At 39.6% G+C, this 60948-nt stretch overlaps 2 protein-coding genes across 2 annotated transcripts; one reads left to right on the forward strand and one right to left on the reverse strand.

Moving 5' to 3' along the window:
* Positions 1 to 14601: 14601 nt before the first annotated feature.
* On the forward strand, positions 14602 to 51616 carry ankrd26 (ankyrin repeat domain containing 26). Its single transcript, XM_030054751.1, has 45 exons — positions 14602 to 15076; positions 15751 to 16057; positions 16939 to 17053; positions 17198 to 17371; positions 17701 to 17807; positions 17903 to 18040; positions 18480 to 18640; positions 18815 to 18841; positions 19163 to 19199; positions 19294 to 19363; positions 19449 to 19506; positions 19876 to 21487; positions 21539 to 22433; positions 22583 to 22751; positions 23458 to 23519; positions 23819 to 23915; positions 24847 to 24926; positions 25012 to 25081; positions 25225 to 25266; positions 26076 to 26087; positions 26266 to 26562; positions 26810 to 26911; positions 27216 to 27292; positions 30126 to 30346; positions 31184 to 31405; positions 32589 to 32619; positions 33608 to 33755; positions 34847 to 35060; positions 35384 to 35567; positions 35850 to 35996; positions 36338 to 36800; positions 37240 to 37745; positions 37898 to 38050; positions 38310 to 38485; positions 38656 to 38749; positions 38974 to 39000; positions 39923 to 40000; positions 41115 to 41249; positions 42262 to 42374; positions 43082 to 43211; positions 43386 to 43676; positions 45185 to 45420; positions 45768 to 46011; positions 49548 to 49593; positions 50408 to 51616. The coding sequence occupies exons 2-45, from the start codon at positions 15858 to 15860 to the stop codon at positions 50536 to 50538; spliced, it is 8592 nt and encodes a 2863-aa protein (XP_029910611.1). The 5' UTR covers positions 14602 to 15076; positions 15751 to 15857; the 3' UTR covers positions 50539 to 51616.
* A 3220-nt stretch (positions 51617 to 54836) lies between these two features.
* Positions 54837 to 59332, reverse strand: LOC115360537 (myoD family inhibitor domain-containing protein-like). The gene is made up of 3 exons (XM_030053511.1): positions 59272 to 59332; positions 56068 to 56343; positions 54837 to 55108 (listed from the first exon to the last, which is right to left on the reverse strand). The coding sequence occupies exons 1-3, from the start codon at positions 59330 to 59332 to the stop codon at positions 54837 to 54839; spliced, it is 609 nt and encodes a 202-aa protein (XP_029909371.1).
* Between the last annotated feature and the right edge of the window lie 1616 nt (positions 59333 to 60948).

Raw genomic sequence — 60948 nt, forward strand, 5'->3', positions numbered from 1 at the left:
TTCCCTGGTATGTAATCACAAACCGCTTGTTGACATGAACTGTTTTGATTTGGTGGAAATTGCTTAATTTACAAACCCACATGCGTCCATTCTCTTTCGTAATCAGAATCCAGAACTGTTTTTGGTCCTTAAGGATGCTGCTGTAATGCATGTCCTGCATGTTGAAGCCTTTAGAGAGAGGCTTGCGTCATTGGCTACAATAGGACGCAAATCTTCCCTGTTTAGCTATAATCTGGTCATAATGCAGTTTTTTCTAACAACACTGTTTATATTGTGGATGACAGACTTGACAGACATGGATTTCCAAACAAGTTCCTGCCCTATGGAATATTTCCTGCTGACTGTAGTAATTTTTCTTTGTGGCCACAACAATGCCAAGTCTCAGCCTGTTTTCTCTGTTATTCTAACATAGTCAATCAAAAGTTTCAAACAGACTCCTGCACTAACTTGTCTAACTTGTAATGATACATTTGTTTGTGACATTTGGGTACTATGCCTTCACTGGGCAAAAATGATTTCAGGATCAGGATTTGCAAGTTAGTGTGAGTGAGTCTGTTTGCAACTTTTGATCCACTCGTCCCTCTCCTACACACCTGTCTTATGAAGTTGCAGCTTAACCAATTCCCATCAGGTAAATGTCCATCTGCAAGGGACTCAGATGACATGTCAGCTTCAAAGTATAGCACAAATGAAGCCATTCCAGAATTCACATTATACAAATATGTCGGTTTGATCCCGGGCTATCCTGTGGAAGGATGGTCTCGACAAGTACTGCAGCACCCTGCTGTCCTATGGCATATTTTCCTGTCAGAAAAAGAGGTGTCAAATATATGTGTTATGTATATGCTATGTAAATAAGAAACATGGAAGATAGCACATGACTATATGGAGCTTGCCTCTCCACTCGGGATCCCCTCTTTCCTGCATGACAGGCAGGTAGCCGGCCACTATAATAACAAAGAGCCTGTTATAGACCCTTTTTTCCTCTGTGTTCGCTACATTCCAAAATGCTTTAAGGACTTGAGGCGCACTGCAAAGCTGGACTTCACAGTAATCATATTTCCCTGTCAAAACCTGTCAGTGTAGACAAACACCAGATGGCATTTTCTCTGTGATCTAAAATTAAGATCCTCAAAAGCCATAAAAATATAGATGGATCTTTTGTTAGCTGCATCCTTAATGTGTTTTCTCATGGTCAGTGTTGACTCATTAAACATTAACAGTTCCACTGAGTAATCGTGTGTCCTTAGACTTTCTCACTTTGTTGATTCTCAGCTGACGTGACTCGGGGTATTGCTGTGCTCTCCTGACTGGGAGCCAGGGTTCTCAGACAAGCAGACGATGAGAAACAGTCAAATCCTTTCCAGATGTTTCAACCATTGGCTTCGTTTATCGACTGGGATTCCAAAAAAACTTGTGGGCGATTTCCTTTCCTTCAACAGCAGCAAGACTAATCCCTCATGTCCCCAACTGGTAGTGAAAATATACGGCCATGTTTGTGACCTCACTCTCCCTTACCCCATGGACTCTACATAAGTTGAAAATCACACAAAACCACCAATGCTTGGCACTGCAGGGGTGCACACTTGAATTTATGGACTTTATGTAGTATTTACATACTCTGTCAAGATTCAAAATAAAGCACAACTGTCAGATTGAGCCTTTTACTCCATGGAAAGAATGTTGTTTACTCTAGGCCCGGAAACTTTCTTTATGTTGAAGAGAAACAAGCCTTACTCTCCACTGTTCATCCTGTGGTTTCAGACATCTGTGCCAATGTAGTTATTCTTGTCATGTTGTTATATTATGCTTTGTCCTATCTCAGTCAGTTAGTATGCATTTTTTAGTTAGTTACACAATTTTTTATAGTAAAATAACACCATATTGCTGGAGGTAATGTGGCTGTCTGATTCTAATGCTTACCTCAGTGGAGTGGAATGAAGTTTATCAAGGAAAAATAAAAACTTAAATTATACCCATGAACGAATTTTACTTGTTAAAATTAAAGACAGTATATTATTGGGATGTTTACATGATACAATGAAATATGTACAAAGCCCAAAGTGATCCCCCACCTGCTCATCATGCTGCAAAATAGCCATATTCAACTCATATATGCTGTTATTCCCCGTTTTTTAGTTAGCATGTGCATGTGCAAACGTACATAGGCTTATTACCTGACCAGGCCAATGCCTATGTCAACATCCTGAACCTAGAGGCCAGTCTTTCCTGGCTAAATCACTTCATCCCCTCAGATTAGTTAAAATAAACAAATAAATAAATAAATAAAAATATATAAGAGTTCTTAAGTTACTTCCACTGTTTCACTAAGTCTGTACAGTAAGTCTCAAGGAAGTAATGTGACATTTCAGGGAGAGAAAATTCTAAACTGTAAAAATGCATCTTGTTTTTTTTTCAAATTGAGTATTTGAATGGGTGCTGGTGAAAGCATATATTGTTATTTGTTACATCCCTTAGGGGAAGAATAATGTGATAAAATGGTTATTTAAAAAAATATGATGGAGAACAAATGAAGACTTTAAAACCAGAATGAGAAATCCAGCGTTAGGGCAAAGGGACAGTTACCCTCATCTACTGACTGTCTGCACAAATACTGGACACATGTGCACATAAACAGGATCACTGCACAAAAAAATAGAGCTTAGGTCATGGTGCTCCAGGTGGGAACTGATTTAAAGAGATTAGAGTGGCTGAAAGCATCTCTTAAGTCGGCAGCCAGTCCCTCATACCACCCGATGTAGGAACTACTGGTTCCTATCACTCCTTGGACAACCTCTGAAAGCATCATGGAGGCAGATCAGTAAGATACGTCATCAATCAATCTTTTCAGTAAAATACCATCTCCATTTAGCAAGGATGAACTTTTTCCAACCTCCATCCCTTGGCCGCATAAATCATCAGTGAGTGTTTCCTTATTCCAGTCTTTTATCATGGCGTGAAGTGAACCTTGCCCATCTAGAGGAGTCTTATTCAACTATATTCACAATACTGCATAACCTAAGCAAATCACGTCAAATCATTCATCAAAACAAAAATTCCAGTATCTTCCTGCATAGCAACCAGTCATTTCAATTGCTCTTTTCACTTCTGTTGCTCAGAACCTAATACGTACCTTTCAATATTACACTCTGTAATATTCATGATTAGAGGCAGTGGGCTGTGACAGCAGTGCCTGCTAATCATCATTATGCTACAAGCTGGTGGGAAAAATTTGAATAATCACTGATGAGTTGACATATCCTGGACCCTGACACTGAAATCCTGCACTTTGAAACTAGATACAGAATTACAAATGTCGCCATGCATAGCATGTACTTTCTGTGGTCTCAACTGGCTTGTGTATTCTCTTTGTGAAAGCACTATATTCTCTTTGTTCATGGGGCAATTTGAGGTTCAAATCTCTGAAGCCTCACTTTTGTACTTCAGCTACAGTGGGCACTGTAGATTTCAAACTCTTTCTTTACCTTAGAACAATTCATGTGAGTTAACATTAGTTACTGCACCCTGCCATTGTGCAGTATATGAATTAGAAAAGAAGAATGAGGGCAACACTGGGAATTTTCTAAAATGAGGCACTTGTGTGAGTATAAAAGATTAAATACTTGAGTCGGAGTTCTATCTGTTTCCAGTGAGGCAAATCTGGGATGTCAACCTTGAAAACATCACAAATAAGAATCTTTGGTCCTCTATTTTGGGAAATAGATATTATATTTACATACTGAGGAAAGTGTCTTAGATCATTGGGATAGCATCATGGATCAGTAATCAGTGAATATCCTACTAATTGGTAAGTTCTTTTACTCAAATCTTCTCAGTTATATTCCACAGTTGTGGGTTATTGATACTGTTCTGGAAAGTTCTTTTGGCTGCCTTTCAAATTGATATACCAATTGAAGTTTATCCATTTATTTATACACATTTCAATTTGAGTTGCATGCTGATATGATAAAAATGGATTTTTTTTGCATTCATAAGTTAACTATTTCAGACATTAGCCTTGCAGTGAGGTGAGGACTAGGAAATACAGTTAGATAGTTTGATTGTTGATTAAGCGGTTTGTATTCATCCTTTTAAATCACCTGCTGTAAAATAAGTCATCTTTAGAAAAGACCAATACTATTACTTAGGTAATTATTTACAGTATGAATGAAAATTACTTCTGGAAACATTCATTCATGACATGTACAAATGAAAACAACACAGTAAATCCAAAGCATTCACCACCAGATCCAAAGGGTCTTAAGCACCTCTGTGCAAAAACATGTCAAATACTCTGGCAGCTTGGCTTATTTCAGTCGTGAATGACTTGAAATGTGAACTGTTTTAATGTAATTCTTCCTCCACACGCTGAGAGTCATATCCCAGTGCTCTTCAAGAGGAACATTAAAGTACAAAATGGCTGTTGTGTTTTCTTGGCAAGCAGAGATGAGAGCAAAAATTTTATACAACTCTGTGTTTGTGTGTTGGTGCCCCAGCCTCAGCATGGTTGCTTTAATTACATAGGGGAAAAGACATTACCACACACTGAAATATACACCAAATCTTTTGTTGGATAATGGACATCTGTGTATGGATATTGTAGGTGTATTGCAAGAGCAGTATGCATATATTCCTTCATCCCTAGATGCCTTATGTGTTCCTCCACACCTGCACAAGGACAACAGGATGTACCAGTTACTCTAATTTCCATCTTCATGCTTTAATTATACATAAAAATGTTGTTGCCAGGAAATATCCAATTACATTTATGGCCCTAGGAATTCCTCCTCACAGTCCACGCTATGTGGAGGAGTTCCCAAATGCATTAAAAATTCCTTTCACTACCTGTGGTCATTATGGATTTACCTGTACAAAATACCTGCACCTGAAACCAATACTGAGTTTTCAGTCTAGACACCATGGTGTCAACATTGACCTGATTTAATTAACATAACTAAACAAGTGCACGCACTTCGCTGCAGGTGCCCTGCAGGCTTAGTGCATGTTTGAGAGGTGCAAATAATTAGAGAAGGTAGTTTGTACATTTTGACCTGAGGATGGTGCTAGAGGAAAGGTCATGAAGTCACCAAATTTGATAGGGTTCATCCCCTGGGTAGCAAGCACATACTTTCCAAATTTCATTGAAATCTGTCCAATAGAGTTTGAAAATTTAACAAATTCTAATTTATCACAAGAACATTTGCAATCCCTTGAATTCTGCACTGTGAAGTAGGTGGGTGGCAGATAAACAACAAACTTTCACCCAGGCAACCAGAGTTTGAGTCCGTCCAGCACGAAGTGGCAATAATGTTTGTTTGTTGCAAACGTTACATATCTTACGTCACATTACTGTAACCAAGTGGTTTTTATGCCAAAACCTAATCTTTCTCTAACCTTGACCAAGTTTAGTGGCTAAAGGTAGTGAAACTGGTTAAAATGCCACCTGACATGATATACAAGATATGTCATTAGAAATATGTATTAACTTTCCCCTCACTGTAATTAAGAATGTTTAGTTTAGTTTAGTTAGTAATTTTTAGGAGATAGGATTGAAATATGGCATTTAATGATATCTCTTGAACAAATCTGACATTTTGGCCCGTGGGTGGTGCAAGAGGAAAAGTCATGAGATCACCAAAGTTGACAGGGTTCATCCTCTGAGGAGCAAAAAGTGCTTTTAAGATATGATTTTAAGATATGTTGACTTGCAGTAGAGTTGAACAGATGAACGGACAGACAGTCATGGACCATCCTTAGGCCATATCTAAAAGCAGGGGAAAATCGATAAAAATAACGAGTAATAACTTCTAATTATAATAGCTATTTCATATCTGAAATGTATTCATGAGTTTCCACCACAAAAGTTTAGCTACAAACAGCTGAGGATTCAAATCCAAAATACGGTCATATCTAAATAGACTGATGCTCGTGGTGACTCAACATTAACTTTTGCTCTTTTGTATTCACAGGAAAAAACAGCCAGACCACCTATGATCTTGTAATCCTTGTACACGTGATGGACGACATGCCTGGGAGCCCACTGACCCCTCAAGCTTCCCCTGGGGCAGAAACAGAATTAGCAACAGTGAGCAAAAGTTGTTTTTAGCACTCCCCTGCAGGAGTCTTCTCCAATTCCATGACCATTGTGTGAGAGCTGCCCTGGTTAAATCCTTGTCCTGAATTTCACTATATGTGACATACAGAAGTATATCCTTCCATGCATTCTTGGGGTCAGAGGGGGTGCAATAAGAGACAATTTGTGGAAGAGGATATTTCAACATAAACTTCCTCAAAGCGCAGTCCCAATGCTGCCCTAAAGGTGTTGGTCTTAACTTTATTGCCATTTGTGTTGTCTTAATTAACTTTAGCATAAGATGCTTGTCTAATATGACATCGGCTCTCAAATGGAAAAACAGCAGATGGCTCAGATAAGGGACTTTACTGACTTCCTGCTCCCAGTCGCCTCGGACAAAAACACAACTCCATGGGAATGCTGTGCTCCCATTCATTTCTCATCTTCCAACTGAATTACTGAGATTCAAGTACCATCATGAAAATGTTAACCATTCTGTCTTGTCATTTGTGGCATAATTACATCATTGTAGGAAAAATAAAGACCACAAAGCATATGAAAACATAATGTAGATTTTGTGTGTCTCTCTGTGTGTGTATGAGCATGTACATGTACGTGTGTGTGTGTGTGGTATGTGGTGTGTGTGTTGTAAAGGTAGACTTGATGATTGGTGGGTTATAGAAGAGTATCATAAAAGGGGATCAACATTTCCTGAATATTTCATCCACTGTCAAGCGGAGAACATCTTCACTTCAAAAAAACAGATCTTGGGAAAAAAAACTGACATATGCAGTCATAGCAATAACTATATTATTCAATCAAAGCAAATTTTAGGATTGCTTGGCTTAATATTGGTGCCTGACTGGCCCTGCATGTTGTTTTTAAGTTAATTTTGTTCATGGGTAATGTGCTATTGGGTAAGAAATGTGTGTGAGGCACTCCCCCACAAAAACAACATCCAAGCCTTCAATTCCTGTGTTGCTTGTCTTTGCTGCCTGTCGCCACCATCCACCGTCTGGCTCCCACGCTCTCCCAGGGTGTGATACCTCTGAATCACTAAAAATGTTACTTATCCTCAATTTGCACGTGTGTGCTGTTTTTAGTACTCTGGCGTCCTGTCCACCATTAGCGCTCACACCCTTCACAGCTGTTGTAGAGGGACCATTTGCTGAATGTCAGTCATTTTGATGAGGTGTTGATTACTAGCTGTAAAAAAAAAAAAAAAAAAAAAAAATAGGCCTCTGAGAACCCACTCCAGCCCATTAAGGTGGCAGTGTGTTTACAGGCAAATGTGCGCATTCACAGAAGGTGTGAATAGGATGGGGCCACGCTAAAATGACAGTACACACTACTGCTGTAAACATCACCAGGTGAATGGAGCAGTGTTTTGAGGCACACGTGCATGCATATGAAGAAAAAAAAATGGGCAGAGATAGCACACACATAGACCACAGCTTGCTTCCATTATGAGTCTCGGTACAGAATTATAAGATACTTTTTTTGTAATTAAGATCACTTTTCTTCTCTCCATTTGGTTTACTATAATATAATCACGTAATTGTGAAAACTACACTAATGTATTTGTCATCTGATAACTTTCTGAGGTAAGTGAAGCAATGATAAGATCCTTAATAATTTTACATTGATGAAACAATTTTAAAAAATGTCTAAATGGCATCTAAGATGTCTACAGTAACACTGGGTTACTTAGGGTTTAGAACTGATTTTCTTGTGCGATATATGACAAAAACCATAAAGCATTACCTTGTTTTGTATATGTGAACTTCTCCAGTGCATATGCTTGGTAGTAATGATTGTTCATGCATTACTTAAATATGTAATATATTTTATTCCTTCCTAACCTAAAAGTGGGCGGTACAAAGTCAAAAAGAACCTAGGCCATATGAGAGCCAAAGCATAGACGTCATGTTGAGATGATGTGCAGTGCTCAGTGGGACACACTCATTTCTTACATAAAACCTCTTCCTTGACTATTTGAGTCCAAAATGCAAGCAAGACAAGCAGTGAGGGAATGGCTGTAAATCAGTTGTGTTGTGAAAAACAGCGCTCTTCACCTCACAGCACTCACCTTATACAGAAGTGCTCTGGTTTCTCTCTCTCTCTCTCTCTCTCTCTCTCTCTCTCTCTCTCTCTCTCTCTCTCTCTCTCTCACTCACTCTCTGCATGTGTGTGTGTGTTTGTGAGTGTCTATTGATGCGATCATTCTTTCCTGTCAGCTAAAAAAACATAGTATTATCGGGCATGATAACAGTCAGTAGAAGTGCAAGACCACATTTTGTGACCCAAGCAGAGGAAGTTCACGACCATGGCCTTTACTATAGATCCTCCTGTCATGCTCTGAGACACATTACAGGGTCAAGCAGAGCATGTGAAGGCAAAACTGTGACAAAATCAACAAAATAACTCCACTCTAGGATGCTTCCCTCTTTGTAGCCAAGATCCTGGTTAGCTCCAGGCAAGTTCAATGCAATATCAAAACTTGCATTTCCTCCCAGTAATGTATCCCTGCAAATCTACACTTTATTAAAAGAGTTTATTAAAGAAAACGCATGCACATTTGTGGGCATTTTTCTGCTGCTAAATATGTACTTAAAAAAAGAAAGAAAGAGAGAAAGAAATCATCATAAGTAACTGCCTAAAAAATCTTAACTGAGTAAAACTTCATCATAAATCCACTAATGGGGGCAGAGATATGTAAGAATAAGTGTTCAGGTTGGGGTGGTTCACTCATTCAAAGCATATGAGTCAATAATCTTGACAGTACAGGCGGATTCATTTGGGATTTACTGTAGAGATAAGCCTATTTCTCTGACATTATAAATAACATGCCACAACATAAAATGTCAAGATTAATGCCATAAAAGGTTACAGCAAATATCATTGTACAGTTTCCTTGGAGGTTTGTCCAAGGTGGAGGATATAATAATAATAACACTGCACAGATAACCTGCAACACAGCTGTTAAAGATAATGCTGAAGTTTGTTTCTGATGCTGTATCTTTTGCAACAAATCTATCTGGATTATCTGAAATATCTTAGATTTAAGGAGGAATTTGATCTTAGCAAATGTCTGAACTTCAAATAATGTCATAGAAATAAATTCTTTGTTAAGAATGTGCTTCTGACAAGAGGTTCTAGTGAGGCAATACAGTCATTTCACAGATAAATGCTTTCAGTCTGCTGCACACACACACACACACACACACACACACACACACACACACACACACACACACACATTTGATCTCATAAATCACAGATGCACATACATAGATTTCATAGGGATGTGCATAATCCCCCAGAGAACATAAAAACTGATCTACACACAGAGAGTTAGGGAGGAGGTGGTTTAAAGCAGTAAATTGTAACTGCCCAAAAAAGCAGCAGCAACCTGTCAAGGTAAGCTGCTGTGTCATTAAAAGGGCCATGACTTCAGGAAGTGATGATTGATTGGTTGGGAAGCATGATAGATAGATAGATAGATAGATACTTTATTCATCCCGCAGGAAATTCACAAAATGTCAGTGAGACAACCTATGACTTTACAAAGCGTGAACAGTTTTGAAACTGAACTACATTGCCATAATCAAAGCTGCTGCAGAATCAAATAACTATTATATCACTATCATATCACATTACATATAACATAGTATCATTTAACCACCTGCCACCTTTACAATTTTCTGTCACATAGTCACGGTACACAGCTGCTTGAATTTTAAATGCTAATCTCATTGATTCCAAATTCCAAATGATTCCAAATTCCAACAAATGAAGGTGGCAGTGGCATTTATCATTATAGACTTTGAGTATAGTCTATTATCTATTATGATCCTATGCCAGTCTTATGAAATTTACTAGGTTTAGGATGTGCTCACACATTTAGCTCTATTAAGACCTCTTATTAAAAGCTACAGTACTCAGAAAGTGCTGAACAAAGCCGCCCACTACAGTGTGATACGCTGCCACAGCTTCAGCTACCTGATATGCTGTATGAAGTGATCTCTTTAATAAAGTTTTTGTAGACAGGCAAGGCACAGTCAAATTGATATATATATACACTACTCACAAAAGTTAGGGATATTTGGCTTTCGGGTGAAATTTCAGGATGAACCTAAAATGCATTATAACCTTTACAGGTGAACTTAATGTGACCTTCTGTAAACTTTTGAATGCACATGTCCAACTGTTCAATGTTTCAGTACTTTTTGCACAAGTTGCTGTTCTCTAACAAGAAGCTTAACGGAAAAATTCAGGTGTTTGATGCTCCAGCTCATCGAGGTTGTATCATTAGGGAACGGCTGCTGGAGACTGGGGTACCTCAAATGGAGTGGCCTGCACTTTCTCAGACCTGAATCCCATAGAAAACCTATGGTATCAGCTGAGTCGCCGTGTAGAGGCTCGGAGCTCTGTACCCCAGAACCTCAATGTCCTGAGGGCCGCCCTTCAAGAAGAGTGGGATGCCATGCCTCAGCAGACAATAAGTCGACTTGTGAACAGCATGAGACGTCGTTGTCAAGGTGTAATTGATGCTCAAGGGCACATGACAAGTTATTGACACTGACATTTTTTGTTGTGGTATATCCACCACTGTTGTTGGCTTTTGTTTCAAGACATTGTTTGAGATGAGGAAATCACCAGTGTATGCTTCTACTTAAATGCCCTACTTTCATGATATAATATCACTGTAGCGTGAACTTTTTATATTTTCCATAAATTTCACCCAAAAGCCAAATATCCCTAACTTTTTGTGAGTTGTGTATATATATATAGGGTAAAAGGAAGTGGTGCCCTGTGTAATGTCAAACATTTAGCTGGGGGGAAACTAAATACTAGGATCATTCACATCTGAAGGTGGTATCATCAGCATGTGGAGGATCATCAGTGCCTCTTGAGGGAGTCCATGACAGAAACACCTTAACCAATGAGGGAAGAAGACATAAAAACAGCTCACAGATGATTGTTCTTATTTTATCATGATGAGATGGTTCAGCAACATTAGTGTGAAAGAGGTGAAATTAAAATGATTAGCTTGGTTTTCTGGTACCAGTGCTGAATGGTGGCCCAGAGGCTTCAGAGTCTGGCACTGAGGAACTTGAAAGAGTGGAGGAATTTGATCCATAATGAGTTAAATTTATGTTTTTTTTTTTGTTTGTTTGTTTGTTTTTTGTTTTTTTGTTTTATAAAAGAATTATACTAATATAACCTAACTTAACTTAACCTAACTATTATGTCACTGAAGCTAATAATTTATTCATCTCATATAAAAGATTATGCTTGATGCTGACCTTGTGAAATTGAGAGGTTTCACTGGATTTGTAGATGATTGTAGAGAATCAAAACAACAAGCAATATATTTCTTATTTTCAGTATTGACATCAATGGCATGACAATTTAGTCTGTTCATAAAATGACACAAGAAAAGCACAAGTCTTATATTTAATGTATTAGTAGTTCTCACTCTATAATTCTCTGATGTTTCTTTGATACTGCAGTTGCTGGATGTCAGATCTAAGGCTTACAGGCAGCTGAAATAGAAGACGGATGCAGAACAACTAGGGGAGTGAAGATGCCATCATGGTATGGCATGTTATATGACTGCAGATACACATGCAAGCAGATCCTAAACACTGTTAGAACCATCATCCATCTGTGTGGCCTGATGGAGGTCTCTGAGCAGAGGCCACCAATGCCTGGGCCTGCAGTTCATACTGGTCACATGAGAAGCAAAACTCCTCACCAATACAGGTAATGGCTGTACTGTAAAACCATGCCTTTTTGATGATCTTCTTGGAAATAATGAACTGAAGAAACCACAACTCCCTGTTTGTGTGACAACCTCAGTGCTTTCACTCTCTATTCCACCCTATGTGGTGCCTTTCACACTTCATCAGAATGCACCTCAGTGCCTACCTCACTTCCTTTACTTCACTTCTTCCCGCTCCCCAGTAACGGATTCTAGTTTTCACCCTTTGTCAACACTCATTTACCTGATGAAGTGCACCTGTTCACTCTTTATTTAAGGACTGCATTCCCTCTCACTCTCTCTCTCTCTCAGGAAACACAGGCGTCTTGGCCCAGCGGTCTGTCAGTAGGACTTTACTGGAGACTAGCAGCTCCACGGCTGCAAATCTTGCCTGGCTCTGGACTGAAATGAAGCTCTCCAAAAGCAACACCAGCCCCGCTCCACTGAGCACCAGCTCCCTCTCTACACTCCTCTTCCGTCTCCCACTCCTACCTCTTCTCCTCCACCGCCTCAGCTTCTGCCTCCTCTTCCTCGTCACATTAATAAAGTGTGTAAATGTGGTGCAAGTGCCACTTTCCCCTTTGGACTGAAGAGCTGCCAGACAGACACCCCACGTATAAGACAGAGCCACGTCGTACGTTGCATTACTGGCTTCTGCCCCTACAGGTTCCATTGCCACTTTGAGCACAACAGTGAGGAAGATCAGACTCTCCTTCTCTCGGTCCTCCTCCTGTGCTCACTCACAGCCCTGCGTCCCACAGGCCCCGCTCTTCAGTCTGAGCTTCAGTTTTGCTGGCTTTTCCTTTGTTTCCCCTTCAGCATAAGTAATATGCTGTGTTTATTACATTATTTGAATTATTTTTACATAGCTTTTTTTTTTTTTTTTTTTTTAACCATCTTGAAACTCTTTTTATTTTGTGTGATGCTGTGAATAAAAAGTTTATGCTTCACATCAATCTTGTTTTCCATTTGGTCTTGACAAGCTAAAGAGAGCGGCAGGGCAACAGTGTATTTGTGTAGCCGGTCTGGCTTGACACTGTCTTGCTATGAACTACACACTGTTTGTGGATGATGATGATGATGAATGAGACGAGTTCAACTTCTGCCTTGCCAGCCAGGGTGGATTTATTCTCTCAAAAGCTGTGTAAAACACAATAATATCAATACAGCAACTTCACATGACCGGGTTTCTACATGCACACCTTTAATGTAAAGACAGAGAACAAAAAAGAAACCATCCCCGAGCTCAGCGAGCCAAGCTTGAGATTCGCAAACTATCAAGTTACACAAAAGCTGTAGATGATAAAAAATACATATACACATTGAGGCAAACTTTATGACAACAAAGAACAGTGTGACCTGTGCAAAGTAAGATTTGTGCTTCAGCTTGGCAGTTTTAGCATGTTTTAACATGCGATTATACCTGAGCAACCAGGTAGTGTCACCTCTTGTCAGTGTGGCCTACCTCTGACTGAGGAGAAGAGCCAAAACCACAGGAATGTCAAAGGTCACACAGCAAAAATACAGTTACCAAAGTAAAAGCTCCCCAAAAGAAATATAGATAAAAACAGGTATATCTGTGGAAAAACTGCAAAACATGAGCAAAAATTGGGGAGGGATTATATAACCCATTAAAATAATACATCGTTACATTTGCAACCAATCAAACCAATCCCGCAAAATGTGATCAATAGAGAATCATTTTACATCAACAAAGCTGTATTTACACTTCAGTAGTATGAGCCCTGTGATGTCAAGTGTGAAAGGCTCAAACTGTTAAGGCTTTCATGTGTCAAGGCCTATATGGGGATTATTCACCATGCTTACTGACTGCTGCTCTGTAACTGAAAGTGGAGGACAATTTTTTCTTGCAGAACTCTAATGGAATTAAATTGAGGATGTTTTTCTGAAAATGGAAAGGGAATTGAGGAAAGTGTGCATACACAAAGTTAGAGTGTGTATGAATATTCATACACACATGAATATTTATGATTCATGAAAAATATGGAAATATACATGATAAGTGGTGTGTGTGTGTGTGTGTGTGTGTGTGTGTGTGTGTGTGTGTTTAATAGGCTACTCGTACATAATGCAGGTCTAAAGCATCTCTCTCTGACTCACAGAGCTTAGCGCAGTCACTTATTACTCATTCTCAAGTAATTTTACTTGAGTCTCTTTCATGTTTTGGTCTGTGAATAAAACAACCAAAAGTCTTTATGCAAGACACTGATTTCTTATGTGCTTAAAAGCATCAGCTCTCTTAAACAGCAATTAGCAAAGTTTCCACTGATCCCCCATGATAGTCTCAGATAGCTGCATTGCCCAGACCAGTTAAGTTATCCAACCATATCAACATCTGGAAAGAATTTTGTTGGAACTGTAAAATACAGTACATCTGAAATGTAATATTGTACTCATTTGTCTTGAGTCCTCGTACATAAACTATTATTGTCTTGTATTATCCATATTTTCTCTTCGGGGTGGAAGAAAACCCAGTATTAACTGCTAAATCTTGCAAAACTGCTCATTTTTATGGAGAAAGATACTGATATGATTTCAAGGGCAAATATTGCCATCAAGTGGCAAAGGTGTGCCAGTACACCTGAAATTAAACGACTCCATGGTCTGTAAACCAAGCAAACTTGTACAGTGAAGTCGGCTATTGGGCAGTGGAGGGAGTTGTTTCAAAAAGCTCGTTTCCGATTGGCCCGTGGAACAGACAACAGTCAGCAAGTTATTCTGATTTTTATCCCCCTCAGTTTCAGTTGCCTTTTAATGGTAGTGTTCACTTTATCTTAAGTAGCAACACGTTCCCTTGAAAGAATGCTCACGCAACGTTAAGAAGCTTAACGTTGCAATGCCATTATACGTGGCAACGTTAGGTCTTTCGTCATTTCGTTAATGTTAGCTAACTGTTACCTAAATAATTGTCATCTCCGCTATCTGGTAACTTATTTAACATTCGCTAATTAGCTTAAAGTTAGCTGAGTTAAGTTTGCTCCAGCTAACAACGTTAGCTAATGGGTTCTGTCATAGTAATTAAGATATTCCAGTAACTGTGCTGAATTAAGTCTCGCAAACTACAAGTGTTTTCCAAACTGGTAGCGACACGAGGTACGCGGTGCAGCTCTGCCATAAATTCAGTTCAAATGTGGCGGTTTGCATCGTTTATGAAGTGACGACGTGGGTGGCGTAGCACAGAGCCATTTAGTAACTTATACCACTGAAATTTTAAGGTAAGTATTGTCGCTAAGCAACGTACGATCATTATGATAGCTTTTTTTTTTCTCGTACACGATGATACCAGTGTGCATCACACAATTACGTTAGATAATGCTTGACGAAATATAGTGTAAATCCAGCAAACTATCAACACTTAGCTGTTATTAAATGTGATAACGTCAGATGGCTATGTTAGCCAACCAGTCAGTGAGTTGCCATGGTAACAAGGCACAAGATATAGCTATGCTACGTTCGTGGAGCAGCGGACACTATTAAGCACAGATTATGTTAAAATTCAACGATACCTACCAACATTACTGTTAAACTAATACTACGATCAACACTGTCAGCATTCACAGTAAATCGTCTGCGCTATGGAGTGACATTATGTCTTGGTTTCCAGTAAAGGTAACGTTATTGTTAAGAAATGAGGGCTTATCGTTAACTGGAACGCTACCTTTAGCATTACAGCTAATAGTCAGTTGTGTTTAGTGAGATAATGAATGATATGTAAACTACGCGTGCTTCCAAATGTATATCTAGGTGGTTGATATGTCAGACACTACTTGGCCTTTTTGTCATCTGGTTTATCGCATCGCCCGGTTATCTCAAAGAAATGTTAAGCAAGACAGCAAAACTCTCATCACGGTTTTATTGATCTAATCCGCTTTGCACGTCTTATTTTTAGGGATGGGAGAGACGGCTGTGGTGATCCTCCCGCAGCTGCTGAGTAGCAGGTAGTGACGGTGCAAAAGCAATGCGGTGGCGTCGCTCTCTGCTGTGCTGCTATATACAATGAAGAAGATATTCAACTTCACCAAGAAAAAGAAAAACCCCTCCGGCACCCCCGACAGCCGGAGTGTGTTATCTGCCGGCTATGATCTGAAAGAGAAGGACCTCGGTAAGGTTCACAAGGCTGCCGCAGCGGGTGATGTGGCGAAGCTGAAGCAGCTTGCTAAGAAGAATGATATCAATCAGCTAGACAAGGAGAACAGGTGAGTGGGACTAATGGCACCTGTTGCCCTTGTTGAATTGATTGTCCTCTGTGATATTGTTTGTCATTGCAATCCATGTTAAGAATTTCACTGTTAACTTACCTCTCAAACACTCTTATTATATATTATCTTATTTATCCACTACTTGAAAAATGTGCTTTTTTATTGGCCTCTGGTCATTATAGTCATCTCAGTGGACATTATTCACACAGCTTACCTGCAGATGCCAAAGCTAAAATTAACAGCACAGGAGTTCTCTTATATGGTACATATGTTCAATATATCTTTTAGGTAGCAAGTAAAATATACATGATACCTCATTATTTTTTTCTACTTAGGTTTCAAGGCAGGGTCTAGTTACATTTTTTTACTGATTGTACATTGCAGAAGTAATTTGAGAGGTTTTAAGTGGAGTGCCTGAGCCAATTAACAGAATGGCTTGTTATAGTGAAACAACAATGATGCATCTGTTCCTTAGGAACTCTAATAGAGCCTTGCTGATTCAAAATCTTTGGGAGCAGAATTTGTCAGAACAAATGAAATGCTTATGTGACACGTGTTTGTTGACTTATTCAAAAATGAAGCCTTGCATATTCTAAACACACTCTAATTTGGATTCAGATTAATTGTGTATTTGCATCAAGGAAATCTAAAATTGTAGCCACAATGACTGGAATTTCAGCTTATTCTAATAATAATATTAGAAAGACAGTCATTACTAAACGTATTAGATAACAGCAGGTATTACTAAATGTATTATAAATTTTATTTTGTGGCTACTTGAAATGATGTTATTATGCCTTTCCCCTTACCTGGTCATTACAGGAGTATAAATGAGAATGCTTGCATGTGAGAAATTAGCGTTCTTTTTCCTGTTACAGAACGCCACTGCATATAGCGTGTGCCAGTGGACATGCTGAAGTGGTTCAGTTCCTCGTTGAGAGTAAAGCCAAGCTTAACCTGTGCGACAATCAAAACAGATCTGCCTTGATGAAGGTAATCCTGGGTAATGAGACTTCTAGACAGTGAAATAATTTTAAAATAAAATGCACAGGTGATAAGCAATGTTGGCTGTTTCTTTTAGTACATATCTTGCTTAGAGCCTTTCCCTACACTTATGGTTATTGTTTACAATGGTAGGCAGTGCAGGGTCAGCATGAGCCTTGTGTGAGCTTACTACTGGAGAACCATGCAGAACCCAACCTGGTGGACATCAATGAGAACACCGCCCTACATTTGGCTGCAAACATCCCAGCCATTTCCACTGCCATGCTGCTCCTGGAACATGAGGCTAACATCAATGCCAAGAACAAGGTGACCATCTCTGGACTAACCACCACAACACTATTGGTTGGCCTCAGGCTACACATTGGGACAGTATGCAGTAGCACACCTAATATGTGTTGAGACAAGCAATGTTAGCAAAGCCCAGAGAGTTTGCTTATAAGTTTTGAATAGAGACAGAGAAAAGCCAAAGACAGAAGCACTGAGATATGCAGCACTTGGTATTATTGCTTTTAGCATGATAAAATGGTACAGTGTTATTTGATATTGGATGCAAGATCACATTTATCATTGAGATGCTGCTGTTCTCATGAAGGCTGTGCACTGAAAGGTGATACTGATTTTGATCTAATCTTTAGGAGGGTTTCACACCCTTGACTGTAGCAGTGCGTGAGAACCATGTGGAGATGGCTGAGTTTCTCCTCAGTGAGGGCGCCGATGTGAACTCTACAGACCAAGGGCAAAGGTCACTAGTAAACAATGGCACAGTTGTGATAAATGAACTGTTTTAATGAAATCGTTCAAATTAGATCACATTGCTGTCATTATTTTCACCTGTAGGTCCCCACTGATGATAGCTGCGGACAATGGACATATCAATATTTTGCAGCTGCTCTTGCAGTTTGATGCAGACACTACCCTAAAGGATACCAAAGGATGGTCATGTGAGGACTATGCAATGATGAAAGGGCAACACGCGTAAGCTATGTTTCTTTTTTTTTGTTTGTTTGTTTTTTTGTCCTTGCCCAATTGCTTTTATCTAGAGCAGGGATGTCAAACCATGTGCCATGGGGGGCTGACATTATACAGAATGTTATGTGTGATCATGTGTTTCAGTTAAAGACTACCCAGTGATTTTACTGGATAGCACACCTTCAACCAGAGAGAAGCCACCAATGAATATAATCACCCTTTGAGTCTTTGGTTGCAACACAAACTGTGTACGCTCAGCTCCTAATGGCACTTGGCTTCACACTGAGGATTGCTGTCCACAGGGCATCCACCTCTCTGTTGGTTTGTAGCATATCGTGGTCATAATTAATGAAGCACTCGGCTACAGCAAATGTGCAGGAATTTCTCTTGGTGACAAATGGAAAAATGAGTAATAATGACACTTTCAGTCTCATGACTCTTTCAGTTGTTCCCACCTCATCATTGAACATTGTACCAAGAAGAACGCCATGCCCTCTCTCACACATCAAGCCCTGAATAAACAGAAGAAAAAAACACTATTCGGCAGTCCTTCACAAGATGTTGAAGCTGGCTTCTCTCTGGCGGGACCAGCCACTGACAAAGATGGTAGGATTAGATACATTTTCAGATACATTTTTGTTGCACCATAATGAACAAATGGTATGAAGATATCATCATCATCATCAGCTAACATAGTACTGTATCATTACTGTGTCTGTCCATTATTGACCTTGATTATTTCATCTAACCCCTCATGCAATACCGCTTGACTGGATCTAGAGCATGGAGCAAATGAAGCAGGGAGAGGTATTGCTATGTGTATATATAGCTTTGATAGCAACTTCAGTAAACATCAAGTTGTTTGAGATCAAATTGTTTAGGACTTATCTTTGTTGTATGTAAATTTGAAATATGCCGGACTCAGATACTTCAAAGGGCACAAAGCTGTCACTTTTTTTTTTTTTTTTTTAAATCATCAGATATCAGTTATCAAGGCTGTATAGTCAACCATCTCCTGTCTTGATGAAGTGTCTGATTTTGTTATAAGAAGTGAAATACTGTAGAATTGTGTGGTTCAAATATGGATGAAATCAACCAACATCACCATTTTCCTCTGCTCTGTTGCAGACACCGTGGACAGCTCTCAGTCAGATTCATTAAGTCGGTGAGCACATTTCTAAATATTTCTAAATAGCTGAAACTTATGTAGTCAACAGCTTTGTGTCTTACTAGCTCAAATCATTTTGTTTCCTACTCAGGGCTTCAAAAAGTGCTGCTGATGATTGGCCATCGTCAGAAGATGATGATGAATCAGATTTAATCCCAAAGGTGATTGTTACTCATTCATTCTTACAAATATTATTTTTTATGAAATTTATTTGGAGCCTCATTTGTTCTGTTGTTATTTTTTCAGAAACCACAGAGGGTAAACCTAAGGAAACGGATTGCCTTTAATAAGGGTGAAGATACTGGTAATTTTATTGACATTATTCACTTGATAATATCCCTCTATAGTTTGTGGTTGTTGCTAGTAACCTTTTACCCCTACCTGCCCTTTAGCTTGTGCACAACATGGCAGATCCTTGAGCAGCACAGAGTCTGAGCCTGAGAGTGAAGATAACGTCCAGAGTATTCCATCCCTTCCCAAGGCCTTTCCATCCATCAAAGCTCCACAGCATCCAGTAGCTCCCCTCCCCACTTCCTTTTCCAAAACTCCCCAGATGACTTCTGTCCCTCTCTCCAACTACAGAAAGGTAAACAATGTGTTGAAACTGTTGCTGTTGGTTTTCTGTGACATTTTTGTGTTTTTCTTTTCTTCTTGTTTCTCCCCTATGGCATAAATAAAATAGACAGTGGAGCTAAGCTGGGGAAGAATAAACCCGCAAAACATCATTCAAGTAGCAAAGCAGGATCAGACTCTCCAGAGGGAAGTCCAGAGGCGGAAGAGGAGGAGGAAGAGGAGGAAGAAGAAGAAGAAGAAGATGATGATGATGATGATGATGATGATGACAATGAAGAGGAGGAGGATGAAGAGGAGGAGGAGGATGATGATGATGAAGATGATGAAGATGAAGATGAGGAAAGTGAAGAGGAAGATGAGGCAGAAGATGAAGAGGATGAAGCAGAGCAAGAATATAAAGAGACAGGCGAGGACAATGCTGTGGCCTCAGTCCTGGCCGACACTACTCGAATTGAAACTATTCAAAACCCCTCTGGTACTGGTGGCCAGAATATTATTGACAGTGGTGATGCTAAAAATGTACCTTGCTCTGACATGTCTTATTCCAAAGTAACTGGCCCTAATTTTGTAGGTATAGCCAAGAATGTGAAGGCTCCAGAGAATGCTACCAACACAGAGACTCAAGATAATGCTGGCATCAGTACAGCTGAAATATCAAACCGTATGCCAGTGACACTGGATGTAGAGGATGACTGTCTTGTGTCAGCCATTAGGGTAGAATCAAAATTATCTGATGAAGAGGACAGCCTTGGGAAAGAAGGTCAAAACACATTTTCAGGTTTAGGTTCTGCTGCAGGCCCCAAAACTTCCAAACACAGCATAAAAGCTCATTCACTTAGCAAGGATATTGATAATGAGAATGTAAAGGATGATGATGCTGATAATGACCCAGATATAGACTCCTGGAGTGCTAAACTAGACAGTGTTCATACAGTGTGGAATGACAGTGATGATCATGATAGTGATGAAGGTGCACAAAATAGGGGATTTGGTTGCAGCACAGTCCTTGCCAATCAAAGTAATATAGAACCTGATGATGCTGGAGAGGGAAATTCTGGAACTAATTTGAAAACTAAATATGGTGATGATAACAATAGCGCATCCTATGAAGAGACTTCCAAAGTAGCAAAGCGCAGGTCTTCATGGGGCTCCTCACTGGGAGAGGATAACAGTGACGACCATGCTTCACTCAAAGAAGAGGATAAAGTAAACAACACAGACATTCCCAATCAGAAGGTTGCTCAAGCTCAAGCAATGCCAGGAGCAACAGCTCTTCACTCAACAAGTACATTACCAAAACCAAATGAAGACAACCTGGAGTCATCATGGGATTCTTCATCACCGGTGATATCTCACTCAAAAAGCGCCTCAGCTAAAACAAAGGTAAAATATCAAAAATCATCTTTGGAATTCTCTTCACCAAGCGCTGTTCACTCAAAAAACTCAAAGGTAGATCAGTCAAAGTCAGCGTGGAATTCTTCCTCACAAAATTATTACCAAAAATTTGATACTTCTTCCATCAGAAGTGAAATGCGAGAGGTTATTGATTTGGAAGTAGTACCATCACTATTTACTAGTATGAATATTGTGTCATCAAAGAAAAAGGCTGCAGAGCAGCAATTTTCCAATGACTCTTCAGAAGATGATGAAAATGGCAAGGAAGAGTCAAACAATGACCCCTCCCCTGCAGTGTCACCAGAACCTGACGGAGAAACGACAACCAGTATCCATATAATAGATAACGATGCTGTTGAGTTCGTTGCTCAATCTTCAGAAATGGAAGCAAAATTAGATCAGAAAGATAATGACAATGGGAGCTGGGATGATGATGACAGTGAAGATGAGTCAGAAAAGCCTCTGTCTCCCATTCAAAACAAGGCAGAAAGTTCATCACAAACATATAGACCCACTGTAGTTTCCCATGTACAAGATGGGACACAAGATGTTGAACATGGTGGAGTCAAGAACAGCAGGCATTCTACATCAAGAAATTTGCTGTCACCAGTGTTAAGGCCCACAAGTGCAGTGGAAAGGAAGTTAAATGAAAAAACTGAAGTAGGTCTCTCTTATCCTCAAAAGATTGATGAGGATGGAGCTGAGGACAGTTGGAGGGTTCCTGTATCAATAATTGATGGGTGTGAGTCTGATGAGTCTGCAGAGGATAACAGCCCGGAAGAAGAAAAGCTGGTTGATGATAAGAAAAAGAATCCAAACAGAGATGAGGAGAATAGTGAGGATTCCGACAGCCAGGACCAGAAGTTGCAGTATGATTTTGCCAGTGCTGTGATCAAAGTGCCTGATGTTGGAGAGGATTCTGATAACACTCTTGATGGAAGCGAGTGTGAAGATCCCAAATCAGATGATGAACATGAGCCTAGATTGACTGCCTATGCTCCAGTATGCAATAAAGATGTCACTGTCTCTACCCAGACAACAGTGTCATTAGACAACCTTCATGAAGAGCAAGTAAAGGAAGTAAAATTATCCTGTCCAGCCACTAAAGATGATGTTGCTGCTGGTCAGCGATATGAGTCCACCTATGATCAGGCCTCTGATGAGGAGTTACCTCAAACTGACATTGATGACGTTGATATAGATTCACCTGTTGAGCTAGAGAGCACGGCCAAGGAAAGTCGACAGTTCAGAAACCATGAAGAGGTAAAACAGGCTTTGTGTGGTGGAATTCAACAGGGTGTTTTTATATGTTGTATGTTCTCATATGTTCTTATTCATAGTTTAGCAATTCCTTTAATGTGAACATTATAGTTCTGCCAAAGCTCTATTTTAGATATGTCTGTTTATCACAGAAACATTCCACCAAAATGGAGGAGGTTGCCAAAGAGGAGACACATGAGGAGGAAGAAGAGGAAGAAGAAGACCTCACAGATGAAAATGATCAGGCCAAAGTGGATGGAGACTCCCTTATTGCCACCATTCCTGTTTCAGAGAGAGAAGTCTCCAAAGATAAGGAAAGGGGTAAAGTCATTATGAAAGTACTATGCATGTTGTGGTAATCAAATTGTTAAAAAAAAAAAAACAAAACAAAAAAAAAAAAAAACAAAGAACAATACAATCAATGTAGTAGCACTGAAAATGGGGATATTACACAGACTTTTTCATTTATAATATTTTGACCAATCATGCCTCTTTGGTGTATTTGGCATGTACTTCGATTGTTTAGCTAGCTTCTATTTTTTAACAAGTCTGTTTTAGACAATTGTTGAGTGCAGAATTTTGGCTGCTCTTGCCAGAGATGCATTTTTTTTTATTTTTTTTTATTTTATTTTATTTTATTTTATTTTTTTTTTTTGTAATTGCTGGAAGATAGGTCATGGAGATACCAGTAGCAGCATACTTGAAAATCACTCAAATCATTCCCATCTTACTATACATGAGTGTGATGGAGTGCCAGTACAAGTGTGAGGTAATGTCATGGAAAATACCGCCTCACTACTCTGACAAGCCAGTCAGCATAATCTGCAGTTTTTGCGACCTGTGTCACATTATTTTTTTGTAGTTGTGCACACTGTGTTTAAGAATCTGTGTTCATCATCTCTTTCACCCTCTGTGGGTGACAGTCCCCCCAACTGTTACTGTAATTACAAATGAAGCATAGCATAACCCTGCATCAACCAGGTGCACTGGAAACAACAGCTTAATCCACATGAAATCTCATCCTCAGATTTCCTTTCTGAGTTGGGTCTGGAGAAGGGAGAGGAAGAGCAGGATTCATGGGACTCTGAGGTACAGTCAAGGATGAGTTATAGTCCTGTTTCGAAACGTCACTGAAATGTACAGTGTTTTTGTCTACAGCTGACTAAAAGCATTTATAATTCTGGTCACAAACCTCACTTGGATGCAGTAAATGAATCTTATCTTCTCCTTGTGACTGCTATGTCATAAGTCTGGAAAATACAGAGTGCACAAAAATACAAATGCAAATACAAGTCTTTGACACAGAGATGTAAATTGTTCGTAAGAAGGGGATACCTTGTAGGATCACATATGTGTTAAACACATCCTCAGTATGTATTCTCTTTCAGTCTCATTCTGAAAACCCCAAGAAGCCACATGAAGGAGATCAAAGCTCTCATGTTCAAGTTCAAGAAGTGTCCATTGTTGAAGAGGACAATGAAGAAGGTAATTCTCATTTATTTGGAATTATTTATTTGTCCTTTTTTGGATTTTATAGCCATTAAAGCTTTGCTTTCTTCAAAATCATTCCAAGCATCATTCCATGCTGCAGAAACAGTTTGACTTGCTTATTAAATCACAATCACAAAATACTGTGCCTTTTGTAACGCATGTATTAATTTTGTCTGGGTAATGGTTTATGCATAGTATGCATAGTAACTGTTGTGCTCTCAGTTAAAATAACTTGTAGAATATTCAAAGAACTGTGATATCTGTCAATCAAAACAGACTTTACACAAGTATGTTACATTTCTTTTGTAGACTTGTTTTATGTTCCCTCTTTTTTAAGAGGGAAAGGAAGCAATAGGATGGCAGTTCTAGAGCCTCGGAGGAGTGTAGGCAGGCCAAGAGGGAACGAGGGAGTGGGTATGAGTGTTTGTCTTGCCTCAAAGGCTTGGGGAACAGCATGTTAACCATCCCAGTGGGCCAGCCATCTCATGATTTCTATAAGAGAATGCATGAAGCACATTCCCTGACCTCTACTCTTGAATCCCACATTCCCAATGCTGGTTTTTAAGAGGGTCACAAGTTCTGCCTGTCGTACTTGTGTTTCAGTGGCCTAAAAACTTTTTTTTTTTCAAATACATAGTCTTAAAGACTGAATATGACATTTCTTAGTGTTTTAAGATAATATTGAACTTGGGTCCCACTGAAATGAGAACAGGGGAAAACTAAATGCTTGTCCATTGTCTAATCATGCATCTTTGTGCCTGTTAACCATCAGCTCAAATGCATGGGAAAACATTTTACACTGCAGGCTTCATAAAGCAAACTGCTATGCAGATTCATTCAGCTGTGCCACATTGTCGTTCCATCATGTCCAGCAAATGTTTCCTGTGTTGGCTCAACCAAACATATGGTGTGTCCTCTCTTGCAGCCGTAAAGAACAATAATGAGGTTGATAGGGGCCTCAGTGACACCAGTGGCAAAGATGTTCATGATGGTTCACAAAAAGAGGTAGGTTCAGCAACTGAATGCTACAGAAAATAAATGAAATGGTGACTGATTGAAATCAAATAACAATGTTTCCCGCCTCTGCCAGACTGAGAAGACAAAACGGGAGCCACTCTCTGTTTTGAGCAAACTAAAAGGAGATACAGATAGAAAGACAGGTAAACTGGCATGTTCTGGGTCTCCTCATTTTGGATGCTAGATAATTCATGGAGTTCTTTGAAATCTTACTATAAAGTTTCATCATATAATATTGAAGAAGATCTGTTTTTCTTGAACATTGTATTTCATTTCGTTTTGACAGACTTAATGGAAGAGCTTGGTCTAGGTGATGATGATCTTGAAGGTAAGCTGAATTACTTAATTCACCAGATGCACATTTTGATGATAACATTTAAATTGAAATAAACAAACATAAAGCAAAAGTTCCCACAATTAAGCAAGTCTACCACATGACAGGATAACAATCCTTGGTGATTTTAATATTGTCCCTTCCTGTTGTGGCCAATGGACATATGAGTCTTTTAACTTCAATCTTTCAATCTTTCAATGTCTCAACAAACATCAAAGTACTTACCTTTGATTTAGTGATGTCTTCTGGACAGCACTTTTGTAACTTTGTAGATTTTTGTCTTTAATGCCTCAGCCCACAAGTAGTCAGTTCTTGACTCCTCTAAAAGAGCATCAAAAGCCACACCCTGAGCTTGGCTAAGTGATTTCACTTAGACCCTAAGGAGAGATTGCTAGACGGTAGAGCACAAATTAAAAAGAGACAAACCACCATTTTCATTTGGGTTAGGGTTAGGGTTAGGGTTAGGGTTAGGGTTAGTCCCTCTTCTCAAGCCTTCTAATCAGTGTCCTTAGGTCTTAATTAAAACTTAATGGTGTTACTGCTTTTGCCATGGTGGCACAAAGATGGGATAGCCTTGCCCAAAGCGCCTGCTGAAACTTACAACATTTTCTTGAAACCTATTTTTACTCATTGCACTGTGTTTTTTGTTACATCTTACTGTAGTCTCTCTTTTTGTGTTCTATGCTCTGCAAGCCATTTTTCTGTGAAAACACTTTGGTACATATTATTTTTGTTCTAAAGCACTATATAACATTGACCCTATTACACTTGATGTTTTTTTTTTCCATCACTCTTTTTTGAAGCTCATAAAGCAGGTCAGTGTTCATGAATTCTTAGGTTATTAGAACCTTTTCCTGACATTAGTAGCTTTAGTTTTTTATTGAACTCCAATTAGACACACAATGTCTCTGAAATAGCATAGCATTTTATCATAATCTACCTATATACACTAATATGGGACTTATAAAGCCTCTAATTGTGTTACTGCTGCAGATACCTCAGACTGGGATTCAGCCAGTACCACCAGTAGGAGAACCCTCCCTGGCTGCAGAATGGCCTCCTCTGGACTTGAGGAGCTGGTAGAATCAGCTACTCCATGTGTTCAGGAGCAGGAACAGGAAATGCCTGCAGCAGCACCCCTAACACCCAAGAAGAGCATCAGTCCAGACAAAGGAATGACAGCACTACCCAGTCCTGCTACTCTAACATCTTGTTCTCCTCCTCAACTCCTGCCCCATCCACAACCCCGCACAAGGAAGATGGTACCTCAGAAACCACAGAGTGAAGAAGGTAAGAAACCATGACTGTTTCAGACCACATGTGCAGCAAGTTTTTGCACTGCGGACTTGCACAAATATGGCTGCAATTTTTTTGTCTGGTCTGAACACACATTTAGACCTTCCATATTTTAATTATTTACTTTTTTTATAATAAGGTAAGAAACATTGGTATTTGCACACAGGCTGTAGCCACAGTAATTCATACAGTAATCCACACTAATTCTCTCTCTGTCTGTCTTTTACTGTCTCCTACTCAGAATCAGATTGGGATTCAGACAATTTGACCCCCTCTTCTAGTCCAGTTAAAACTGACCATCAGCTGCCAGATACAGCTGAGAATCAGGCAGTTGTGAGAGCAGGTAAAGTATTGTTGCTGTCACCAAACCCATATGGAACACTCCACATGTTACAGAGTGAGCAAACAGCACACAAAGCCCAGTTCATGATTTTCATTGGATGGAAAAACTTGGTTGCATGAAAACATTTCACATGTAATATAAGCCCAAGTCTCACCTCAGAATTATTTATCTAGCATACATCTATATCTATATCCATCTGTATCTATCTACATGCACTGGAAACTGGAGTTGAGTTACCCTTTAAGCAGGTTTATTCAAGTACACAGTATTTCTGCACTGGATAACAACTCTATCTCCTCTTTAGGTTCTTCTGTGCATGAGCCTTCACCAGTGGTACAAGAAAATGAGAGTAACATAGAGCCTGAACAAGAACAACAAAAGGTAAGTCATCAGAAAATACCTTCTCCCACCTCAGTTCTCCTTTATTTCTCACCCTTAAGTCCATTTTGTCCCACGCTGCATAGCATTCAGCACTCCTGCACTCAGCCACTTACAGGACAAGTCAGTCCAGATATTCAGTTGGCATGTTTGACAGTGAACTTATGTTTACAAAAATATAACAGAATTAAAACAGAACAAAGAATATTCATGTTAAATGAAATAATATAGTTTCTGAAATCTGTATTTTGCTAGGTCTGTCTTACACAGGCAATCCTGAAATCCTGAGATTCCCTTTGTGTACTGTTCATTGAACCAAATACAGTGAAAATTTGTAAACAAAATGTGTGCTTGTTTTTGTGTGTGAAAAATTGTGTTAAGTTTTGGTTAAATAAAAAATGATAGTAAAAACTGAAATTATTTTACACTTGAGGGATGATTTTCCCTGTAGAAAGTGAAATATTTATTTCCTTGTTTCTCATAATTAGGATGTAATACTGTAATACAGTGTATTCAATCCTCATTTTAATGTTTTTGTCTAGATTTTGAAAAGTCAAAATGTGGTGTCTGCATCTGTTTTGTCCTGTTTCTTTGTGTATTTCTTCATCTGCTCATGCCATCAAAGGAGAGAGATGAGGATTTAGATACATCTGATGTAGACCTAAATAACCCACGCTATTCTGGTCTTGAGAGTCCCAAGAGTGAAGAAAAAAATGATGAGCTAAGAGATGAACCTAGTCCTAAGGAAGGAGATGAATTGGGTGAAGCCATCTTGTGGGAGAAACGATATGAAAGCCTCTGGGTAGAGTTGGAGAAAAGGGACGTAAAATCCACATTCAAGAACGTAGCGAGTGAGCTGAAGGAGAAGTTTGGAGAGTTACCTCACTCAAACAGATGTGCTGCAGCAGACATCACAGAAGAAGAGCAGGCCAAGGGTGAATCTCCCTCTGCAGAAGCATCGAGTGATGAGGAAGAGGGGGAACCCATTGTACGACCCACTGCCAGGGCAAGGAGTACAGTCCTCCTCCCCATACTGGAGCAAAGGGAGTCAGGACTGGAAGACTCCATCACTGAGTCAGCTGAGAACTCCCACTGCGAGGACAGGATCCAAGACTGTGCACCCCAGTGTGATGAGACTCAAGACCAAGATCCCCTCAGTGATTGTGTTCAGGAGGAGTACAGGTTTCCATCACCACATTTGGTTGCAGGAAGTTCCACTTCACAGAGAGACTGTAACATAGATCATGCTACCAAGGCTTCCACTAATGGCTATGATAAACCTATTTCTGACATTGTCAGCTGTAACTCAGCCTTGAATAATGAGACCAAACATATGGAGCTTAACTTAGACGGTAACACTGCTGATCTAGATGAAGCTGAGAAGAACCATACAATCTCAGAAGAGGATCCTGAAGATTTCTCTCAGTCTCAGCATCCCTCGCTAAGCATACGTTCTGCAGCTACTCCTGGTGTTTCAGATGAAGAGCTTGAAGAGGACATGCAAAGGTTTAAGCATGAGGTAGGAATGCTGAAGGTTGTGTTCCTGGACTTGGAAAAAGAGAAGGCCCAACTCCAGAAAGAGGTAGACGATGGCCGCCCCTTCCTTCCATAGTCCCTTCTAGATTGCCTTTCTCTTAATTTTTTTCCCATTTCATTATCTTTCAGTGTGGGCAAAGGGCCAAACCATTTTTTTTTTCATGTCAGAACACCATTTTTTCTCAAAGGTTCATTTCATGTAGAAAAGTTAGCTTTGCATGTTCTTTTTTCTATTTCTCCTTGTGCTACCATTGGCAACATCATTTATTCTGTTTTCCATCACAGTCTGTCTCTTTAACCAATCTGAAAGACATTACATAAGAAAACTAACTTTAATTGTTTTTATGGTTAATAGGCTAAGATTAGCAAACTCAACAAGCCTCTGGGCTTCTATTGAAATCCACAGCTGAAATGCTGAAAAATTTGGTGTTCTGTGTTACACTTCAAAACCTCAGAAAATGTTCTTTCATTTTCTTCCAAAGTGACATATTGCATCTTTTCATGCATGGTCTTTGCATGTAGATTTATGTTGGGTTGGTTCTGTTGCATACTGTAAACTCTAACTGATGTGGTTTTAAGGTGGTGTGCTATACTCCTCTTTACCCTGAAAAGAAGATGCTGGTTTTGATGATGTGGTCATTTCTGTATTGGATTTTGTTTTTATGCATGCTAATATTAATGAATAATGAATTTCTGCTTTGACATAACTTCTTTCTCTACCTTATTACAGTTTGATCCTTATTGGGGAACATTGATTAATTGATAATATTGCTCTAACTTAAAGCTCATTTTCAGCACCTAGCTGAATAACAGATAAATTAGGCTAATAAAGTTGGGGTTTAGTTCATCCAGTCATTGGAGAAACTCCAGGTTTCTGTGTCAGTATGACACTGAGAAGTCTTAGTTCTCCAAGTTCTACTTTCTGCTAATTCTAGTTTGGGAATGCTGTCATTCATGTTGCAGTCTAAAAGTCTGTTGTGTCAATAGTAATGGTATATATATGGTCTTCACACACTGATATTTCAAGTTTAATCCAGTGCTATTTTTGAGAATGTTGATTATAGTGAGCACTAAATGCATGGACATAGTGCACACATGACCTGTAAATAAATGCAAATACCATTTTGCAGAGTAACCACCCTAAGGTGTTAGGTCTCCCGAGGGAGGGGTGACACACTGAATTATATATGACAAAGTATACAGGTATCTCCTCTGAAGCACATCTTAAAAGGCTTTCCCCAACCTGTCATCACTTCAAATGAATTCCTTAGCATTAATTATCAAACCCTTGTCTTTTCAGGTTGGCAAAGAGAGGATGAAGACTGTACTGGAGGTGCAAACGTGCAGTGCTTCCTTGGATGATGGTGAAACAGAAGCAGAAGGAGTGGAAGCTGAGAAACCTGAGACCAGTTTAGGATGTCCAAAAGAGCTGTCGAGTGGAAAGGGAGCAACTCAAAGGGAACAGCAGCTTGCTGCCATTGACCTCATTACCCAAAAACTGGGGTCTAGAAGTCCAAAAAGGTATGCATTGTTTAGTTTTACAAGTCCTACTTGTACACCAGGTCATTATTGACTGTTTTCAAAGCTTGTCAAACTTATGTTCCATGTCGTCTGAGTTCTGATATGAGAAACTAGATAATGTCAGTCAACCACACATACCGCTATACAGCACCTTATTTTTTTAATTTAATGCTTTTATTTATTCCGTAAAGCTGAAATAATGCTATTTTGGTAAATGCTCATTAAATAAAGGTTATTGATGAAGCAGGACGCATTTAAAGTGATAGTTTGGATTCTTACCTACATAGTGGTATTTTCTCCTCCATGTGTATATGTTACATCCACCAAGTCTGGTCCATTATTTCCTTCACTATCGCAAGAACAAGAGCTTCACTGGGATTGTACTGCTTCAAAATGAATTAAATAGATATAGACCAGAAAACAACACAATTTTGAGAGGTGATACAAACCTGAAAAAATGTTTTAAAAGATGCAGAAGAACACGTTTATTTTGGTTTCACTTTGAGTGCTCTTTTCAACCAGCTGGTTTCCAAAATGATGAAACTGTTTCCTGCCGTAGCACTGCTGCTGTGTCACCACGCAGTGGCACTCCAGTCCCACAAATGTGGTGAGGCAGTGGCAGATTTAATGGACCAAATTTGGTGGACACTTGCATGGAGGGGCAAATACCATTATATGGGCAAGAATCACTTTAACAGAAAGACTCCAGTCAAAATGTTGATTTCTTACTTCCTTTTTCTGAGCCCCTGCTTGAATATTTTCATCCTGGGCAGCCACATGTAGATGTACCATGTCACTGAGTTTGCCGTTCACCACTAGGTATATTGCTTTCCATAGCACCAACAGGGCCCCGGTGCAGTTACACCTTCCACTCCAGCAGAACTACAATAACAACAAGCAGGAGGGGCAAGCTGTATCTGTAGAGGGGACCTCACAGCTGGAGCTGGTCAGAGGGGCCCAGTGCAATAGAGCCCCTCAGACCAACACCCATGTTAACGGAGACCCTCTCTCTGTGTTTGACGATAGCACTTTAAGTGAGATGTCGGACGATGAAGGAAGGTATATATGCAGTATGCCACTTTTTTTTGTTTTTTAATCAATGTCACATTTTTCTCACTAAAGGCCGGTTTATGGTTCTGTGTCAAAATGCCACCATAGCTATGCTGTAGGTGGCTCTACTGCCCACAGTGGCTGCTGCCACTCCTTAAATGCATGTGTCCAAAAATTTAATACCGCAAGAATTGTGATCGGTCCATCTGGTGTCCTGGAAACCCGAAAAGGGGAAATACACCTGGCAGAGGTCTGCACTCCACTGAGTTCACTCTTCTAGGATTTTTTTCAGTAAATATACAAGAGCCACAAGGTTATTTGTATCTTAATTCTTCGTACTCAGTTTCTTAGAGTGCAGTGACAACGGAAAATAATTTCAGTTTACTATGCTTCACCAACATAAACAAACTCTACTGTTGACATGATGACATCGGTGAATGCATAGAGCTATTGCTGGGGAACCATGGGGAACCATCCAGAAATACACTTGATTTGCCATGAATCAGAGGTCCATGATTATACTACTATCACATGGCTGTAGGCAAATAAAACGTCATTAGATGCAGCTATAGCAATACTTCGACACAGAATCATAAATCAGCCTTAACACTTACACTTTTGGTGGTGGGAAATAATCAAGGCTTCTTGTTAACTTGAGTTTGACTCACTTTCTCTTAACATGTTTGCATGACTAACCCCTACAACAACTGGAATAGTATACTGCATTATACCATCACACTTTAAGTGACTCTCCCTCCTCAGCTTAAAGACATTTTAACTGTAATACATTAGAAGGACAGCTATACCGAGCAACATTGGCACTGGTTTGCTGTGGCCAAATGCCAACATCACATGGTATAGCACATCCTCCAGTGTATTATTACAATTATACCACAGTGTCATTATTTTCTTTATTCCATTTTTTTCCACAAAGAAAAATACTTAAATCTATCTAACTGTCGCCGTATATCAGCTGGTACAGTTTGATGGATTAACGGTCACTATTTGTCAGTTTATTTACATGTACTGAAGAAAAACAAGACAGAATTATGTGTATATGAAAACATCGTAATGCCTCTCGACCAGTCAAAATGGGATATTAGAAATGACTGTGGTATAATGAACTTCAGAATGTAACAATTTCCCAAATAATTCCTGTTTCTCCTGCCTGTGTTTGTGTGGACTGCTGTAGGCTGCCATCTGGAGCTCAGGAGAGAGACGAGGTAAAACCCTGGCGATGCCATTCCACCAGTAACCTTCCTCCGTTAAATTATAATTAGTTTGCCTGTTGTAATTTGTACTTCCCCTGACATTAAATATATATAATATGTTTTAATTCTGCAACTATCAATTATTTTAATGATCAAGTATGCTGCCAATTATCTTGCCAAATGATCAAGTCATTGATTATGAAAATACGAGCAAGAGTAAATATGCTAAAGAGAAAAAGTAGTTCTAGCCTTTCGGAATTAACAGCTGATTTGGCTTTGTTGAGGTGAAGCTGTTGTGTTGTAATACAGAAAACTGCATTAGTTTACAGAACACTTCTAACACACAAGAGCTGCAGCACCCTAGAATTGCATGAATTCAACAACCGTAAGCAGAAAAAGAAGTGAAGGAGGGTTTTAATAAAAAGTTCACCCTACTAAAGCATCACAGAGTTAAATTGTGCAGTCATCGAGTTCCTAAGATAAGAGCTGCAAGTAATGAATGTTTTCATTGTTGATTAATCAGTCATTTATTTTTCGTAAATCATTTCATTTAGATTGTGTTCAAACTAATGACAAAGGCCTATGACACCCAAAGTGATGTCTTCAGATTGCTTCCTTAGTCTGACCAGCAGCAAAAAAATGATCCTGTAATGATATAAAGGTAGTCATCACGCTGCTGTAACTAGCAAAACCTTCAAATTTTATTCACAAAAGAACAGCAGCATTACAGTCAGACCTTCGTCAGGCATACATGAAGTAAGATTGATACAATAATGTAAAATGTGGCATAGCTAGTCAAATAGTCATAAACTGACATATGACACCACATCACCTTTTAACATCACCTGCTTGACATCACGTGTGATTTGTTAACAGCATTGTAGGGGACAACCTCCTTCCTATATTTTGTCTATTTTCATGGATAAAGAATGACTTGTTGACATATAGTATACAGTATGAAAAACAACATCATGAGAAAAATTAATTGATCTGTGTATAGATTCAAAACCCTGGGCAAATGGAGATGGCGGAGGACTTTGATGAGCTCACCCAGTCCTCGGACACAGCTACAGATGACATAGATTCTCCCACTTCAGGCTACCGGCATGCCTCTGTGCTCATCCAGAAGCTGGACTCTGCCACTTTAGGTAATGATTGAGCTGATTGAAATTCTGATTTCTATAAGAAGAAAAAAAGGCTGCTGCCAATGTTATGGCATAACATTTTTTGTTTAAATTGTTTATTACCTCTAGCAGGTTGACATGAATGGTTTCCCCACTTGTCAGTTTTCAGTGATGTAACAGTGATATGATGTTATCAGGCCATCAGAGTACCTGAACATTTTACCTGCTAATTGAAGGACAGCTACACCCTAAAACACATTCACTCTATTTGAAATCCTGGATTTGCTATTTACATTGTTTTTCTGGTGTTGTTTTATTTATAACAGGGAAGCTAACTATCTAATGTTATCCTGCTTGTCATTTAATAGGAAAAGAAAAAGATCTAAAACAGAAACATTAGCAGTTGGTATAGCTTACAAAGATAATCATCATTCTGGTCTGGACACTGCTAATCGAAAATAGGTCCATTTCTAAGTTGCCTGTTGTGTACTACATTCATAAGTGATGAATTTCATATCATTCATGTTCTTTTTCAGATAACAAATTTAAGACAAAAGGCTCACCTCTATCAGTTTGTTTTGGGCAGTTCAAATTTAGGCACTCCCATTGAGTTAGGCCAGAAGGGTATTACATGACTAAATATTGCAGGACATCTCATATTTGCCAAGCTACTAAATCCCATCTTGCACTGAAATACTAAACACACTTTAGGATGAGGCAACAACATGCGCTAGCACATTACAAGACTGAATGACAAGGGATTGAACATGTCAAACAGAGTGGACAAGTCCCATAGGTCTGGCCTTGTGGGACTAGACCCCACAAAACAGAAAGCCAGCCTAAATTGGTTGTGATATTGTATGGTTTGCGCCTAAATATCTGTTTACTTGATATACTCATATTTTACTCAGTGGCCCTTGGACTCTCCAGATGCCCTCTGACTCTAAAACTTAGTGGCACTAAATGGCATTGCCCAACATGATGAAATTCTAGGTCCGATCTGAAAGGCTTTTCACGTACTTGTTCCTCAGAAGTTAATGTGAAAAACTATATGTACTTTGAGTGCTCTGACCCAGAGGGCTCCCTTACTGATTCTTCCATATCTTATCCCTCAGACTCCAGAAGCATGTTGAAGCTACAGAACATTTTTCATGAGTATGAGCGCTCCATCCAAAAGGCAAGGAGCCGTCATGGGCACCTGGCAGACAAGGTGAGCCAGCTGGAATTGGAGAAGACTGAGCTGAAGCGCTTTCTGGAGGAAATTAAAGATGTCAAGTCTGCTCTGGAGCGGAACCAACTGGAGTTGCAGACTGAAGTCACTAACCTCAAGTGAGAGCTATTTCTCAATCTGCTTTGTTATTTTTGAAAGCTTCAGTGCTCTGTAGTCAGTAGGTCTTTTTTACCCTCCGGGCTTTCTCTTGCCTGGTCTTGGCCTCTCTTTCAATATTTTCTCTGCCTCATGCATGCTTATTTCTTTTGTCATTTATTTACTTATAGATGCATGCACAAAGATTATAATGCAGACCATGATGCAGTTGTGTTGAATAAGGGGTATAATTAGCCAGTCTGGCAGACTCAAGAAGTGAGAACCATGAAGAGACAGTAAAATATGAGATTTTGTACTGATTTCTGTTATCCTGCATTTTGTATAGATTTCAGCTGAAACAGGAACAGGAGAATCGCCGCAATGCCACCATGATGTACAACACCACCAGGGAAAAGCTAAAAAGAACAGAGGAGCAGCAGCAGCTGGAGGTCAAGGAAAGACAGAGGGTGGAGCTCACCCTCAGGAATCTGGAGCTGGAGATGAGAACACTGGTCAACAACATGAAACAGGTACACCTTTATTTCCAACTTATATGCACTTTGATTTTATGGTGCTGTTCTGTTTTTATGTGTTAAGTCAAGTTCATTAAAGTTCATTGAGTCAAGCTCAGGCAAGACAAATTAATTTTGAACACATGACTTCATAGTTACAGAGGTCTTTCTTTATCAACAGGCAAAAGTAATCATTTTATAAAGTATTCTAGTAATTTATGGTAATGTGACGAGGGATGTAACATTTTGTTTGTAATTGCACATATAAATACTACATTGGGTTATATATCAACTGCTTAGCTAGAGGATGACCACAGTGAGACCCAGAGACTGCTGGCTCAGGAGCGTAGTGCACGGACCCTGCAGGAGAACCTGCTCAACAGCCACCTCCGCAAACAGCAGGAGATGGAGGAGGAGAACAGGAGAAACATCAGCAAGAGCAATGAGGTAGTCCTCACAGTTTGATTATCTGGAAGATATTGTTTATCATTATGATTTTTTGTAACAGTTTACACATATTGATTTGGATGTACAGTTCTGGTATGTTTAGAAATGTACAGAAAAAATACTTTGCTAATTTATAAAAGAAATTAGAAATTTAAAAATTTTTTGAAATTGTATAAACATTTTTGTATAAGAATGTGAAAAATATTGTTGCTCAGTCCCAGTTTTCTTATTGAGACAGAATTGCTAAATGGTAATTGCTAATAGAATCTAGGATGACTACCAGCATAAAGTGTATGGAACACACGGAACAAAAAAGTAATTTTTTGTCTTGTTGTCTAAAGGCCTTGTCTCAACTCACTGAGGCCAGTGACAGAGAAAAGGAGCTGCTCCAACAAACTGCTAGCTTGCAGGAGGAGCTAGGCATCCTCAGGACAGAGCTTGAGCGTTTCCGTGCTAGTAGTAGCCTCAAGGAGAGCCACCTTGCGGAGGAAAACGAGACCCTCAAGGAGCAGCTAGAAGATGCTCGTCGAGACCTCAAACTCAACAGTGAGGCCCTGGCCCAAACTGTCTTCCAGTACAACAGTCAGCTAAGCACCCTGAAGTCTGAGTTGGCCCTAGCCACGACCAGTCTGGAGAACGAGCGTCAGACTCGTGAGACACTGGAAGCAGAGGCTGAGTCAACTCGAAACCGTCTGGCTGGGGCCGTGCAGGAAGCTGAGCGCTGCCAGGCAGCCCATGCAGACACAGAAAAAGCCCTGCTCAGGGAGAAGGAGGAAAACCAGCGTCTTAAAGACAAACACTCAGGTGAGCAATGGTGGGAATCACTGGATAAGACAGTGCAATACTTTTACCATATATAGTCTCAGGGTCTAAAATTAACACCTTTTACCCACCAAATGCAAGTAAATTCTTGGTTTTGTGGAGTAATTGGAGTAACATAATTTGGAATTACAACGTAGTGCCAGGTTTACAAAGGTGTGAAGATGCAGTTGCCCCAGACCACATTAATATTCAGTACTTAATTTTTATATTACTGCAGTTAATTGAAATGTACCTTAGAGTGCACCACACAATATTACATCAGAAAAAGCTATTCTGTGTGTACTAAAAGGCATTTTACCACCACAAACCATCAATAAATAATTTCCAAGAGTGGTAAACTGACTCTCTGGGATTAAAAAAGAAATAATGAGGCACTCAATGAAAGTCAAACCAATTAGGCATTTGAGCATCTTCTCCACAGGTGAAACCTCCAGTCAGCGCGAGGCCGTCAACGGCTTGTCCCAGAAGCTTGCAAAGGCAGAGGCGCGTGCAAACAGCATGGAAAATGAGGTTCATCGGGCCACACTGCAGCTGACAGAGAAGGGCCTTCTGCTGGACGTTCTGCAGCGGGAGAAAGACCAGGCAACTGCACGTGTCAAAGAGCTGGAAACATCCCTGCAGGCCGAGAAGGAGCTGGTTGGCCGGGCCGGAGCACGCCATGAGGCCACACAGGAGCGGCTAGCCCAAGCCCAGAGTGAGGGCATGCTTTTGCGTCAGCAGCTAGAAGAGGCCCAAAACAAAGGCGTGGCAAAGGAGCGCGCTGTGACAGATGCCCAAGAGCGCTTCAGCGACATTCTGTCCAAGCTTCGCTCTGACTGCGAGGCAAGGGTGCAGCTAGTAGAAGAAAGGAACAAGGACCTGGCCAGCAAGGCAGCTGACCTCCGAGACCAAGTGTACAAGTTGGAAGAGGAGAAGAACGAAAGAGAGGTAAGACTAGAATAGAGGAGGGTAAGAGGATTACACAACGTCTTCCTCCAGCCCCACTTTTAGTCTCTCCTCCATATGCCACATCCCAGAGTTCAGGATCTCTCACACTGTCTAACTAAGATGTGCTATGTGTGAAATCTGTGTGAGCACAGACTGGTTTGAGGCAGTTGCAGCAGGAACTTGCAGACTCATTGAAGAGGCTCTCAATGAGCGAAGCATCCCTAGAGGTCAACACACGATACCGCAATGACCTGGAGGAAGAGAAGACCCGACTCCTTAAGGACATGGAGAGACTCAAAGGGAAGGTAAAAGAATCAGACAGTGCCACCCTGTGGCTGCATGCTGTTATTATAACGGGTACTTGGAAGATAAGTTTTAGTTAAGCAAGCTGTTCTGAAATTGAATTACTCATGAATAGTTTTTACTAATAGAGTTTTTTTTCCCAAACCTGTAAGTGACAGAGCTCATGGCATTAATTGTTACCTTCTTGGTTTCTATCAGCTGACAATTGAGATCCATGGTTAACCTCTCTGATGTGGTTGGTGGTCTGTCTGTGTTATGTAGCTGGAGGAAAGTGAGGAGCTATACGTTCAGGCTGAGAGGCGTATTAATAGTCTGAAGAGCAGTCTGGATGAGAGAGAAAGGGAGCTCACCTCTGCTGCTCAGAAACTCCAGGAGGCACTGTCAGCCTCAACAGGCTCAGACACAACAATCAAACAGCTGGAGGAGGCTGTGCAGAGGTAGCCATACACATATATACCCATACAATTATACATTGTTCAGCAATGGGAAAACAAGAGTATAATTGCAGTTTATGTATGCTTAGGGTATTGAATGAATGTCTTGCCTTATACTCTACATAGATCTATGTATGCTTGTGATACGGACTGTCAGTATAATGTCATGCTAGGCTGGAGATCGAGAATGCCAGGCTGGAGGCTACTGCAAAGCAACAGTCCAACAAAATTGACGCACTACAGAAAGGGGCTCAGGAGGCTGCCATGGTGAGTGATACTAACCAAGAGCAATTCTAACCCTGTCTTCTGTTCACAGTCTTCAGTTAGTTTACACAGGATATCAGTGGCATCAGATCTACTTTTTTGAACAACTGGCAAAGCAAAATGCATCAGTATAAATGTACTTAGTCATATCTATTTATCATTATGCCAAATAGGGGACTTCTCACATTCATTGTTGATATGTTAAAAGATATTAAATCTTTTTTCAGCCATCAGACTCTTCACCTGGAGGAGGGGTTGGTATTGTGGATATAGGCTTAGTCTCTGTGTGGGTTGACCTCTGTGTTTTTTCAAAAATACAATTGGGCAATCTTTACAAGCTGCTGGACTAGCAATTCTAAGATATATATAGTTTTTTTGTTTGTTTGTTTGTTTGTTTTTTTAAATCAAGGGTTTGGGTTGCTTTCTTTGGTTAGAACACCATGTTTTTTTTCCTCAAGCGGGATCTTGGTATGCTGGGTCTTCTTCTCCTTTGTATGTAGAGCTGCATGATGCATGTCACATTACTTACTCTAGATTGAAGTATCTTCTGTTGCTTCCCAAAATGGTGAAAATCCAAAACCAAAACATTGTAAGAAATTTGGTTGTGGCCACACTGATCCATTGTACCTGTCTGTTCTGTTTTATTTAGTTTTTCAGTGTAGAGTGTCCATTTAATTATGACACATTCATCTCCATTGCATTTGATCATCAGAGAACCTTTTAAAACTGATGGAGATGTGATCATCTGTTTAGCCAACATCTACTGTGTTTTTTTTCCTGTTGTCGTAAATCCTTGGTGTGGAATTCAAAAACAAACATCTGGACAGACAGTTTACATCAAATTTCTATCCATACAGTGACGGATCATTGTGGCCACAGCTTTAAGGTTAAATGATACTTCTGCTTTGAAATCATAGCCACGCCATCGTGGCCTATGCTGATGTGAGCATTTATACACCCAGTTCATTTTTTGGAGAGGTACACATCATATTCAACGGGGTCTCGGTGGGCTACTCTGGAGCTGCAGACACTGACATCGTAGTGGTATTTTGATGCAGAAGTATGAATTGACCATTAAATTGAAGCTCTTACCATAACCATCCCAAATGGTGACGGATTTGAAACCAGATAAAACAAAGCTTCTCATACATGATGCACATTTTGTAAATTCCTCAGGTCAGAGGTCGTTTGGAGGATTTGGTTACAAATCTGCAAAGTAGCAAGATGACTTTAGAAGACCAACTGAATCGAGAGGTGAGTGATATTTTATTTCTTTCATAAAAAAAAGACCCATCTGAGGTTCAAACTATGCTTGTTTATCTGGCAGCTCATGAAATTTGATCATTGTACCAAGCTGATATTTGGTCTTATTGCACCATTGTTTTATTTTCCGCTTGTTTCAGAGTACATCTTACAAAGGTGGTCTTAAGTTGGCCACAAAAATGTGTAATTTTGGGCAAATGCAAATGAGAGCAGTTTGACAGCCAATATTTTAAACAAAACTTTAAAACAAAACTGTACTTTTTTATTATAGATATAAGCTTAATGTCACCTATCAAAATAAAAAAAGGTGAGTGTATAAGCAATAAAATACATCTTTGCCTGTTTCAGTAGACCCAAGGGTTACAATTTTATAAGCTGTAGAAACGGACCTGATTGGGCATGACCAGTGGTTCGCTGGTTGAATACATATTTTCTTGTGTCTTGGCGGGCGTTATGTTGTTACCCACTCCTCATCTTTGCACAGGAACTTTTTGAGAACCTATGTCACTCTACCAAAATCCCTAAACTGTCTGTGACTCTACAACGACTGACCAGAAGCTGAAGGAATTAAAGTGAAATCTAATTGATAGTTAGAAAGTTGCACAGTAAGGCTTTAATGTAATGTAGCTGAGCATCAAATTCTCTGTGTACCATAGTATTCATTTCATTCTTTCTTGTGAACGCGGAAGTCGGAGGTTCATTTCGAAAAGCCACTGTATGCATGTAATGTAATGAACAGAAATTGACAGTAAAAGGAGTAAAACAGTGCAGAAACAGTTACACAGAGCATGGGAAAGAATCAAATGATAAAGACTAACAGGGGCATTAGGCTATAATGGGTGTTTGGTCCAGTTTAGAATGGTAACAAGGTATGTTATGTGGACAGTATACATGTGCTATACATGTGTTGTTTTTTTTTTGTTTGTTTGTTTTGTTTTGTTTTGTTTTGTTTTTTTTTCACTCACAGTTAAGAACTTCCACGCTGGCATTTTACCAGCACAGAACTGAGCAAACTGAACACTGGCCGATTCCAGTCACTGGCCAATCGATTGGTACATCTATAATTATAGACCAGTTTCCAGCCTCTGTCTTCCTTTTTCCTCAGGTACAGAAGCAAAGTATGCTATCCCATACAGCACAAGACTCTCAAGCCCTGTGGGAAGAGGAGCTGAAGAGCCGCTCCAAGCTAGGTCTGCGCCTGGCGGAGCTGGAAAAGGAGAAGGGAGAGCTCAACACCCAGGTGCCTGTGATGATTCACTCAAAAAATAAATAATAGGTGCTATCAGTGATGTTTTGATCACAGTTTGACTATGAGTGGAGGGTTTTAAAAGTTGGGACATTTTGAGGGTAAACTTTGAGGAGTTGCCACAGGAGGATTTGCCCTATATCGCAGTATGTACTTGTTTTGACCAAAACTGTCATACATTTTCATTTATGCGAAGGTGTTTTTTGCAGAAAGGACGGTAGAGCATGCAAAAGAAGGTGCTGAACAACCGAGGCATAACAGAGGGAAAAATGAAGAAATGAATGAGCCCGATACAATTTAACAAGGCCAACTGATGCCAAAAAAAGTTTTAAAAAAAAAGTATTTCATTGTGCTAATGTGACTAAAAGTGAGATAAAGAAAATGTTTCAGTCTTCAAACTATCAGTTTGGTCAAACTGTCATTTCTTTGAATGAAGAATGAATGAATGAAAAATGTGAAAGAAAAAAAGGTCAGCGGAATTTAACACCTATAGAGATTATGTGAGCAATATTGCGCAGTGTGCAATAATTGTGGGTTAAGGGCTTACTAAGTCAAAAAAGGATTAATAATAGTCATGGTGTAGAAATTTAGTCATTGCAGTAAATAGTAACAAGTCAATGGAAAGAAAAATAAGATATAAAATATGAACATGGTGCATTGTGCAAATACACAATTTCAACACTAGAACCTGTGAAGGAGAAATATATGAATGCAAAGTAGGGGGAAAAGTATGGCTTAGGACATTATGTGGATGCACAAAAAGCCGCAGTAGTAGCAAAGTGTTTAGGCATCTAGACCACGGCTGTAAAAAATGTGTCATGTTAAATTTACAGATGGAAACAGAATATGCATATTTGGATGTGTGCATTACTATCTGTCCATCTTATCGAAAAGTCCAGGTGAAGACACTCTATGGACAGAAATAGTGACAATGTACGAGGATGTGCATTGTGAGATCACCCTGTAGTTTGGGCTTGAAGACATGAGTGTGTGGCCTGTGTTCCAGATGGAAATAGAAAAGAAGAAGGCCAAGAAGGTTATGGAGCAGAAGAAGGCCGTGGATGCACGGCTGGACCAGGAGATGAAGAGAAACACTGAGCTTCAAAAAGAAATGTACAGGTGACACCTTACGTCCTCCTCCACCTCCTCACACCCTCCTCACCTATGGCAGAACCTCATCCCGTTGTGTAGACACCTGCAGGACCCCATAGAGCGCAATCATTCCTGACTCCAGGGTACCACTTTGTATATCTGCCGCAAGGATGTGATCTGTTTTTCAGTTTTTGGGGGGAATTTGGACACACAACTTATTTATACCAAGACCTTTATTACTTCATGGCTGAAATTTTTTGGCTTTGGGGGTTTCTGATCACATCCCTGCTGACATTTTAATTTTCTTCAGTTTGCTTGTATATGTTGGCTCCTTGTGTTAGTATAGGGGTTTTTGTTTTATTTGTTTGCTTTCTTGTTTTTAAATGCGTGCCTGGTTTTGCCTGAGTTCTCATTTTTTTAATGTAGGCTACCTTGTTTTATTGTGGACTGCTTAGCATCAGAAGCACCTTATGAGATTATATTTAGATAGAGGTGTTTTGTATGGCATGTATAGAGGTTGGTTTAATGTAAATGTTCCCTGCAGCTGCAAATGAAGTAATTTTTCTCCATTTTAATTGTGTAGAATGTATGACAGAGTACATTGATTTCACCCATTATTCAAAACTGTATCATCAGTTCTGAGCAGGCCATGATTGTTTGTTGAGTTTGCTTGTTTGTAATACATTGCGCGTTTCTCTGCGTATTAAGTGTTTCCTTTCTGATATGTGATTAAGGGTGCGGAGTCTATTGAAGACTGCAAAGAAGAAGCTGCGGGAGCAGGACAGTGGTGGAGCTGAGTTTGGCTCTCCAATGAGCAGTATGAGGATGGAGACTGAGGGCACTATTGGACGGATGAAAGACAAGGTTTGGCAGTCTCATGCTGAACTGTGGTTTATGGTTAAGATTTACTTAACTATACATGTCTACAAGAAGTCCATTTTATTTACATTTAGGCACACATTCTTATCTGCATTCTTACTTTAATTTCCATATAATAATATGGTGATTTACTTAGTAACACTTACTTATATATCCCAGGTAGGTGATCTACAGGTGCAGCTGGAGAAGGAGGCATCTCGCTGCAGCCAGCTAGAGAAGGTAAATGTGGAGTTGAAAGAGCAGCTGACATCACTGAAGAGCCTGAGTCACTCTAATGAGCGACTGGAGAGAAGTAAGAGGCAATTGGAGGAGGAGGTATCGAGCCTGAGGCGCCAGATGGAGTCCAGCCTGATGGACCAGAGCCAGACGGAGCAGCACCGCCTCAAAGCTGAGGAGAAGGCCCGCCAGGAGGTGCGACAGAAGCTGGAGGAGGTCAACTTGTTCCTGCAGGTGGGCGTTGTGTTTGATGGATACTGTTAGTTATTGTTGGCTAAATAGACCTATAGTTAAAGGTTGGGCAGCTCTGCTTCCTGTCATTATTTTGCCCTGTATTTTTATCATCATCATTATTATTATTAATGTTGTTGTTATTATTGTTATAATTTAAACCGCATTCCCATTAAACTTGTGTGCAAAAATCACAACACATTATGCATTCTTTAGCCCCTTATATTTCCCCTTTTATTCAAAATATTGTTGCACTTAATTTTCATTTCATAACACCTATTCGTAATAATCATCCTATTTGATCTATGTAATCCATGGTTTTACTTTTCCATTCTAGTCCTGTATTTATTTATTTATTTTTGATTATTAGAGTATGAAGCCCTGAGTGGTGCTTTGACGCTGTGATTGCAAGTCCTTGTACTGTCATAAGGGATTAATGTGCTCCTATAGCCTCTCAGATTCACACTCAAACCTGATGTTCATACTTGTAATATCACTACACCACAGTCAGCCATATCTTCGCTTTTTGTATATTACTGAAATCATTTCACCACTTCTGTTTTTTAGATTTAACTAAATCAGAGGCAGTGATTTGTTGATGAAAATGCAAAATCTTTTATTTCTGCATATCACCAAATCTCATACATTGTCAGCTTTGATCAGGGTATATTTTCATGAGAAGTAAAACAATATTTCCCGAATGTTTTTCATTTTATTATTACTAAAGCCACCTTCCCCTGCATGAATATAAACCAATTTTGAACATAGGCCCAGTCCCACACAAAACTACGCCTACAGGCATGTGGGTCCAGCAGTGCTGATGGTGGCACTGCAGTAATCATCTAAAGTTCAAAATTTAAAATAGTCCTAAAAAAAATTGCTACAGGACCATGTAGAGCGTGCACCACTCACTACTGAAGCTAATTTAGCCATAGTGGCCTGGATTCACATGCAGCCGAAGCCCTTTGCTGCATGTCATCACCTATCTGTACCCTTTTTTTTGCCTGTCTCTCTCTGTATAGTAAAGCAGAATAATCTTAAAATGATTTCATTTTAAAAAATTCTAGCAGCTGTGTTACAGGTCTTCAACACTTGAGGTTTTGGCCCAGATGAGTGGAAGCTTTTGTCCATGTATCATAGGAGTTTGTCAACTTGGCATGTTCACCCATGTATTTAACATCCCAAAACACCCCATTACGCTGCTACTGTCAGGTTAGCACAGTTATTTTATGATCTGCCCAATGACCCACAGGCTGTGACTTCAAACCCCGAAAACCTCTGAAAATGCCTTTGTTACGGTGACAAAATCAACTTGCAGAGACTTGAAACGTGCATGAAATACATAATTACATAATTAAATTTTGTCAAAGGAACTTTTGTCATTGCACATGTTTATCTGTAGTTCAGAAACGTTTCAAAACTCAGGAGAAAGTCAGAAGGAAGCCAGCTTTGAACCAAAATATTTCTGGCCGCAGCGAGACCAGCTAAAACGGTTGTTTTTTGACTTCCAGTCTCAGGCAGCGGCCCAGGAGGCCTTGGATCAGATAAAATCAGCCAATGAGGCCAACTTGCGCTCCCAGCTGGAGCAGAGAATCCGGGAGCTGGAGGGAGAACTGGGCCGGGCCCGCACCACCCAGCAGGACAGCCTCAACCAGAGAGACTCCACACGCACCGAGCTGGACCGATACCGGGAACTTTACACAGAGGAGCTGCGTCTCCGCAAATCCCTGGCTGCCAAACTAGAGAGGTGAGATCAGCGTGTTTTTCCACAACTCAGTGCAAATTTTTCATCAGTACACTAGGGTCTCTGCTGTAGGTACCTGGTACCTGGCCCACAGACTTCTTGTAAGTTAAAGAAATATTTGCTGTCTAATATACAATGATGCTGGATGTGTTCTGGTTTAGTATATTACATTTTGTCATACATTTGTTACGTCTGAAAACACAAACAGATACAATAAAACAGACTATACAGAATAAGTCTGCTTATCAGTAGATATGTGCGGTGTGAATGGACATAGACCGCATAAATCCTGACAAATCTATATGGCATAAATTAATGTAAATAAACATATTGTTTTTTTTAATCTGCAGAGCAAACAATCGGCTCGAAGATGCCAATGCCAAACTGTTGAATGAGCGCCATCGCAGCAAGTCTCTCATCACCAGTAGCATTGTGAATGGTAGCCTCGGAGGGCCCTCGCTGGACCTGGGCTCCCCAGCTGCAACCTATGGGGCCACACTGGGGCCTCTCAGCAGGAGCGTTGGCCTGGGACTCCCCCTCCTCAGCCCCATGACTGAAGGACAGAGCAGCAGGGTGGAGGACTACCTCGCCAGGGTTAGCATCTCTAACTTACATTGTTAATGCTGATGCGCTTATTTACTCTGGGCCATTTTCATTTCCATTGTGTCATTGTTGTCAGCTTTATTACTACGTAGTGTGACTCCTTATTAAAAATGAGTGCTTTGTCTACACTTGCTAGTGTTTCATTACCTTGTCAGCAAAGATTGGTAGGACAGTACCTCAAGAAGTATTTATTTTATTCTGGGCATTTTGAGACTATCTGTGCATCCATTAGAGTGATGACATGACTCCAGTGACTTGCTAACATTCTCTGACTGGCTGTTTTCTCCAACTACACCTTAGAAGCTAAAAACATTTTTAGTTTTCCCATTTTTTTTTCCTGCACCTTTTTCTTCTTAGGTCTCTCTAATCTTTCTGGTAGCAGGACTTTACACTTAACCTCTCTTTTATTTCTCACTTCTTCAGCTTCTAGCTCAAAAGTCTTACTCTCATCTGTCTTCTCTTCAGCCACACTCATGACCAGGTGTGTAGTCGTGTTCAGCTCAGTGTCTGACTGGCTTCCTTCACCCTGTCACATTTACAACTCTGCCCACGGGGTTCCTGCAATAAAATGACGGCTTGCAAGAGTCACAGAACTTAGTTATTTTTGTGGCTCTTGGAAAGTTATGGAAAATAATGCACATCCACACAATTTCCAAAATCCCCGGAAAACAAATGTAATTAATTCATTTATTGTTATAAGCTTGTGAAGTATTATAGCTGAAATCTGAGTAAATCCTATTTTTCATAGTTGAAAAACTATGAAAATATGGTGAGCTAATGGCATATGAGCAACACTGACTAACACAGCAGTGGTAGTGGTGGAAATTCCAGATTTCACTTTTAACCTTGTCCAGCTGCTGGTGTTTTTTTTTGTTTTTTTTTTTTTCCTCCTATAATCATCTGGGGATATGAAAATTGAGGATTATGTAATGGAATAGTGGAATAGTGAAGAAAACAGTGGATGTTGATTGGTGCCATGCAGGAACCCTGGATATTGCACTGTGTGGCTCGTTCAGTGTGGACGACATCAGACTGGTTCCCACAGCTTAAATCCATGTTGATTCCAATTCCAATCCATTCCTTGCTCAGTTTCTCTGCTTTAGGTTGGCTTTCTCCATGCTCCAAGACTGTCTGGTAGAATAAGAATCAGTTTGACAGTTCATTTACTTTACAATTTACTTAGAATGAAGTATTTCAAATTTCAATCAAGAATCGAAGTGTAGCACCGCCAGTGGTACAGAGGTGGCCCTACAGTTGTTAATGTATTACCTCTGAAGACCCAGAAATGAAAACCTGTCATTTTTTACCCATCCCTCCAGCAGTTCAAACACCAGTGAATCTGAGTCTTTTGGAGTCATTTTGTCATCACTATTTGCCTTATTTATTCCTTTATTTATTTGTATCATCTATTTGGAGCTCTAAAGAATCAATCCCTGGTCCCTGGAGGTGCACTAGATAACTCACTGTCTCAGTGTTTCCCACAGGCTGACAGGCAAGAGTGGTATGGCAAGAGTATTAATTGTCCTTACAGTAATAGCAGCACTAGTGTCCAGTGGAAACTAAAACTAATTACCTCCTTGTGGCCAAAGAAATATGCCAGTCTTTGCACTGCACCCATTTTAACTCTACATGTTGAGTAGTTTTAAACACCTCCAGTAAGTATTAACAGTCTCAAAGGGCTTTATAAACCCATAGTCTATTGAAAACAAACAGCAGAGAGAGGAGAGAGATGCAGTGTTACAGAAAAGAAAGCAATGGAAAAGATCTAGTAAATAATAAATGTGTAAGGGTGAGTGGCATGGAAGAGACACTTGACTTTAAGGCAGGAAGCAACAGGACCTTGGTGCAGGACAGACAGCCTAAGAGAGAGCAGAGCCTCATGCACACCAAACACAGACACTGGCCACTCACAGGCGAGAGAGACAACTGTGATAGCAGATACAGTGAGGCAAACTGTAGAGTTTTCATTTGCAATTTCATTTTTGTTCTTACAGTTTTTTTATTGTCTGTGTGTGTGTGTGTGTGTGTGTGTGTGTGTGTGTGTGTGTGTGTGTGTGTGTGTGTGTGTGGCAGTCTGGCGCATGCATGAGGAAATGCAACAATTCAGCAGGCACTGCAGAATTGTCTAAGTATAGGAAATACTGGCTGGAGTACATAATGACAGGATTTTCATTCTGGGGGGAACTATTTCTTTAAAATTTATTTGAGTGAAAAAGAGCTGTACAAATATTTGTGGTGAGATCTGAAAGCTGTAAAGATATGGCCAACCTAATGTATTTCAGTGAACATTTCTAATTTTCAGTTTTTGTTGAAATTGTGGAGATTTAAATTTAATTCAGTGTATATTATTGAAGTTGTAGTTTGCAGAGGTCTTGTATTGGACAACGTTATATTGAGAGGTGTTTCTAATTTTTTGTGCTTTCTCTTTATATACATTAGGGGGACAGAATATTAGACACACCTCAATAAAATGCAGTCTTGTACAACAACTAAAATATAATTGAATTATATTAGATTGTACAGCATTATGTAAATACATAATACATGATAAATTATTTTGTCATTTAGGTACATTTTCATTAAAACTCTTTTATTGGTGCAGGGATGTGGTCAGTTTTGCCTCTGATAGTCAGATTTGTCTGGCAGAAGCAGACAGCCTGTAGATCTCTACACTAAAGCAGAACTTGCATGCTCGCATGTCTTGCTGTGGTTTGCAGAACAGTCCTGATGTCTTGTATTCAATTGGATGCTTGTCATAAAATATCTTGCCATTTATCATAGTGTTGTGCAGTGTTGGGGCCATTACTGGAAAAAGTAATAAATTATAACAAATGACTTATTCCTGTCTAAGAAAAGTATGTAATATTTTTTTTTTTTTTTTTTTTTTAAATGTAATATTTAAAAAGTGTTTCAACTGTTACATTTGCTTTTCAATCAAAAACAGTTGTTCAAGGCTTACTTGCATTTATTGGGCCAATGCATATTGTAGGCCTCAGCCCCTGTTACCAACAGAAATAATCTAAAATAGTGAAAGGCACAAAATCTTTCTTTTAAGGTTTTGAATAAAAATAGAGCCAAGTTGCATTTGCAACATTGTTAGCTCTTTCATTTGCCCTCTACTACTAATTCCGATATTTCCAACATGATTTGAAGGCAAGATATGCTGATGGGAACTCTTTTTTTTTTTTTTTTTTTTTTTTTTAGATATTACCCCAATAAAGAGTTTAAAACGCTAAAATATATGTCAAGTACCAATGTAACTGTTTGGCCAGTAACTGTTATATCATAGCTGAAATTGGTAGAGTGGTTCCTTATTTGACTCCCCAGAGGAAACAGTAATGTATTACCCCCAACACTGGTGTTGTGTTTGGTGGCACGTTCCCAGCTCTGTAATGTCTCCATCCTTGTTCAAATGTTTGCACACTTATTTTTAGGCTCACCTGTTTTAGCTTGTATTTACAACTGTGGGCCACCCAAACAATAGAATACAAATCTAACAGCATCTTTGTCTTTCCGTTTTTATCCAGATGCAGAGTGAGTTGGATAAGAACATATCAAAGGAACTGGACCAGGGTGAGTGATGTTCAGCACACAGGCCAAGAGAAACATGTTACAGTGTTAGCTGAGCTGTGGAATCTGGTTAAAAAATGGATGGTAACTACATGTGAATTATAGCTATTGCTCCTACTGGTCCTCCTGTTTCAGACAGCAGGTTTTTCTGACTCACCCATGTTTGTTAACCTGTGATTAATGGAAACCTGGGAATCTGGGTGCCACGAGGCCAGATAACTTACACTCTGAAGCTAAACCTGCTCAGTGCCAGGTTTACTTGACCTTTTGACTTAACCTCAAGTTATTCATCAGAAAACCTGTCAAGCCTGCAGCATTACATTTGTCAGCCATGGCATTTCTTCTGTTTTTTTTTTTTTTTTTTTTTTTTATGTTTTTTGTTTGTTTTTTTGTTTTGGCGATCCCGTTGCCTTTGAAGCCCAAATTATTCTCAGAGCACTATGTCACAACAGGGTGATTAATTTAGACCCTGAAAAGATGTTTTACATACATTTATGAATATCTTTGTGAATGCTACCATCATGCAGCACTGTCATTAAATTACTCATTGTGGATCCGTACCCCTTTTAGAACAAATTTTATGCATTGCCCTTTGTTTTTTTTACTAGTGTTAGTTTGAGATGCATAGCATTGCATTAGAACTTCCGACTGAAGAGGCATGAAATAGGACACTCTGGTTTTCTTGTTGGTTGCTGTGGTGAATCCTTGTATCTGCACACCACAGTCAGCTTCAGCCAACTCAGGGTCAAATTCAGGGTTTACTAAAAAATCTAGAAATCTTCCTGAAATGCTTTCCTGGTCTCTCTCTGGTCCACAGCCACAGCAGAGCTGGACAACGGCTCGGCTCGTCTTTCCCCAGTGGGCTCGGCTTCGGGAGTGGAGCTGGACCCGGTCAGCAGAGCCACGCAGCAGTACCTGGAGGTCCTGAAGAAGAACTACATGATCTGACCTAAGGCTGAGCATTAAAACAATAATAATAACTATCATAAAATAATTTTTCCTCAGTACAAACATTAAAATGTTCAATGAAATATCAATCAATTTAGAGTGGCAAGAATAGAGAGGTCTGGTTGTACGCCCAGGAGTGAATGAGGAGACACACACCGCACGCAAGAACTGCACACTGAATTGGTTTGGTGGCTAAAACAGATTAGCATAATGTTAATCATAAGTTTTCCGGCAATCTTTGAATGTGGCGTAATAATTATTTGATCAAACTTTGTATTTCTCAGTGTGTGTCCTGACTAAAACAACACTAACGCCAAAACCACTCCCAGTCATCTACCACAGCTACTTCACATTCTGATTTACTCACTCTCCAGCTTTTAAGAAAGGAAAAATATATATATAATGCACATTGCACTTATCCACTCAGGAGCAAATGGAATAATATTTTTTTTTGTCTTTGAAAGTGTATTTTAAGCCATATTTTTAACACCGGCATTATTGATTGGTACTGTTGGAGAGCAACTCGAGTATTTGTTCAGCCTAAATGATCTGTTTAATCTGTAGACTTTATGTATCTTTTAGCTCCATATGTATATATATATATATATATATAATTGTGGTTTGGAGTTTTATTTGTGAATATTGGTATTGCAAAAAGTTGAATTTACTAGTATTGGAGTCATGTATACGTCATGCATAAAACTGCCAAGATGTAACATTTGGTACGTGCCATCTAATGGTGCAATATCTGTCTTGGTCTTATTTTATTAGACTCGTTGCAGTCTCATGTTTTGTTTCTGTTTTTGTTTTTTTACAAACATGATATACTTGAATAAGACGAACTAGAATACTCTCTGGTTATTCAAACAGGGTATATTCTTTTATAAGTTAAAATATCCACTTCGGTTTTGGTTGGTTTGCTTTTAAAGTTACAAGAAGTGGGACATTTCAGTATTTTTTTTTGTTTGTCTTTTTCAGGTCCTAAAAATATTATAATGAAAAACATTAATGGAACATTTTCAACTCCTGTATGTTACAGAAGACTAACGCTATAAATAAAATCTCAGAAAACCCTGAACTGGTGTCCACTGTCTTTGACACTGAAGCTCAGTAAGGCGAGGTCTAAAAGGGGAGCGCTCAAGTCATCAGGTGACAGAATGTGAGAGATGTTGCCATAAAAGAGTTTAACAGCCATGAAATCCTTATGCATCCATAGCTAAAAACAAGGAATCTGAGAGATATAGGCCATGGAGCTCAGTGTACACAATGTAGTAATCCTCCAGGTGCATGGGATGTGAAAAAAAACAAATGAACATAAAGAATGTCTACTTGAAAAAAAAAAAAAAAAAAAAATCAAATCTTTATACAGTCCTTGTTGAGAAGCAGGAAGTGGGATTTGTGCATTATTTGGTATTGACCTCTGCTCAGATATGTCCCTCTGCAGCTGTTTGGTTGCTCTGGATTGTGCGTATCTCATTTCAAGAGAAAATGAAGCTTGCCATCAATATTTCATGCACACCCATTTGTAACCCAGGCCTCATTAGCTAAGTTTTAATGTGTTTCACTTCACCAGCCGGCCTCCCTCCTCCCCTGCACACCACAACACATGAAAACTTGATGGTATGCGCTGGTTTAGAAACTATTCCCCTCACTTATTAAAATGAGACAATGTGTTTATGATTGCCCCCCTCCGGTGTGTCTCTCTTCCCTTTGATCTGTCCTCTCTCTGTCAGCCTCAAATGTTAGATATTCAAATCTGGTTACATTTATTTTTGTTTCCTTTACAGCAGATGGGCACATCTGACAGGCTGACTATTAGGTTTTTATTATTTCCCCCTTTTTTTCCAATAGACACCGCTTCATACACCACACATAAACCTTGTTTTGATTGAGGAGGTTACAAACATTGTCACGGAGCTTTAGAGCAGGGGAGAATACAAATAGACAGATTGCGAGTAAAAAAGTGTTGAAAGGGTTGTTTTTGAAAGACAATGTGGGCTTGAAACAAACCGCTCCTCAGTGGGTCATCCTGTATGTGTGATGCCCAGTCTTGTTATCTCAGACTGCCAGTCCAACAAATCATGGCAGTTGTTAAGAAAAACAATTGGTTTTCCACCTCCAGGCTCCGATGCATTATGAGGTTGCCAATAAAACCAATATTTTTATTTAGAAATCTTACTGTAATGACAACAACGTTCAAATGCATGTCTTAGATTTGGAAATATCTCAGACTGTAATCTTCTCACTTATTAAAACAGGGAAAAACATGATATACAAGAAATACCAGGAAACATGAAATATTGTTTTACAAGCCATACTGCATTAGTGTTTTTTTTGTTTTGTTTTGTTTTTTTTTTCATTTTTTTTTTTATGTATGTTGAGAGGCATACTTGAACATGAATTTCAGACTAAATGTATTTGCATGATGTGATCAGTCATGAGAGCTGTGGGAGTCAGTGGTGGCCATTGTTTCTCAATCAGTTTATTTTTCTATATTTTCTCTCATTAGCTCTATTGCATGTTTTTACTTATATGGCAAATTGATAAGTTGTGAGAAAATCAGTCTGGTTAATAGATGGTACTGTCAGGAACCCTCCTGATACGTTAATTAGTTTCATTAAAATGACTTTGATTTTTCACAGGAATTTGATGTACAGCCAAAATATCAGGGCAAAGTATTTATGAATACATCTGGCCTAAAAGCAATTTTTAACAGTCTGCCAAGTTATGTACTACTTGAATTTCTTCTAATAACCTGTGTTAGAAGTGAGTGAAATGTGTGCTAGGCGATTTTTGGAGTAGCCATCAGTTGGGGTGTGAGGATATGGCAAACTGATGGGGACAAGTGGAACAAACACGAGTGTTTATTTGCTGCTGTATGGTCCCCATGCTTTAAAAGGCATGTCACCACTGTTACTTGTCACCGACAGAATCCATAATGTGATGCGGGCAAAACAGATACTTTGATTCAATTTTCTCGCTCTAACACGATTTAAATGAGCCTCTTGGCTCGCCGGGACAGATTGACAGTGTTGTCTTTATTGGTGCTTTGTTTTATTTTTGGCTGTTTACTCTGCCTCTCCGCTGTCATCTGGCACAAAGCGCTTAAAGGAGCTGGCTTCGATATGGAAGATCTTGTGAGAATAAGCCGAGCATCCTTTCAAGTTCTAAGTGCTTTATATGACAAATATGAAAAGGGATGCAAGAAAGAGCTGACAAGTTTTGTGTTGCCCCATCCCTCAGCTGCAAAGAGCCGTGCAGGGAGAAGTCAAACCTGGAATCTTAAATCACAAGAACCCAGACTGAACTGAGAGCAAATAGGAAGACCCTTTTTTATTCAGGGGTTCACTCGGTCATGAAGTGGAAATTCTTGGGCACATGTGGAATGGGACCAATCAACATTTGCATTGAACAGGCTGCAGTGTAGGCTTTTGTGGGCTGTTGGTGTTTCGTTCATCACAAAATTTGTGCAGGAATGTGGTGAAGAACACAAACAGAGAAAAAGGGACAAATCACATCCCTGAGTTGTGGCAGGATTTGTTGTTCTCTTTTTAATTGACACCAGGACTTCAGCTAGAGGCTGAACGTGCAGCTGTGCCACTAATGAGGCCCGCATTCGCTTGGATTTTATTTACCTCGTCTATCCGATGAGGTTTGACAGACAGGACAAAAATGACCTTGACAAACTTTTTGTTTTAATCTGACGAAAGGTCCTTGAAGCTTTTGAATATATGACCCAAAAACCACGCAGGGGATAAATATTGCATTCATTCCCTCCCTTTATCTGGCACATAAGGAATTTAAAATACGTTTCTGGCACCAAAGTCAAATCCCTCACCTCCCCTCTCATGAATGGATTCACATGGGTTGAAGTCGGCAGAGAACGATAATTGTGCCAAATGTTTTTCATTGGGGATGATCACTGATTTACTAATGTACCAGGGAGACATTTTGATATTAATTGGTAGATAGTTCCTGCAAAATCGACCATGACAATTTCCAGGTCTTGTTTAATAAATAAAGAAGTCAATTTCTGACATGTTAACCAGAGAAATTATCACTTATATAAATATTAATAATTGAATTGAATTATTCTGACACCATGCTTGTTCTCCCATGAAGGCAAACTGCATCATGAGTGCACATCACAGTATGACTAATGTAACAGCAATGAGCAGGGATGCTGTACTGACTAATAAATATTGTTGACTTTATTGATCTGTCCTTTTTCAAGCAGCCATGTCCTGTATGAGTCCTGTGTTTGCCCGATGGCTGATATTTGGTGGATCAGATGGCCGTTAGCTGTGATGGCAGATGTCGCAGCACTCCAGACAAAACTCAAGACACTCAGTGGGCTCGCAGCAGGACTCGAACAGGACCGAGTGGCAGTGGGTGTGGCAGTTCAGCTCTTCCACGGGCGCGTCCTGGAGGGCCGAGCAGCAGCGGGCACAGCCGTGGCAGCAGGACGAGCACAGGGTGTGGAGGCAGGAGGAGCACGCCTCCAACAGGCCCAGCAACAGCAGCGAGCACTGGCACGACAGGCAGGCCAGTAGCATGTGAAGACAGGAGTCTGTGGGCATCAAGAGAAAAAAAAAACAAGAACGAAGAAAAAGCGTGTTGCAGAAAAGCCATGACATATCCCAAGCAAATTGTCGTGCACCAAGAGAAAAGGGGATTAACAATTCTATTAGCCCTGAATTAATCTCATGCATGTTTATTTGTTGTGCCATCTAGAACTTAAAAGAGAAACTACAGTGCACTGCTACAGTGATCAAGTGTGATTGTGATTACTTAATCACAGAGTCTAGTTCAGTCCTCGGGGAGAATGAAAAGGAGGCCGCCGAGGCCACCAGTGATGAACAACTAGGAAGAAGCTGTCACTAGATAATTGCTCTCCTATCCAAATTAGGCGCACACGAAAATTGCATACATTAACCCCATTCATGCATTATGGTGCATCTCTTAAGGTCCTAACCACTGTATTATTACTCAGCTACCTTTTTCATCCTTACAAAGACCAGATAGTGGGTGAGCTCATGCAAATCAACGTGTTTTATCCTGTTTACTCAAGAAAGTAAATGAAAAGAAAATGGCAGAATTCCCTGGGGAGTGGGGTTCAGCGTTTCCCTGCTAAGCTGCCCGAATTGTCCTCCCCCCCAACATAACTTATGCTAATGTCTGTTTGTAGACGAAAAAAGAGCATCATGTGTAGCCACTGTACTGATTTAATGCATAACTTTAGGGAGATAATAACATGAACACAATGATAAACAAGAGCTGGCGCACCGCAGGCTTTGATAGTGCTGAAAGAAAGAGCAGTTTGAAAGTCCTCACAAAGTTTTTAAAGCTCCATGCATACACAGATAGACAGACAGATAACCTTCCACTGCTCAGTGCTAATAGGATTTATTTGCATGTCCATATTTACCACATCATATTTTTAAATGTGCACATATGTGCAATGTGACATGGTGTACAGTCTATTTCATTTTCGGCGTGTAGCTCTGAAGCTGCATTTGCTGTGCATACCATGTGGTGTAGCAGGAGGTTGGTGTGAACTTTTCAGACTGTCCCTGCCCTTCCTCCTTTTGCTGCTGCTGCTGCTGCTGCTCTGCACCGACAGGCTGGAGCCCTGCAGTCCAACCAGAGCTGGTGACAGAGGGGACAGTGTGTGCTCTGGGACGCCAGGTGAGAGGGAGCAGCCACATCGCAGGCACGGCTTCTGGATGTCACCCGGGGGCCTCGGGAACCCTACAGCGCCCTCTGAGGCCTCTACAGGTGGAGCTGCAGCTGGCAGAGGCTGGGCTGGACATAAATACAGAAATAGAAACAGAAACTCTGTCTCTTGCATCATCACTGTTTGGCAGGGATGGGAGGGATGGTGTGCCATAAAGAGCCAGGAGTCTGCATTTTGCTTGGCCCATATACAGGGTGTCCACAAAGTCTCTTTACAATTTAAAAAAATCTGTTACAAAAGCAATTGATGAGATATGTTAATCAGATTTCTTCTATGTACTCAGTGGTTATCAATGTTTTTAATCACATTGCATTTGTGTATTTCAGCAAAAGATCACTGATGCCATTGCCACCATTGATGAGGCTGTGCTACAGCGAACATGGCAAGAAATTGAGTACCGTGCTTGATGCAACCAATGGTGCCCATATAGAGGTGCATTAAATGAGGCACAAAACTTCAATATCTACTCCTCATTTTATAATAATTTCCACAGATGTGTCTATTCATTTGCTTTTGTAATAAATTTGTTAAATTGTAAAGAGACTTTATGGACACCCTGTACTACAATTTACCCACATTTTACTTAGCAATTAATGCAAAAATCCCTCGATTTTCAAATTAGAATTTGATTGAATCACCCACCTTATAATGTTGCTGCCTGTGTGGCTAACAATGTTGTCTCCATTCACAAACCACAGAACTGATAATTCACTCTGTAAAGCAAATGTTTCCCAGGGACTATTTACTGGCAGAGAGACTATTTCACTCCCAATTTCACGCCCAATTTCAAGTCATCAGTACACACAACAGTGCTGCTGCTTTTAGGAAAACGAATGTGGATGACTTTATTAAAGTGATGGAATACCACTGTGAAGAAAGCTTAAAGTCTCTTTAAGTACATTTTCATATCATAGTGGCATGAATGCAAACCAATGGCCAGATAAAAGGTAGGAAAAATGATACGGGAGTTCTAAAATACAATGCTTACTTTGGGAAAAGATGAACAGAAACGTGAAGTGAATGCATTTTGTAGATATATGGTTAAATATGCAAAACCACTGGTATAGTCTTTTAAACATAGAGGCTACATTAGAACAAGTGCAACATTTACCTGAAGCCTTAAAGTAGAAAACAAGACAGAGGAAAAAAAAAACAAAAAACAATATGGATTTCAAATTAGAGGAACTGTATGAAATGTTGAACAGTAAATACAGCAGTGTGATTATGTGCTCTCATTTTGATTTACAGTCCTGTAAGCATGACTGCATGTTTCAACTGTTTAAACACAGATCACAGAGTTACAGGGTGAGGTATCAAGTTACTTTAATACTACAGACACTGACAATACTTTTATTTTTAGTGGTCGTTTTCAAATTTTTGTTACTGACTTTGTGTCTAAGAATCAATTCTTGTGACATCCTGGGGAAAGAATCAAAAGGAGAAACTCAGTGTTAGTGTAGATGTTTATGCACCTGACAATATTGATTTTTCTTAATAGCTGCTTGTAGTTTTGGTGATGTGGGAATTTAAACTTATTCTACTGTTGTTCTCATTATCAGAACCCCCGATCAGTTTTTAAGAATTTCTTGGCTATTTGGCTGTGATTGATTAACTCTTTTTTTTTTTTTTTTTACACAATATTATTTTACCAGAATCTTCTTTGTAAAACCACAGATCTGAGGGTAAATTGACAATTTGATGATTATTATTTAGTTACAATTTTAGTTGACATTTAAGTCCATGACTTTTAACAACGTATTGTTCTATTCCTCAAAACTCAGAATAAAGCTCTACCTCTGAAAAAAAATGACAAATTTTAATTACAACAAATTCTAGGTTTCAAGGTAAATTTGAATGACTGCGTGTATTTGCAGTGAGACGATAACATGGGGGAAAAAAACATTTTCAGCTGTCTAACAAACAAACTGTTGGTTGAGCTCATGAAGTGTCACATCTGAAGATCTGAAATGTCTTTAGTCAGGGATGGCTCTAACCCAACCCCGAGTCACACATGTATTGTTCATTGAATTTATTAAAAGGTTGGCTGTATGCTACGGGTCACTCATGGCTCCTACTTACTGATAATGAGGTCAGTGGAGAGGGTTTTTCCTCTGGTGACATGATCCATGTGGTGAAAAGATTTCCTGCTGATTATAAACACATTAAAAAAAAAGTCATGTTTGAGTACAATCAGCATGCTGTATATAAATGTAAAATTAATGCTGATACACAAGGAGACACAGTGCCTCGTAGGGAAAACAAGCCAAACAAGACTTTGCAGATATTCACCAGACTGTCACAATGCCAGCTGTGCCGACTTGTAGATGTTTGTTGACAGATTTTCAAATAATAATCTGTTAACATCACTTGTGAGTCAGCTGCACCCCACAGGTAGGGTGAGATAAATATAGTGGTTTGGCAATATATATCAAAAAGACTCTGACATTTTGCTTTAATTTAATCCAATCCTTTGATTGTTGATTTTTTTAAAATTTAATTCCCAATATTGCTGAATGTGTAGCGAAGATGTGAAGGGTAAAAAACACAGGGAAAAAAAAGCCAATGAGCAACTTTGCAGGAAATGGCCCAAACATTTGCAATGAATTAGTAAAAGGCTACAAGAAAAATGGCCTGGAAATTAATGATGAAAGAAAGAAAGAAAGAAAGAAAGAAAGAAAGAAAGAAAGAAAGAAAGAAAGAAAGATTTTTTTAAAGAAAATTATCCTAAACTGTATTTAATAATGTTAGATTTAATGATGTTAATGATGTATATAATTATGTTTTTTTTTTTGTTTTTTTTCCAGGACTTTTTTATTTTCAGCTCATTTCCTTTTTCTGCATTTTTTTGCATTTCCTTCTAACTTTGCACTAATTTCTTGTTAATTTTTAGGTCATTTCTTGTTAAGTCGCTCCTTGCCTTTCTTCCCATTGTTTTCAAAAGAAATCAGATGTACTTGCTCAGGTTTCAAAAGGGTTAAAGCAGAGTTTCCACTTGCCTTGAGTCTGCTCACTCGGTCGCTGTGTCCCTTTCAGCAGTGAGTCGTCTGCTGGTGACATTTCTGATTCACAAGACTGTCCACTGTCCCTCATTCACTTCAGTCCTTCATCTGCCTGCTTCTGTCCAAAACCTCCTTCCAGCTACATCACCCAACACGCCGGCCTGAGTCACTGCTCAGAAGGCTGTGAGCTATGTGTGTGTGTGTGTGTCTATGCGTGTGACTCAGTGACTTACTAACTCCCCCCATCCCAGCAGATGCCCGTGCTGCCGCTCCTAAATGACCTCAGAGCAGCGTGCATGGTTGTATGACTTCAGGTTGCCTTCCACGCTCTGCTTTTAGTCACCTAACACAATGGAGACACATACCCCATAAGTGTGTTAGCTGAGTATGTATGCAAATACACACCCACACACACATATAAACACACAAGCGCAGTCATATTCCTCCTGACACTCCAGCCAACCTGCCAAAGCCATCGCAAGTATTCATCATGCAAATAAATGTGAATACAGTGATAGAAAAATGCATCATGCATGTCTGGCAAATGTATGTTTTTTGGTGTTGTTTTTGTCAAGTTGACCAAATATGTTTTATATTGAATCTTTACTGCTTCAGAGGCCGTGTCTGTGTTATCATAAAAGAGGCCAGCGGATATAAGTACGTCTCTTTTCATCATCATTAGAGTCATGAAAAGCATCCCAGTCTGAGACCAGCGGATGAACAGAATGGGTAAGTGATTAGCTTTTCTTTCTCTTTTACATTTGCTCTCCATGCACAAAGCTGTCTGAGCATAAAGGTGCCGCTTATTAGTCGCTAAACACTACATCAAATCACTCCTGTTAACAGTGAGAGTGCTGGGCCCATTCATCCCTGTGGATTTATTTGTATTAGCTGAAATGTAAAGCAGGTAATAAACCTCTGCAGTGAGCTTTCTGTCTTATTAGTGACCAAACAAAATCAACAAGTCCTCCAACCCACACAGCCACATAGGTTATTTCCCCCAACCCTCTAATACGACCCACAGGAGCGTTTCCTAAATTAGCAGCACATATGACCCACGGAAGCATTTGGGAAAAATGTTGATTAAAAGAAATACCAGTACCACTTTACAATAAGACTCCCCTTATGAAGGTTTACGAATAGCTTCTAGTTAGGTTATTAATTCAGTTGTGAGCACATTTCATATATCCGTGCAGGCTCACTATTTGGCAAGATCAAGTAAAGTGAGCTCCGCAACAAGCAAGATCTGAGACTGAACAGAATAGATGCAGTGCAGCGGTGACTTGGTCTTTGACAAATAGTGAGCCTGCATCGATGTATGAGGACTGTTACAACTTGTTTATGATTGCTTATTAATGATTTATGATGTGTTTACAAAACTAATTAATAACCACTATAACCAATGCAAATTTATTGAAAGTAAAACATGCATAAGGGCTACCAGAAGATGTGATTTCCTGTTTGGCCTACATCTTCCATGACAAATGAAACAGCCTCACTGCTTTACTCAACTCCTCTGTGGTAAGCTCTTAAATAAAACACCTCTACATTATGACGGTACATTATGAGGTTTAATAAAAGAGTTTGGCTTTGTGTGACACTGGATCTCAAGGTTGTAGCTTCAATCCTGTCGGGTTCAGCATTTTCGGGCAGGTGGGGGTTGAGGAAATTAAA

Source organism: Myripristis murdjan, chromosome 6, assembly GCF_902150065.1.
Source record: "Myripristis murdjan chromosome 6, fMyrMur1.1, whole genome shotgun sequence".
Lineage (NCBI taxonomy): Eukaryota > Metazoa > Chordata > Actinopteri > Holocentriformes > Holocentridae > Myripristis > Myripristis murdjan.

Excerpts from the sequence above, each read along its gene's own strand:
- ankrd26 (XM_030054751.1), top strand. The coding sequence starts at position 15,858 with ATGAAGAAGATATTCAACTTCACCAAGAAAAAGAAAAACCCCTCCGGC. Across the intron at positions 25,082-25,224 it reads AGATACAGATAGAAAGACAG|ACTTAATGGAAGAGCTTGGT; the intron begins GTAAACTGGCAT and ends TCGTTTTGACAG. Across the intron at positions 49,594-50,407 it reads ATCAAAGGAACTGGACCAGG|CCACAGCAGAGCTGGACAAC; the intron begins GTGAGTGATGTT and ends TCTGGTCCACAG.
- LOC115360537 (XM_030053511.1), bottom strand. The coding sequence starts at position 59,332 with ATGTCACCAGCAGACGACTCACTGCTGAAAGGGACACAGCGACCGAGT. Across the intron at positions 56,344-59,271 it reads ACCGAGTGAGCAGACTCAAG|CCCAGCCTCTGCCAGCTGCA; the intron begins GCAAGTGGAAAC and ends ATTTATGTCCAG. Across the intron at positions 55,109-56,067 it reads ACCTCCTGCTACACCACATG|ACTCCTGTCTTCACATGCTA; the intron begins GTATGCACAGCA and ends TGATGCCCACAG.